Below are 69,375 nucleotides of genomic sequence, written 5' to 3' on the forward strand. Positions count from 1 at the left end.
GAAAAGTATTAGACTTTAGAAAATGCCATTTCAAAACCAAGGTTGTAATGCAAGTATTAAGTTTGTTGATTCACTCGTATCATTCCACCTATGGAAATGTAGAATTTCCGTACCTTTTTTCTTCTTAATATTAAGTTTTCTGCTTACTTTGCTGAATAATCCATTTCCATGTATTGAATATTTAAAGTAGTTGAAACTTGAAAGTAGCTTTCTAAAAGTAATGCATGATCTATACGCAGGTAGGAAGTTAGCTGGAAGCATTGTCAAAGAGAAACTTGCAGCATGTGTAAATATAGTCCCAGGTTAAGTTTATAATTCTTTTAATGTGTACCATAATATATCAATCTAGTTCAGATATGGGAATGTATTGTTTTTGTGATTGTGTTATTGTACATTATGTATGTTTTAATCTATAGATTGCCTATTAAGTTTGCATGTTTAACCTTATCAAGAATAAATAAAAATGCATGTTTCAAACTAATACTGATTACCGAAACCATCGATCAGCTAGTTACATCTGTTTTAGGAAATGAATGGATGCCTCAGACTATCTTGTAAAGATATTTGGGATTAGTCAGTTATCTAGTTTATTCAGTTTCAATATGGCAATTCGTACATAAGTGATCTTGTAGCTTGAATGTCTTGCTTTACAGTAATAACTCTTGTATTCTGTTTCATAAGATTCCTTGAACTGAATCGAGTTGGTCTTTTTCTGCTCAACTTGCATTTTGAAATGTTCCTGTTCTTTTCTTTTTAATTTCATGAGGGACGGTTTATTTCTGATTTCTTTTGATTTTTCTTCAACCATGGTTATTGTGGATGCAGGTATCGAATCAGTATGAATGGGAGGGAAAGGTGGACTTTCTTTTGATACTTGCTTTTCTTGAACTTATGTGCTTAAAATATTAAGGCTTAAGTTTTGCAACAAAAGATTTCGAGAATCTTGAAGAGAAAATCCTTTTAATCTCAAAGCTTTTGCTTAGGGGGTCAATCTAGACATTTCTGATGGCTGTTGTCTAGGCTTGTTTAACCTAATTATGTCTCTTTGGCTGCAGATCAACTCCGATCCCGAGGAACTGCTCATAATCAAGACAAGGCAATCTCTTCTCGAAGCTCTGACAGAGCATGTCAAGGCAAATCATGAATATGAGTAAGCACAAAGCCTGCTTCTAATATTTTCAACAAATAAAAATGTTCCGACTTGAACTTAAAATTAGAAATTGCAACTGAAGCATGGATTAAGGATTGTTTTAAAAGGAAAATAATTGATGTGTTTGTTATTCTTTATGGGACATTATTTTAAACTTTTATTTTTAACTCCTTTTAAAGCCAAGAAAATATCATCTGTTTTAAATAAAGAAATTAAAGAATACAATAAACCAAAGCATGCTAGATCAATTTCTGGACCTTACCTTTTTCCTTTTCTTTCATTTTTTAGTGTACCAGAAGTAATTGCATTGCCCATCACTGGTGGCAGCCCACAGTATCTAAACTGGCTCAAGAACAGTACAAAGGATTGAGTTTCTCAGAGGTGGTATTGCTGGAATGCTTGAAACCATTAAGTAGTGTTTCCTTTAAGATGCCAAATCTCATATATGGTTTGCATGGATAGATGCCATTAGGACACTAGAATAAAGGTGGCATGTCATGCATACAATATGAAAACTCAAAATCGAGTTGTGATAGGAAAAATCGTTTTAGAGTAAGTTGCTTTGGAAGTAAGACATGAGATTCGATTCGATAAATACAGGCACAGCTCGTTTCAACAAGTATTTGATCCCCACAATTTCTGCTTGCTTTCTAAACTATAGTTGTATGGTAATGGTGCTCATCGTGTAAAGGTCCTACTATTCTACATTGTATATTTCTCATGCTTTAGGTTTAGGTCACTTGTTTGGTGTGAAATTAGATTGGTGACCAACTGGCCATTATTCTAGGATAAGCTACTTGGGGGTTGAACTATCATATTCGTGTTGGATCATATACATGGACCTGTTGGATGAAAAACAAACACCTGTTTAGTTACAAGTTCATTTTCACATACTTTTTGGTTGTTTTAGAGACCAATGTTTGGAGTTGACACTCTAGCTTCCTAGTCTCCCATCTCTTTATCATCCTAGTCTTTTTTTACCTTGTAAAAAATCCTTTTAACACCCCCACTATTAGGGTTAATGTCTTCCATGTCACTTATATGGTATAGCAAAATTCTGAAGGTCAGATGTACTATTTGTGATTTAAAAAGAGAGGGAAATCAATTAAGTAATCAATAGAACATTATTCTATTCAGGGGCAGATGTAGAATTAATTTTATGTTAAAATGAATAAACTTATAAAATTTTAAGGAGAATACGAACTTATAAAATTTTAGACAGTGGAAATAAATTTTTAATCTTTTTCAAAATTATATATATATATATATATATATGTGTGTGTGTGTGTGTGAATTTAAAACTTTAAGGGGATTGCTCCTACCCTCCCTAAGAGCATTTCTCTTATTAAAGGTAACTGCAAGCCCAAGGGCATAGTAAGTATGAGATTATAATTGAGAAAAACAATAAAAAATTATCCGTCACTTCAATTTAACCGAGATTGATTTAGTTAGTTATTTCTGAGTTTTGGGGGGTTTTTTAAAATTGTGAACTGAACCAGTCGAGGAAACGTACCTATATATTATTTCAAATATATTTATAATACATAATTAAAAATTTAAATTATCTAAAGCCCAACTAATTTGGTGAACTAATTACACCGGTTGGGATTATATTAATTTGATATAATTTAAATATATCAATAATATATAATCACTCTTCTCACGGCTGCGTCTCAATCTGTACTCAACTCACCACACAAACCATATTATTATTATTGGCTAGTTGATCTGATCATCCACGTTTAGTCTAATGAATTAAAGATACCTTCTTTGCTCTGCAAAACAAGGGAAACACCGAAACTAAGAATTACAACAACAAAAAGGAAAAGAAAACCCGAGGAAGAAAAATAAGACGTTGCCACGTTTCTGTATACGTGGTTGATTATCTTACAAAGACTTCCTAAAGCTTGCCCTCAAATCCAAACCCTTCCTTCTAATATTTAATAATCGGTAAAGCCTACAACGTAGGCAACAATGTAAACAAGTTACCTTTCTAGAAAAACAAAACAAAATTCTAAAAAATTAAAATGACTATCAATAGATACCTAAAGCATATGCTGGTTTCAAACAGCAACTATTATGAGATTGAAAGTCTGATTGAGCCATCACATGATGCCAAATTGCCAATGAGTTTGAATTGCAATCAGAAATTATCCAATAAAAGAAAACAATATTTACAATGATTAAATCTAGAAGGGGTAAGACAATGGATCTTTAGCATGAAAAAGAATGGTATTCGTGTTAACAACAAGCTGGCAATTTGACACCATGAAAGCATAAATACAACACGGATTTCCAACACATCATGCTTTGTTGTCCATGTAATGTAAAGAAATCAGATAAGTTTCGAGAGTACATTACACGAAGTCCAGAAGGCTTTCGATGCAGCTTGGTAAAGTAAAGGGTTTTGGTATATCCTGTTGAGAATAAACAAACAAATGGATTGTTTCAGCCAAAAGAAATTAAGCGAAATCCAAATAACAGAATAGGAAAATGCCGCATGTTTATAGACCAAAGCTGAGTAGAGAACTTCTACAAGCAAATTGAGGAACCGAGAGACAATTGTTTGCTAAGATTAAAACCATAACCCACCCGACTGCAGTTGCTCCCCAAGATGCGACATTATAAATGACTTTCCATCCCATGCTCTTCGAAGCTTTCCCCTTTTCCTTTTTACAGAGAAGGTCTTGCTCAGTGCTACAAGAGAATTAATGACTTAGTTATGGAATAAAAGATACTTGAGATGGAAAATAAAAATCTGGCAGCCTGTTTTTCCAACTACAGTATATTAACCTGGGATTGCAACTCGATTAATCAGTAACACCCGGTAAAAGGCCACATAAAACCAATAAGACAACCATTTTTGTATTTGTTTCCAAAATTTTGTTTATAATTGATGATTTGAACCTTTAACCTATACTAAAGATCATATCATTAAGCCAAAAAAACATTTTTTTATTAATTACAAACTATATTTAATATTTATTTTATTACTATTTTTAAATATTAAAAGAGGAGTTTTGATCAGAGTGGAAGCCTGACTGGTTCAACTTCTGCTTCAGTCTTTTACATTGAATTCTTTTAGAGTGGAATATAACATGAATACAAACAAACTCACCTTCCTGAAGTTGATTGGGGGTCAAATCCTGGGGAAGAAACAACAATAAAACACTTTAGCCTCCAGAGGTGAATCAATGAATGCATGTAGACAGTTCTATTCGGGCTGCCAGAAAGTAAGGCCCCGAATGAACTTGGAAATGGAACCATCAAAATTTTACGGCTTAAGTATAATACAAGTGAATGACAACAAAGGATATAAAATAATAACACTGAGAAAGAGCAAGAATTTCACATACCTTAGTCTGTTTAAGGGACAGCAAATATGCAGCCATAAAACAAGCAACTCCTTCTACTATCCTCCTGCCTAACAAGAATATAATCTTCTCCATCTAGATCAACAAACTTCATCTTCCCAAAGATCATTTTCGTTGATCATGTCCCAAGAACTACAATCTTCTGGGTCCATATTAGAATTTCATTAGAACCGAAAAAAACCAAAGATGCATGTTCAAAGCATTTGCAATAAATTGAAAATTGCATATGCGAACAAATTAAAGGGGTCTTTGGATGCATACGGCAATGTCTTCTGGAACAGCCACCTGAGCACACTCTAGCTTTTCAAGGAACTCAGAGCATTGAACTCTAGATTTGAGAAGATAGCATAACTGCATTTAAAACAAAAGGAGCATAAACTTTGAAAGTTATTTGGAAATTTGATATGAAAGGCAACTCCAATCCATATATTATTGCAAATTAAGTAGGGTTCCTTTCTGGCAGGATAGGGATCACCATATTTAAGTGGATTTCAAAATTTATTTGCCATAAAATATGTAGATTGAAAAGAGCATGAAAGTGTAATATGGACATTTACTGTGATCACGATATTTAATAAACAGGTGACTGCAAAATCGAATACAATGAAATAACAACTACAGAAACACACGCACAAACTTCACACTCCAAAGAAGAATACAACCATCAGAGAATAAACCAATTTCCCCCCATCAGACTCAACATTTAGATGAACAGAAGAAGGTTCCAGTTTATCACAAACTTCTGGCTCAGTTTTTTCATTTCATTTATCCATTCGAAATCCCTTTGTACTGCTTCCCAATCTTATATCTTTGGACCAAAATTCTAATATATGAAATTATGAATGAGAAGTTTCAATATTCTTGCTGCTTCATTCATTTATTTCAAAATAATTGCATGCAAGACAGAAACAAACACATTAGAAAGGAGCATGGCAGTTGAGTTGACATAAATGAGAAAAAGGCTATGAGGCAAACGGATTCTTAAGCAAAGGAAGACGTCATATAACAAATCTGACAAGGTGAAGTGTGTAATATATTCTTGTCCAATTTGATATAGAAAGAATGCACCCCCAGCCAATATTAGCTCTTAATCAACAATAATTTATCCCTCATATGACAGAAAACACTTCTCAACCAAGCCAGAACTCGAAAGTGAAAGTCATCACAGCAAAACCTGTAACTTAAGAAATACCAGAATGAGAACTGCCATTTAGCTATAATATTAGTCCAAATGCCTCATTCAAGCTGAGCTCAACTGAGATCCGAATTATCTATTACTCAAGGATGAAATGCATAATCCTAATGAACTACATAACGTAGCTGAAACTGTATGAATTAAAATTTTCATAGTTTTCTGACATAGAATTCTCCATAACAAAGCGTAGAAGAAAAGAAACTAAATCTTCACAAACAAAACAAATCCACCAAAATGAAAATCAATTGTTCTTAAGTAATAAAAGCTGCATACGTAAGATTCTCGCGTAGAATTTCCAGAATCAAATCTCTTAGAAAACAAAACAAATAGAATTACACAAACCTCGTCAGCTTCTTGGTCGCTTTGAAGTCCGCCACCGCTGACTTCCCCTCGACGATCTACATCTTTATCATATCCATCTTCTTCGTCATCATCGTTATCGTCAATTCCAGCTTCGGCTTTATTAAGCAATTCGAGAGCTCTCTGGCACTGTTCCAGCACGGCTTGCAAAGTCTTCCTCTTAACCCGAACCTGATCCTTCTCTTCCAAAAATTTTCCCTTCATCTCCCCACCTTCCGCCGCCAACGATTGGTTACTAGAACTCATCAACCCTAAAACAACCTCACAAATTCCACCTAAGCTTTGTATTTTAAATTCAATCAATTGTTTTGAAATTGTCGTCTCCTAAGGAAATCGGAAATGGAAGGAAGGAGCGTGATTGAATTTTATTTTATCTTCTTCTTAAATAGACAGAGATGAAGAGGAAGAACATGAAATTTGTTTGGTTTTTTTTTGGTGAAAAAAATGTAAATGGTATTTTTTTTTGTTGATAAAAAAAGAGGTGCGGAGAAGAGCGTATAGGTTGTAGCCGCCGTGCCAGCTTTGGCGTTTGGAGCAGCTTACACGCTGGTTTTTGAGGTCCGTTCTGTTTTGGGTACCGTGCCCCACCTCACGGGCAATTACAGTTTGGTCAATTTATATTAATTAATAGTTATATTAAACTTGTTTTTAGTTCCAACTAATCTTTATTAAGAATTGTAATGTCGTTTTAAGACTTTATAAATAATACTTAATTTATTGATTACAATTGATTTTTTAATGTCATATATATAATATTTTAATTTTAATCTCATATATGAATTTATTTGGGGTTAACAAATTTATTTACGTTTGTAATGGAATCTAACGTGAACTCTTCATGAAACACCCCAATTTAAGGGATAAATTTTAGGAATTATAAAATTATGATTTTAATTGGTATTTTGAAAGAAATTGATGATTAAATTATAAAATTTCAAAGTTGGCTGATCAGTTTATAATGTGCAGGAAACTCAGTGACTAAACTCATAATTTAACCATTTTTCTTTAGGAGAGAATTACGAACTCTCTCCCCTCCCCGTATGATTTTTTAGATTGTTTCCCATTTTTCTCTTCCCCTCAACCCTTCTTTGAGCTCTGATCTATGCACCGTCCAACTACCGTTTGACGAACTGAAACCACTATCATGTTCGTTGTCGACCTATGAAGAAAACTCCTCAAATCTCTCGTCGTGAATCGGCGTCTTTTGTCGTTAATTTCAGTTGGAAGTATCATCGGTTTCAACTCAATTTTCGTTGGTTTTCAGTCGATTCATGTCGATGGCCGCCCGTTTTCGACACCTCCGCATCATCGTGTTCCATGCATTGTTCCGAGTCCACCGGTGTCCTCCGTGTCTCCGTCGGCGGTGGCGCGTGGAGGGGTGAGGGAGTCAAAGTTTTCGATATTTCGAAATCGAGCTCTCCGCTGTTCAAAATTACGAACCGAACTTGGTAAGTGTCTCAAAATGCCTTAAAATAATTTTTAAAAAAATTTCAAGAATTTTTCGAACACTATAGCACTGTTCACGTGCCTCCACGCGCAGCCCCTGCGAGTGGGAGAGCTTCGGAAACTATTAGGGCAGTTTGACCGAATTTTGACCCGACCTGTTTAACCCGACACGATCCGTTGACCCGACCCGACCCATTGACTGTTTACCGACGTTCACCGTTGACTTTGACCAAAAAGTCAAATTTTTTGAAAAGACATTAATTATGATTTTAGACTTCCTAAATCCGATTCCGAAGTCTGTTTTTCAAAATTCGAACCCGAAAGTCTCGAAATTGTCAGTCAAACCCGTTGACTTTGACCAAAAGTCAAAATTTTCGAAAAGTCATATTTTATGTTTTTCAACGTCCTGAATCCGAATCCGAAGTCAATTTTTCCAAATTCGAACCTGATAAATTGTTTTGACTGATTAATCACCCGATTTGATCCGTTTTTAATAAAATTTCAGTTGATATGCATCAAAGAAATTATTGGAAGTTGATTTCAAGATCGAGGGTGTTTGAATAATATTTATATGGTCGATCAGTATGACAAAAAAATCGAGGTAAAATTATAATTTATCTCATTAAAGATACTTGGATGATAAATTATGAGGATACTTCGATTAGGTAAAATTACAAAAATACCCTTATGATGTAAAAAGACAAGAATTGACCCTTGAAGTTGGATAAAAACTTTGTAAAGACATATTGATCTGATGAAACTACTGATGTGCATAGAAAAATGCTAGTTTTGCTTAGAAAATCTGGTAACCAATTTCTAAACCCAAGATGGCTTCTACGAGATACTAGAAGTTTTATAAAGAATAATTTATCGATGGTGCTCTTTTGACATGATTGTTCGAAAGGATTGAGGTAAATGATAAATTTGAATTAAATAATAAGAGCGGACGGAAGGAAATAATTGAAATACCCTAGATCTGTAAAATGGCCAAAAATACCCCTGTAATGAAAATGACTCAAGAATAGCACTAAGCCCAGGAATGAATAGATATCCAAAAGCTTTGAAATGAATGGAAAAACATTGAGCACCAAAATGACCAAAATTCTCTTATGGCCTATACTAAGTAAATGTCTTGGATTAATTAAGGAATTCAACAAACATGTGTTGTACTACCCTTAAAGTTATGGAACTCAACTTAAGTGAGTTGACCAACGCTAATGATGTTAGTACATGAATAATATATTTACCACTCGAATCATGGTTATCTCCTCAAGTTTGGATCGATGATAATTCTGTAAGTACTCAGCTCAACTCTAGATCGCATTCGGTACTAAGAAGTGGATATTCGTTAGACAAATCAACTACGAATACCAAATTGAACTGAATGGAAGTATAATATGCATTGAAATTCAGAAACGTCTGAATTACTCTGGAAAACCCTGAAGTAACCATGATAGACTTGACTACTAAGTGAACTAAGTAAGCTCAATGACTGAGGGTTAAATAAGTGATTTGGATGAGTATGGGAATGCTAATGAACTTACATGATGTACTGTACTTATGGTCATGAACTACAAATCAAGCACATCAGCATTTCACGATATTGTGGAAGCGTGGAAATGAAATAAAGACCATTGGAAGATCTATTCAGCAATGATTCCGAAGATGATCTATGGACAAGATTTTGTGATATTAAAGAGTAAATACCCTAGAAGGACAATAAATTGATCAGTTGACAAGCATTAGTTCTCGAAACTATTCATCTAGAGTTGTTTGATAATCTGATCAATCGACATAAATTGTAAAGGTCCTGAATCTTCGTTTTTCTTTATCAACTCAAATAATTCTGGTCATATCTGAAAACACAAGTAACTCAGATGTAAAGGATTCTGAATACCCTTCTAATTTCGTAGAGCTTCCAAAAAATGTTCGAATAATATGATTCTGATAAATCATATTCTGAATAACTGATGATTTTGTCGTTAATGAACTCTTCCAATAGTGATTCTAACTTCCGACATTTTATCGGTAAACTGAAGATCTGTGTTTCTCTACCTGATAAGATTATCAAATATCACTGAATTATATATGTAAACACTAGCGTGTTCCTAATCACATGAATATTTTATCTGATTTGAATTCTGTTTTGATACCTGACCTGGATTCTGTTATGATTTCTGATCTGGATTTTGTTCTGATATCTGATCTAAATTTTGTTTTGATTTCTAATATCTCCGGTAACTGACGGAAAAATATTTTATTTTGGGGATTATTATTGGAGGAAGTATATCTGCAGGCTCCTCGGTTGTGCTCAGGGTCATACTGGCTGTGCGGTTGGGTGTATGGTTATTGGGAACCTACACATTATGACGTGTAGCGGTTGAGAGATTAGGATTTTTTTAAAAATATGTTTTAAAAGATCTGTATCCTTTTATTGGTTTTATGATAACACACTAGATAACCTAATTCGATCTCCTAAACCAAGATATCCGAAATATTTCCATCAGAGCTGAATATATCTACTACCTAAGATATCAATGGGACTCTAGCTCAGCCTAAAAATCTGTAGATATCTGAACCAATAAGGAAATATGTTATAGTATATGCACGTTCTTCAGCATCATCTGGTAGTTATGTATTACTGAGTTTTCCAAAGCTCACTCTATTACTCACCATTGCAGGTTAAAAGAATTGTACCAATACAACTGCCGACTTCAATAAGGAAGTTTCTCCAGCGTTGTTTGCAGAGTATGATACATGTGATTAGGGGGCACTTAATTGTATTTTATTTTATATATACGAGTCAGAAAATATGTTTTATTTCTGAACACTGATAAATGATCTTATGAGTTTACATGTTATGATGAAAATTTTTAAATTTTTCGCTATTTTTACAATGGGTCGCTCCGATGGCCCTAATGTAATAACCCAGATCGGATCGGGATACCCACGTTGGTCTGAGGGGGTTATATTTAGTGGTATCAGAGCTTTGGTTTGAGTCAAAATTTTCATGATAGACCGACCGGTCGAATTTCAATATGTTTGATCAGTACATGCCCCTAGACTACAATCGTACCTCTCTGAGCCGGAACTCCAAAGTTGAGTCCTTATCTGTAACGAGCAAACCTAATTTTTTATCTGTTAGGACTTTACCATTGCATAAAGGAATACCGATAATGTCAGTCTAAATTCTGTAAAGTGTCTCGTGAGCCATGTGAGAGTTACTCAACTGAGAAATTCTGACCCGACTCCAAAAATGAAATTTGGATTTGTCACACCTCTATGAGCCTATTTTCGTAACCAATGTTGAATTGATTACACAAGAATTTTTTCGTTCTGATTATTTTATGGGAATGAAGGAGAGTTATGATGAAAATATATATTCAGCTGGTTAAGGATTAGTAAAGAATACGTACTTCTGTAAAAGTTATTTGAAGATATGAAAGAACTGATAGAAGTTTCATTTATGCTATTATGTGACATGAATGAATTTCGAGGACGAAATTCTTTTATGGAGGGGAGAATTATAACACACCAATATATGGGCTAAATTTTAGGAATTATAAAGTTGTGTTTTTAATTGGTATTTTGGAAGAAATTGAGGATTAAATTATAAAATTTCAAAGTTTGTTGATCAGTTTATAAAGTGCAGGAAATTCAGTGACTAAACTCATAATTTAACCATTTTTCTTTAGAGAGAAATAAACTCTCTCTCTCCCTCCCTTGTATGATTTTCTAGATTATTTCCCAGTTTTCTCTTCCCCTCAACCTTTCTTTGAGCTCCGATCTATACACCGTTTGATGAACGAACGAATATCGTGTTCGTTATCGACCCATGAATAGCCCTCAAACCTCTCGTTGTGAATCAACGTCGTTTGTCGTTAATTTTAGTTGGAAGTATCGTTGGTTTTAACTCAATTTTCGTTGGTTTTCCGTCCATTCACGTTGATTCGGCCACCCGTTTTTGACACCCCCCACACCAACGTGTTCCTTGCATCGTTCTGAGTCCACCGGTGTCCTCCGTGTCTCCGTTGTCGCCGGCGCGTTGAGGGGTGATGAAGCCAAAGTTTTTGATGTTTCGGAATCGAGCTCTCCACCGTTCAAAATTATGAACCGAGCTTGGTAAGTGTCTCAAAATATCTTAAAATAATTTTTAGAAATTTTTCGGACACCGTAACACTGTTCACTCGCCGCCCCTACAAGTAGGGGAACTTCGTAAACTGTTGGGGAAGTTTGACCCAGTTTTGACCCGACCCGATTCTTTGGCACAACCCTTTGACCTGACCCGACCCGATGACCCAACTCGTTGACCGTTTACCGACCGTTGACCGTTGACTTTGATCAAAAAGTCAATTTTTTCGAAAAGTCATATATTATGTTTTTCGACATCCTGAATTCGATTTCGAAGTCCGTTTTTCAAAATTTGAACCCAAAAGCCTCGAAATTGTCAGTCAAACACGTTGACTTTGACCAAAAAGTCAAATTTTTTGAAAATTCATATTTTATGTTTTTTGATGTCCTGAATCCGAATCCGAAGTCTTTTTCACCAAATTCGAACCCGGTAAGCTATTTTTGACTGATTAATCATCCGATTCGATATGTTTTCCGTAGTTAAGCTCCGTTTTTAATAAAATTTCAGTTGATATGCATCAAAGGAATTATTGGAAGTTGATTTCAAGATCGAGGGCGTTCGAATAAGATTTATATGTTCGATCAGTATGGCACGAAAATTGAGGTAATACATTACTACCTCTTTATGCTTTATGAAACATGTTGATAATGTATAAATGCATGAATGTATATGATTGGTCTATTATGCCTGTTTGATTATGGATGGATTCGAACTGAATACAGTTTAAGTGATAAATTAGTTAAGACTCTATTGAATTACAAGTCCTGTGATTAAGTGATAAAGGAATCATGAATATGCAAATTTAATTTATCTAAAGGTACTTGGATGATAAATTATGAGGATACTTCGATTAGGTAAAATTACAAAAATACCCTTATGATGTAAAAAGACAAGAATTGACCCTTGAAGTTGGATAAAAACTTTGTAAAGACATTGATATGATGAAACTATTGATGTGCATAGAAAAATGTTAATTTTGCTTAGAAAATCTGGTAACCGGTTTCTAAACCCAAGATGGCTTGTACGATATACTAGAAGTTTGATAAAGAATAATTTATCGATGGTGCTCTTTTGACAGAATTGTTTGAAAGAACTGAGGTAAATGATAAATTTGAATTAAATAATAAGATCGGACGGAATGAAAGGATTGAAATACCCTAGATCTGTAAAATAACCAAAATACCCCTGTAATGAAAATGACTCATGAATACCACCAAGCCTAGGAATGAATAGATATCCTCAAGCTTTGAAATGAATGGAAAAACATTGAGCACCAAAATGACCAAAATACTCTTATGGCCTATACTAAGTAAATGTCTTGGATTAATTAAGGAATCCAAACAAACATGGATGTTGTACTACCCTTAAAAGTTATAGAACTCAACTTAAGTGAGTTGACCAACGCTAATGCTATGTCAGTACCTGAATAACATATTTACCACTCGAATTTTGGTTCGTCTCCTCAACTTTGGATCGATGATAATTATGGAAGTACTCATCTCAACTGAACTCTAGATCGCATTCGGTACTAAGAAGTGGATATTCGTTAGACAAATCAACTACGAATACCAAATTGAACTGAACAGAAGTATAAAATGTATTGAAATTCAGAAACATATGAATTACTCTGGAAAACCCTGAAGTAACCAGGATAGACTTGATTACTAAGTGAACTAATTAAGCTCAATTACTGAGGATTAAATAAGTGATTTGGATGAGTCTGGGAATGCTAATGAACTTACATGATGTATTGTCCTTATGGTCATGAATTACAAATCAAGCACGTCAGTATTTCATGATATTGTGGAAGCGTGGAAATGAAATAAAGACCATTAGAAGATCTATTTAGCAATGATTCTGAAGATGATCTATGGACAAGATTTTGTGATATTAAAGAGTAAATACCCTAGAAGGACAATAAATTGATCAATCGACAAGCATTAGTTCTCGATACTATTCATCTAGAGTTGTTCGATAATCTGATCAATCGACATAGATTGTAAAGGTCCTGAATCTTCGTTTTTCTTTATCAACTCAAATCACTCTGGTCATATCTGAAAATACAAGTAACTCAGATGTAAAGGATTCCGAATACCCTTCTAATTTCTTAGAGCTTCCGAAAAATGTTCGAATAAGATAATCCTGATAAATCATATTCTGAATAACTGATGATTCTGTCAGTTATTTAACTCTTCCGATAGTGATTCTAACTTCCGACATTCTATCGGTAAACTGAAGATCTGTGTTTCTATGCCTGATAAGATTATCCAATATCTCTTAATAATATCTGTAAACACTAGTGTGTTCCCTAATCACATGAATGTTTTATATAATTTATGATTTGAATTCTGTTCTGATACTGACCTGGATTCTGTTCTGATTTCTGATATGGATTATGTTCTGATATCTGATCTGAATTCTGTTTTGATTTCTAATATCTCCGTTAACTGACGGAAAAATGTTTTATTTGGGAGGATTATTGTTGGAGGAAGTATATCTGCAGGCTCTTCGGCTTTGTGCTCAGGGCCATACTGGTTGTGCGGTTAGATGTATGGTTATGGGGAACCTACACATTATGACGTGTAGAGGTTGGAGGGATTATTACGATTTTTTAATAAAAAAATATGTTTTAAAAGATCTGTATCTTTTTACTGGTTTTATGAGAACACAATAGATAACCTAATTCGATCTCTTGAACCAATATATCCAAAATATTTCCATCTGAACTGAATACTATCTGTTACTACCTGAGATATCAATGGGACCTCAGCTCAGCCTAAAAATCTGTAAATATCTGAACCAATAAGGAAATATATGTTTATCTGTATCTGCACGTTCTTTAGTATCATCTGGTAGTTCTGTATTACTGAGCTTTCCAAAGTTCACTCTATTACTCACCATAGCATGTTAAAAGAATTGTACCAGTGCAACTATCAACTTCAGTAAGGGAGTTTATTCGACGTTGTTTACAGAGTATGGTACAAGTGATTAGGGGGCATGTAATTGTATTTTGTTTTATATATACGAGTTTGAAAATATGTTTTATTTCTGAACACTGATAAATGATCTTAGGAGTTTACATGTTATGATGAAAAGTTTTAAATTTTCCGCTATTTTACGGTGGGTCGCTCTGCCCTATGTGATAACTCAGATCAGATCGGGTTACCCGTATCGGTCTGAGGGGTTACACTTTAAATTAATAAAAATTTAATAATCTATATTTATTTATGTCCGACATCAAAAAGTGCTTAAGTTATGACTAAAAAACGTTTTAATGTTTAAAGAAGTTTCGTTAAAAATATACGTCTAACGTTTTTTCAATATATTTTAGGTATTTAGACTATAATGACAGTTAAATTTGACCGTTATTTGACACGTATCGTCCTTATTTTTTTATTTTTAAAATATAATTATTACTAATTTTAAAAAAATATTTTTTTAAAAAAATTACAAAACAAATCCTGAAACTTTAAAATTTTTCATTCAAATTCATGAATCTCTAAAATCTTTCATTCCATCTCTCAGCCAGCCGTCGTCAATCATCACCAACCGCCTTTGCCATCATCAAACGACCATCTATCCGTCGTCAGGTTTTCATTGTCGATCATCCCTCTTATTATCGTTCGAATCTCCCTAAATTTAAAAATCTCTAAACTTAAATTTAATAGGTAAGGGTTTAGCTGGATTTAATTCCAATAATCCCGATTGTTCAAACTGGGGAAGAGGGGTCGACGGCAACGGAGACCTTCTTCGTCGGTCGAGCCATTTTTTTTGGCCATTTTAGCATACTGTGAAGCTGTTGCCGGGAACTGTTGCAATGGAGGGGGAGAGAAGGGGGACGGGGAGGGAGGTGAAGGTAAGGTGGGACTAACCTTTTTTTCTAAAAAATATTTTTAAAATATTTTAATTTTAAATTTTCATTTTTGAATCTTTGAATCTGGATCATCATATTCTCATTAATTCATTGTCATCCATTAACTCGAACTTAACTTCCTAAGCCACATCCAATCAAACACAAATACACGTTACATCACAAACAACAAGAGAGAGAGAGAAACCAAGAATCAAAATACTAAACCCACGTCAAGAAAGAAATAATCAATAATGAAAATTCATATGTAGGTTCAACGTTCCAAAGCATCAATCATCTTCAATAATTTTCGTTGAAGTAACTTTCTATGTATGTTATTTATCTTCCTAAAAGAATACTTCTCATTGTTTGAATTTATGAATAAATATCTTAAATCCCGTAAATTCAAAAAACTCTATAAATCTTAATAATGGTCGATCTTTTTTATATATAATTTCATTATCTTTAAAGATATTTTGAGAAAGTCTCAACTAACAAAGTGATCGAAGACGATAAACTAGTATATCGATATTTAGGTGGTCACAATGAAATCAAAGAATTGTAATTTGTGACAACTGGTAATGAATAAAAAAAATTAATATTAATGAAGAATATGAGGTGAGAAAAAAATATAATTCTCTTATCAGTATCGAACTATCACATCATTCGATTATTAATAATTTAACAATCCAATAATAAAAATAATTAACGTCGAATATTTAATACTAAAATTGAAATATTTCAAAGTTTCATAATCAAATCGACATATAAACTAATATATGATAGAAACATAATTAAAATATAAAATCACACAAATAACACATACATAATATAAACACATGAATATATACCAATTCATGAAAATAATAAAATAAAAAACTATATAACGTGAAAATAAATAAATATGTTCATAACAATTAAGGAGATTTTATAACCTATTGACAACGCGTATACACTCTGCAGATGCAACTATTCGAACTTAAATTTTTAGATAAAATAACATTATCTCCTATTATAATAAAAATTAAACGATCCATTAATCAAATAAATCAAATATTCTTGACCATGTAATTTAGTTGATAAGCTAATGACATCAAATTAAGTATGATACAATATTTAAAGAGAAAATAACCTTAGTGACCAAAAATGCCTTATAATATACGATTTTAACCAACTTTTTTTGGATTTGCCAAAATGACCAACTAAATCGCAATGCGATCGATAATTGCAACGCGATCTCCGGTATCGCAAATCAGTTTCCAGATTCGCAACGCAATTCTGACTATCGCATTGCGATTTTCCAAATTCACGTTGCGATTTTCCTAATTCGCAATGCGAATACGTAAATCGTAATGCGAATACGTAAATCGCAATGCGAATACGTAAATCGCAATGCGAATACGTAAATCGCAACGCGAATCTGACTATAGCAATGCGATTTACATAGCGCCATTCGTATCCAACGCGTATTTATTTTTCAAATTCCCAAACATGAATATATTAATATATCGGAACATTGAACCGTCCACAGTATATCCCGTAATTGCAACTCATAATCTAAAACCCTAAATCACAACTCAATCTCATCTCCATCTCTCACTCTCTAAGGCGACATCCGTCCCTATCTCTGACGAAATCAGTCCCCATCTCCGACGATATCAGTCTCCATCTCCGGTGAAATCATTCACGGTCAGAAATGGAAAATCAACCAAATTAACCACCGAGGGTTAGTTTTTTTAATTATTTTTATTTTAAAATTTTTGCATTATTATTAGGTTTTTCATATTGAAATTGATGATAAGTTTACTGGTGTTTTCAATAATAGATTAACCATTTCACTTAGATTGCTTATTATATTCATTCGATTGCTGCCAATACTGCTAAACTGTTTAGTCTTTAACCCTATGAAGTTAGTATTTGTCTTTGTTTTGTCTTTTGGTTGAAGTAATGCAATCCATTCAAGTTTCTTTCAATTTTAGTATTTGAAACCGAGAATGACTATCGCAATGCGATTCTGTCGTTGCGATTTTCATTTTGCGTTGCGATAGTCAAATTCGCGTTGCGATAGTCATTTTTGTGTTGCGATTTTCATTTTTGTGTTGCGATTTTAAGTTTCAGAAACTATTCTTCTTCTGCAAATTGAAACTTGAATGAATTGCAAATTAAAACAAAGACAAATACTAAATTCACAGTGTTACAAATTTAAGTTTGAAGAATAAACTACTACTCTTTATGTTTATTGTTCTTGTTATATCTTCACAGTGTAGTTTTTGGTATATCTAACTTGGTATGTTTATTGTTTTTGCAGAACTTTTATATTCAGCTCAATTGACCTTAAGAAATAAAGTAAGCCTGGCCAAAACAATTGCGTCGAAGCTTTCACCTGCACAAAGAAAAATATTTGAGGATACTTGCTTCGGGCCATGGCTGAAAGTACAACATCGTGGTGGAAATGCTATTTTGACCCATCTGTTTCTTCAAACCATGACTAGCGATCTACCAGAGACTATACAACGTCGTGATGAAGAGATATGGTTTGATTTTCTAACGGCGTATACGTGTTTTGGGCGGGAGGAGTTTTGCTTAATCACCGATCTACGCTTCGGACACGATGATGTAGATCGGTACACTAGACATATTACCCGCCTATCATGGTTTTCCAGGGTTTTTCCTGAGCTGTCAACGGAGAAGTCGAATTTACACGTGGAAGACTTGACGAGATTATTGAATAAGAAATATGGTTTTACTCGGATGGATGACGTCGATGTTGTCCGAGTCTGCCTTCTAATACTTTTGTAAGCCGGCTTTTTAGGCAGAGAGTCCCGACAACCTATTCATAATGATCTAATAAAATTGGTAGAGGACCTAAATGCATGAAACCTGTTTCCGTGGGGTTCATATCTATGGAAAGCTACATGGAATAAGTTGTCGTCTGCCTTTGATGATCGGAAAAGTTTGCGTGGTGATGGTTCCAAATACACTTTGTCAGGCTTTATTTGGGCCTTTAAGGTAATAATTTTTTATAATGTTTCCAAAATTATAATTAATTCTTTAACAATTACTAATGTTGTTTATATTGTTTGTAGATTTGGATATTTGAGGCCTTTCCCGCCATGTAGACATATGCATTAAAAACTTCTAATGATATTCCTAGGGCTATTTCCTGGAAAAGGAAACGGTCCTTGCAGCAATGGGAAGATTTACTACCGTATACTACAATAAATAATGTAAGTTAACACAAATACTACCATATGTTTATAAACAAGTTATTACTAGTACACGTTTAACTTTGTTTGAGCTTTTATATTGTTAGGAGGCCAACACTCCATTACAGAGGTGACACCCACGGAAGCTGAGCTTGCCACTGATTGGTGGCAAGCTAGTAAGTGTTTTTTTTTATGGCACGGATGATGAGCACCCATTCGAGAGCCATCACCTCACCCAGAGCCATCACCTGATCGACCCGAATATACACCTCCACAACGAGAGTCATCACCTATTCTGTCATCATCGAGCCTCTCTCCATCACCTCATGATAGACGACCGACAAAGATGCCACGACGTTTATCTACCTGTTCTCCACTCACCTCCATGGGATGAGTTAGGGGAGTTACGTAATGAGGTCAATGCCTTGCGTGAGGAGGTCGGTACTTTACGCGATGACAATGGTGCATGGCGTGTTGAGGTGTCTACTTTACGTGGTGAGGTAGCAGCTCTCGTGAGATTGTAGCATCGTTGCAGAATGAGGTTTATACTCTACGCAATGAGGTAAGTTTAATATTTTTCATATTTAACTTGATGATAAATTTACTCGTAATTTCACTTAGATTGCTTAGTAAATTCATTCGGTTGCTTCAAATACTGTTTATTCTTTAACCCTGTGAAGTTAGTATTTGTTTTTGGTTGTCTTTTGGTTGAAGTAATGCAATCCATTCAAGTTTCAATTTGCAGAAGAAGAATAGTTTACTATCGCAATGCGAAAATGACTATCGCAACGCGAAAATGACTATCGCAACGAGAGAATCGCAATGTGAAATGAAAATCGCAACAACAAAATCGCAACACGAAAATGACTATCGCAATGCGAAAATGACTATCGCAATGTGAATTTGACTATCGCAACGAAAGAATCGCAATGCGAAATGAAAATCGCATTACGATTCTCTCATTGCGATAGTCAAATTCGCATTGCGATAGTCAAATTCGCATTGCGATAGTCAAATTCGCATTGCGATAGTCATTTTCGCATTGCGATAGTCATTTCGCGTTGCGATAGTCATTTTCGTGTTGCGATAGTCATTTTCGCGTTGCGATTTAAGTTTCAGATTCTATTATTCTTCTGCAAATTGAAACTTGAATGAATTGCATTACTTCAACCAAAAGACAAATACTAACTTCACAGTGTTGAAAATTTAAGTTTCAAGAATAAACTACTACTCTTTATGTTGTCATTGAACCTGCAATAAACCTATATGTTTCCTTTAAATGTTTATATAAGTGCTTACTTCTGGAATGTTATCTGATGCATTTTGTGAACAATGAATATAATGACTTGGGTGAATACATGCAAGTTTGAAATATATTGTCTTTGTTTTCACTGTTTAATATCATGTCTGTTTATTTACTGATTTATGTATTAATTTATTTTTAGCGGTTGTAAGTCATCTGTTATGTCCCACTCAGAAGGATGTGGAATAGGGTAGACAATCTCGACATAAGTCTGTCGATATACTTCTGTAGTAGCAATCCATAGCGTATGCGCTAATCATCTTGGTTTAGATGAAGAGCAAATTTTATAACATGGCCATACGGATAACCAGATGTTTGCCATTTCATACAACTACACGTCTTTTCATTTAGATCGACAAGCCCATTAAGTTATTATCCAGTACTTCAAACAAAGTGTTTGAACATGGTTCAACTCTCCATGACGTTGACTTCACAACACGTTTCGTTATCTTTTTTTTCAGTCCATGGTATAACACGATGTTCCAATGTTCCTGTAAATTTAAATAAATAATACTTAGTAAAATATATGATAAGTTACGAATTTAAAGAAATAATACATGCATGGTTTCTTTTCTTGTAGTACCACTGTTGAATAGAGCTCGAAAAAACTCCATTAACATAGTAATGGGTAATTTCCGGGAATAACGACTTAGAGCGTTGATTGATTCTGCACTATTAGATGTCATGAAACCATATCTTGCTCCAAGTTGATGTACTCTTGACCATCTTTCAAACCCGACATCTTCTAGTATTTGAGCACACTGAGGTAAAACACGTCTTAAACAGTTTATATGCTTATTAAAATCCACTTCCCGATAAGCTTTTACAGCCTTTCAGTATGTCTATTTGTGATTTTTTATACCAGTAGACATTGATTTTAGATTTCTATACAAATGAACACCACAAAGTCCATGAAAACATCTGGGAAACACCTTCTAACAGCGTTGTCAATTGAGTTTGCCCTATCGGATATGATTGTCAATTGCTAATAGGACCTATGCAATCCCTAAGATGCCCCATAAACCATGTTCATGAATCAGAGGTTTCAGATTTGCCAACCCCGAAAGCTATTGGCAGTATCCCATTGTTAGCATCCATGGCTACTGCTAATAAGTTTCTCCATATCGACCTTTTAAATGTGCTCCGTCAACTATAATAACTGGCGCATGCAAGTAATAAACGAACGAATCTACAAAACAGCAACTCAAAGCTTTCATCTCTATCTGTTTTGATATGAGTTACCGACCCAGGATTTTTCAGCTTTAAATTGTGACAATAAGCCGGCAGTTGGGCAAACGATGCTTCTGGTGACCCCCTCAACAATTCCAAGGCATAACATTTGGCTCTCCAAGCTTGAGAATATGAGATACTAATCTTGAACCGAGCATTCATGTCAGTCATAATTTCATGTCCCCGATATACCCTGCCATTCAAAAACATTAACTCAGCCAGAAACCACCCAACCTTTTTGTTTGCCTGTCTATGGTGAGGAAAAACTTGGGTTCTTGAACATGTATGGTTATTAATAAAAGTCCTAACTTGAAACATTTCGCAATCTTTTATCCTCTTTGCAATCATACGCCACGTACAGTTTTTGTCAATCATACACCTTGTTTCGAAACGATCTTTGCTTGATTTGTTAACTTTTAGTTGATAGCCATCTTCCACACATTTCATATACAAAGCTATCTTCAAGTCTTCCTTTGTATCAAAACAATCATCTTTCTTGATACGAATAATTTTTGTGTAACAATCAACTGCTATCTTTACCAACTCTTCTTCCGGTATCTGAAGTAATTCTGGCATATTCCAGTTATACTCCCGTGACATTTTCTTTGGGGACTTTTCTTTGGGGATTTCTTCTTCTTCTTTTTCTTCTTCTTCTTTTTCTTCTTCAGGGTTATATGAATTACAGAATGGATGTTCAACATGTTCATTTACAGTCGTAACTTCCTCCTCATTATCATCAACAACATCTTCCTCGGCAATGACTGTTTCATCATCAAAATTCGGGTATTGACCAATATCAAAATCATTACACGCAGGGTCTATTTCTTCTTCTGAAAAATCATCAAAATTCGAGTATTGAACAAGATCAAAGTCCGGGTATTGACCAAGATCAAATTTCGAATACTGACTAGTACTCACAATTTTTTCTGTTGGCTCATCATCGTCTAACTGGTCAATACGAAAATCGGAATTTGGTGCTGAAAGTTGATTGGGATTTGGATTAGGGAAAGGTTGTGGGTTTTGAGATTATGTTTGGTATTGGAAATGTGGTGAAACAATATTTGCTTGGTGATGAAATTGTGGTGGAACCATTAAATTTTGAGCACCATAAACTGGGGTTGAAAAACTTAGTTGATTACTACCTGCTACTGACCCAACTTCACTACTTCTAGGTTCACATCATACAATGTAACATCATTACTTGAAACACTAATGTAAGCAATGAATCGTTCAACATCTTCATTTTCGGTTAACAAATAAACTTTACCATTTCTCTGATAAGATAGCCTAAATCCACTTAGGGGCTCTAAATTCAATTTATTTGCAACACGTAATATTAGAGTTTCATAAGTTAACTTTTTTAATGACAGTTTTAGTTAAAGATTCATGGGTAAAGACATATATTGTAAAATACCATGAACATTCTCCCATGACCCTCCAAAACACAAATATATCCAAACATGATCAACATTAGATGATTTCATTATTATAAATTAATTTACTAAACAAACGAGCTGCGAAACTAAAACCTGTTGCCAGATGGGGAAGGATGTCGTTGGATATAGGAACGGATGTCGCCGGAGAGAGTGATAGATGGAGATGGAATGAGTTGCGATTTAGGGATTTAGGTTATGAGTTGCTGCTGCTGCGTAGTTATATACCCCAAAACATTTGTGTTGTGAAACTAAAACCTATTGCGAATTCAGAAATCGAGTTGCAAATTTGAAATTCAGTATTGCGATAGTCAGAATCTCGTTGCGATAGTCAGAATCTCGTTGCGATAGTCAGATTCGCGTTGCGATTTACATATTCGCGTTGCAATTTACGTATTCGCATTGCGATTTACGTATTCGCATTGCGATTTACGTATTCGCATTACGATTTACGTATTCGCATTGCGAATTAGGAGAATCGCGTTGCGAATCTGGAAACTGATTTGCGATACCGGAGATCGCGTTGCGAATTATCGATCGCATTGCGATTTAGTTGGTCATTTTGGCAAATCCAAAAAAAACTGATTAAAATCGTATATTATAAGGCATTTTTGGTCACTGAGGTTATTTTCTCATATTTAAAAGAATCATAAGCACAATGTCCTTCTTAATCGTCATAGCATAACAAGCTACCAACGTAAGGTGGTCATGTGTCATTTGTTCAAAGCAATTCCTTTCCATGTACAACTCCCCGTCTGGTTGACCCAACGGGGTTTCCGCTTAGCAAAGAGTTCCGACCCAACGCACTCTCAAACAACAAAGAAGAAGAAAAAAACCATGGAAAATGTCTTCTCACCTTTCCGTTCTCTTTATCTTCTTTCGCTTTTCTTTTGCATTTTTTTGGTTTTTCGACAAACAACGTTCCAAATTCACGCTAAAGTTTTTTTTGTTTCAATTTTAATTGTTTAGTTTTGAAATTGTACTTATCGTGAATGAGCGGCATCATTGAAATTGATGCAGAGGCTGCTGATCGTTATTGATGCAGAGGCTGCTGATCGATTTTTTGGTACGTGGTTTTCTGATTTTGAGTTGTCAGAGTATTATGGCTACTAAAAGGGATGAACCATCTCTGATACTACAGGTTTTGGTCGTTCTCTCTCTTTTTGATTTTTCTTGTGTTAAAAAAAGAGAAGGAAGTCGAGAACTAAAGTTTCTGTTATTCACTATGATTTAAGTTTAACTCTTTGTTTTTAATTGTCGTCAGAAAACACATAACAAACGGGACGAGGCGTCTCATGCGCTACTGGTTGTGATCTCTCTCTTTACCTTCTATTAATTTTCTACCCGCTTATAGAAGATTTTGTGTTCATAAATTGGAAAACCGCTGTGATTTAACGTAGATTTCACATCATTTCTTACAAAAAAATTTCCTGTTCAGAAAATGACTACCAAAAAGGAAGACTCATCTCAAGCACAAGTATTTTTCCGTTCCATCTTTATTAGTATTATTTTGGTTCATTTTGGACTTTTGCGTTTTGCGTTTTGATTCTGATGGTGTGGGTGTAATTTTGTTGGCAGAAGACGGATGCCAAAAGGGAAGAGCGGGAGCCGTCTCAGGTATAGCTCAATCTTGCTTTCTTAGTTGATTCATTCTTTTAAGAAAGCATATTTCAACTATCAGGAGAAAACAGAGCCTAAACTCTAACTTTTAGAGTTTAGATTTTCTGTTGAAAATCAATTTTGATTCCTCTTGAAGGGAGATGCTGCTACTACTCAAAGTCCATCCAGCAAACCAAGCTCAACGGATAATCAAAATTCTCGATATGGAAATACAGTAAACTACTCTCTCTTCCCCCCCCCCCCATGGATTATTACTTAATATTCTGAAGTTAGAATTGTTGATTGAGAGTTGCAAGTCAGCATTCGTTCCCTAAATCATCATGCAGTGATCTTTGTTTTCACCAAGATCATGTTGACATTTATCTTTACGTATCACTTGCCAACATCTTATGTGCTCAGGTCTTGAGGGATGTCAACTAAACGTTTTGCACCATTTCATGGAAGACTTGCCTATATATCAGTTATTCTCCGCTTATTATCATGCATGTTGCAACTGTTTTTTTCTTTCTTTCAACATTTCAATTTTTTTATTTTATTTTTAACTATATTATGCTTTAAAATTTACATTTATCAAATATTCTAATTATATCATGTATTTAATTCGGATGCACTAAAATGAACTGAGTTATGTATTTTAAGTGCTTTATTAGATTTTACCTTCCTGAGATCATTACTTAATATTGTCTTGCATGCGCTGTTTTCTTAAGCATGGAGTTTGCAAAATTATAAAGTTGGTGCATTTAAAGGGTTTCAAACTTTCTTTGTAGGTTTTAAAGAGTGGGCCACTTTTTATATCATCCAAAGATTGGTTTATTTGCTTTTGCGATTAAATTCAGTTCCTCATTTGCCTTCCATCTTATATTTCTGTGAAGCATATTTTCTACTTGAATTCAGTTCCATTTTACTGGCTTGGATTCCTATGAATTTATTCTATTTTCCATACTTTTCTTTGATTATAGGAATCGGGTGGACATCATGGAAAAAAAGATGGTTTATATTGACACATACTTCATTGGTTTTCTTCAACAACGATCCTGTAAGTAATTTTACTCTGATAAATTACTAGATTGTCAATGACGAGATGTTTCTCTCCCTGCGTTGGAAAAGGAATGTGTGGCTGCTAACCGTGTTTTGAGTTCTGCGCTTCCTCTAAGGAGTCCTAGAATCCCTCTGATTTCGGGCGTTGGTAGAGTTTCAAAGGCAACCATGAGGGGGGCGAACCGGGTCAGCCTTAAAGCGTCGTCGAGACTCATTTTTGGGAAGAGGAAAATCCATGTTCGTAGTGGCAGGGTTGGTGGGCAAAGGGTCAAAATCAGACGCAATCATATTGAAGACAAAGGCGGAGTGTTTTATGAGGGAGCTCAAGACGATTCGATTGAAGAGGAGATGGCTTTAGCGGCTGCAGTAGCTTTGGGATGGAGTTTGCAGTGCTGACATGTGGTTCGTTGTTTAGGTTGTAGTCTAGGATTTCGGTTTCTGTCTATGCTTGTGTTGGTGTTTGTTCTTTTTTATGGATTTTTTGTTTCAGTCTTGTCTGGGATTGCCTGTGGGTTAGGAAACCAAATAGGTTAGTCTTGTTATTAGACTTATAGAATTGAATTTTGGTTATCGTCGTGATGACTCTGGCGATTGTGATTTCTGATCTGTGAGGGCTTCTCCTTAGTTGATTTTAAGGGTTCGACAAGCAAATGTGAGGCCAGTTTGGGATCATTGGAATCTTAGTGGCTGGGCTGGTGTGGTTTTGTTGAATTTGCAGTCCCTTACAGATTTATTGGGGTTTCTTTGTCGGCTGATCAGATTTCTCATATAGTTTAGTTCTAGGTTGGAGTTGGGGCGTTTTCCTTTGGACATTGTTGATTTTAGTGGTTTTCGTTTTGTGTGTCTCCTGGTAGCATTCGCTTTCTTTTGGTGTTAGTTGTTAATGCTCCTTATCGTGGTGTTTATTTCAGTCATCTGCGCTTGTGCTTTGGTTGAATCGGTTTAGCTGAGCAGTCTTCAGAATTCTTTGAGCTCTGGATTTTGCTTCTATTATTTACCGAGGTTTTTGGCAGCTTGTGGAATCTGATAGATGTGGTTATCTGCTAAGTGAGTTTCTCTAGGTATTAATGATTGTTTTTATCATGCTCTGGGCGTTGTGGAAGTTAAGTTAGAGGTGTTGGCTTGTTCCATTGGCTGCTGTCTGTGTTTGGTCCCTCTTTAGTTCTCTATTTCTTTATATTGGTTTGTATGGTTTGGTTTTTTGTGTACTGCTAGGGGATTGATGTAGGGCTGAAATTGGATTGTGTAATGTAAGCATTTTGTGTTTATTACAGTTCTTTCCCACCTCAAGTTATACTCTTTTTCCTCCAATTAGGATTAGAGAGATTTTTTAATGAGGTCCTTGAGATGATTTATTTAATTTTATAATACAAAGTACCATCTTTCAAAAAAAAAAATATGGATGTTTCTGCTTGCTTATCTATTTTTAACATAACTTGTTGCTCTTTTCTTGGAACAATAATTAAATTATCAAAAGGAAATAGTAAAATGAAAAATAACATGTTTTTCCAACTACAACATTTAAGATCTCAAAGTGATACTATTTTTGTCCTGATTATCTTTTATGTGCTACTTCTCTCTAAGACGCTTCTTTTTCTCGAGTTTCATACTCTCTTTTATAAATGACCATAAGCGGTTGACAATCAAAAAGAAAATGAAACTCTCGTGTATATTTCATTGCTTCTAGTTTTTAGATGAATAGAGTGCCCTCACTTTATGTGTCTATATGTCACACCACTTGTATTAGATACATATATTAATGATATATCAGCAAATACATATATTAATGATATATCAGCAAATACATATATTAATGATATATCAGCAAGTTAAGGGAATTTATTTACTTTTTGTTTTCTTCTTTTTATTTAATTTTTTTAAATTTTTCAATAATATTTTGTTATTTTAGTGAATTTAATTCATTTTTTAAAAATTTAGTTCAATTATTTTTTATTTATTCTTAAATTTGACTTTTTTTAAAAATTAAATCATTATAATAATTTAGTTCAATTAACTTTTCATTTATTTTTTCATTTTCGTGTTTAAAGTTTGGGGTTTGAGATTTTGAGTTTTAGAATTTAGGTTTAAATTAATTTACTAAAATTAACATATTATTATTGAAAATTTTAAAAAAATATTATTAAATTAATGTTGATTTTGTTTCAGTAAGAAAACAAAAAGTTAAATGAAAAGAATAAGTGGTGGAGCATATACAAGGACATGGAGTGGGTGCAGAAGAATTCTATTCTTTTTAGATCGTCTTTGGACACATGATGCAGAGGGATCTGAACAGATGATGCTAAGCTGTCATATTATACTTTGATGGCGTTGAGATACCATGAGTTGGCAGATCAGCACAAATACGGGAATTGATTGTGATATGTTTTTCATTGGGGTCGTTTTAAGTGTGCTTCAGTCTTTTGGCCATAACTTTGGCTACGGGTGTCAGAATCGCGCATAAGACCCCAATTCGAAAAGCTCTTTTCGACGCGCACGCTGTCCACATCGAGCTATGCTCCACATGGGCTTTTTTTCGACCTCAAATTCTGCCGTTTTTTCCTCCGAATCACTAGATTTAGATATTTTTTACTATTTATGGTAATATTTCGATTGCCAATTAGGAAGTTATTTTAAATCCGATTTCGGCCGGATATTTTGCAGATTGCTTATTTTATTTTGAATTTCAATTTAGAGTGATTTTCGAGATTTTGTTATTTTTGGTAAAATTCCGATAAACAAGATTTTTGGCTATAACAATCCGGCTTGTGGACTGATTTTGGACGGTTTTGATTTTATAATAGTTTATTAAACTCTAGAGACTTTTTTTTCTCTGGTTTTTGGACGAATTTTCTCTTGTGAATCATCTGTTGGAACTAGCCTACAGGATAATCGTTATTCTGTCTGGCGTCAACACACTATTAACATTTATGTAGTGATACTTTGCATTATTTTGTCATATTTTAATTATTTTTGTCATGTTAAATCCTGTCACATATCCATGTTTATTCGACTATATATTCTAAATCTAATGGATCATCTTCAAATAATTTTTAATCTCGAGATAAGTATATCCTATTATAATTTCAATTATAATTATTTACGTCTCTTGCCGCATTTCGTATACATTAGGTCTTAGAGGATTAATCTACTGTTGTTTTACTTCTCAGAATTCCGTTTCTCAGAAGGGGAATGAAGTGAATTTAACCCTCTAGGCGTTTCTGACCTCAACAATACAGGCAGGTTGGCTTGCATTTCTGAAAAGATACATCAATCCCTGGTCTCTTCTTCAGGTTGCAAATATCATCGAAGTTGGAATTACTAACTTGTGGTATCTTTCAACATTTCTAGTGTGGTTGTCAAAGCTGATAAAAAGCTTATAACAGTCCAATTTAATGATGGCCGCGACGGACGAACCTTCACACTCGAGGTTCTTCATCTATAATCTCTCTGATTCTTCTTTTCATGTTTTAAATCAAACTTTCCTCAAACTGTTTGCACCAGTGGGTTTTTCATATCAATGGCCCTTTAGTTTTACATTTCCTTAGGATAAATAGTCTTCAGTTTTCTGTTTGAACAGCACATTGTCATGATGATGCCAAAACAGTAGGTTATGATGGTTCCTTTTGTTGATGTTGCAGGCTGAAACAATGGATGATTTGTATGAGTGGAAAGCTGCACTTGAGAATGCTTTGTCCCAAGCACCGAGTTCAGCTATGTGACGGGACAAAATGGCATTTTCCAAGTGGATGCAGATGATGGTTTCAAGGAACCAGGTATCTGTAACCTTGTTCTTGAGTTTGGCTGCCAAGTTGTTTCTTGAATGTACCGAGTTTCTAACTTGGTCGGCTGCTTTGATTTGTTTATCCTTTCATGTGAGATATTGATGCTCTTCTCCGTGTCTTTGTTAGTGAATTATAAACCGCCTGCGAAGTCTGCAGTCATGGGCCGACCGATTTTACTTGCTCTGGAAGAGGTTGATGGAGATCCAACATTTATGGAGAAGGCACTTAGATATATAGAAAAGTATGGTTTTTCTTTTCTTCTAATTGCTGCAATCTCACTCAAGTAATATTCTAACTTTCTGATTCCCTGTACCGAATAACTGTCTAATGCAAATAAGTCTAGTAATGATGCATACTTTTATTCAATTTCATTGAGCTACTTTTAATCATGTTTAATAATCAACAGGTGTCAAGGTAGAAGGGATCTTACGACAGGCTGCCGATGTCGAAGATGTTGAGCGCCGAATTCGGGAATATGAACAGGGTTTGTTCTGATAATCTCTTTGCTTATTGAACAGGAAAGAGCAAGAAGCACAAGCTACTTTTATATATTCATAATTCTACATCACAATATTCTCTATTCAGCCTTCTTCTAACCCTTTTAAGTCTTGCTTCTTAACGCAGGAAAAACTGATTTTACTTCTGAGGAGGATGCACATGTCATTGCTGATTGTGTGAAGGTATGTCGTATTAGTTTCCGGAAGATTCTTTCATTTAAGTTGCAAGATATACTGGTCCTGGTACTTTGTTGTTTGATTATTCATGCCATTTTCCAGTATATCATCAGAGAGTTGTCATCACCTCCTGTTCCTGCATCATGCTGCAATGCACTACTAGAAGCATGCCGTAAGTCTTTTGTTCAAGTGTTGGTTTTTTCTTTTTCTTTTTTACCCTGTAACAAATTAAGTTGATGACATGCGTCAATACATACGATTCATACAATGATTAGGAACTCAGCGTGGTTCTAGAGTTGATGCTATGCGGACTGCAGTGTTGGACACATTTCCCGAGCCAAACCGTCGATTGTTACATAGGTAATCGATTCACCACTGTTTCACTAACCATGGATTCTTTTTGCTACAGCAACTATTCGGGTGCCTTGGGAATGTTGTTCTTGTAAACATGACTACATGAGCATTTTCGTGGAAAGAATGGCATTCATTCTTACTTCCATAATCACAATATCACCCTCATTTTTGCTTCTAGTTGTCTTTATCGGTATTTTACTTTTTGTTCCTTCATTTCAGAATTCTAATGATGATGCAAACTGTGGCTTCTCACAAAAAGGAAAACCTAATGAGCACTTCAGCCGTGGCGGCATGCATGGCACCATTACTTCTTCTTCGCCCCCTTCTTTCTGGTGATTTGAGATTGAAAGCGATTTTGATGTGGGTAGTGATGGTTCATTGCAATTGCTACAAGCACTGCTGCAGCCAATCACGCTCAAACCATTGTTATAACATTACTGGAAGAGTATGATCATATATTTGGGGTGAGCTCCAATTCTCTCTTTTTTTATCAACGCTTCTGATATGGCTTTCTGTAGTCACTATAGAAACATGTTAAATCCCATAAATTTACAAGCTTGTATCTTTAATTCAGAATTGACATGTTCTGCTTTATATCCATCTCTTCGAGCAAACATGATCATTAAGTAAAAGTTACGTCTTTTTCTGGAGTGTATATAAGTGGTATTTAACTATTTGTTTGATGTAGAATCTAAAGTGACTAGATTTTGACTGTCTAATGGTGGAAGTGAATGGAGTGGTATTGATCCTCTTATAGAATTCTGTACTTTGCTATTTTTTGGCAGGAAGGTTCTGTTGCCTCTGATTTATACACTGATACGGATGAGAGTGCAACTGAAGCGAGGAAGAAGATGATGATGACGATGACGGCGACTACGACGACGATGACGAGACGATTCGATGAAGAAGATGAATCTTGTGAAGACGAAGACGACGCAGCGGAAGGGTCTGATGTATTCAATGATGATGATGCAAGTGAAACAGGCAGTGAAAGCGGTCAATCTGTTACCAATGATCGGGATGTAGATAAGGTTTGTTCCTCCTCCGGCTGCAATGGCATTTACATTCTATGATTGTGAAAATAGCAATAGTAATAAAAAGATAATGCACCGAATATAAAATTCCAGGATTCCGATTCGAGTCCTCTGAATCTGATGATGATGTAAAAGCCACCAAGAAGATCTCAAGTTCAGTTCACAATCCACCATCTGAAAACGATGATTCGAAAAGGAGTAAGGATCGTCATGATCCAGCCAAATTGGAGGACAAGGCTCACCAAAATCAAACCCCTCGCAACCAACAATCAACACTGTTGGGAGTGGACTTGGCCGGAGAGGTAGGCGTAATGCTGTTTGGGGACGTACCGCTGTAAGTATTTGCTTTCATTTATGATGTGTTATGCTTTTGGCCTAGTTCGTTGGACTCTCTCTATTAGCTAATAGCCATTTCCAAGTATGAACTAGCAATTCATGATCATTTAATTTACTTGTCCAGGCAAAGAGAACCTTTCAATGGAAAACATGGATGTCCAATAGAAGAAGAGTAAGCAATGTACCCATGCTCTGTATGTGAAAATCATTTAATTTGCAGCCTCTTTTGAAGAATTCTTTCATGCTTAGGATGAAGCTATAGATCCTACTTATTTTGTATTACCTAATTTGGCCTTCTTTAGGATTAAAATCGAGACACCGGGGGCCGAAAATCTGACTTTCAAAACAGAAACAAAGAAGAGGTTCTGCTATATATCCACCTTTCAGATTATTAATATTTGTCATCTCATTATGCATGAAGACTTTTCGTAACTAGTCATCTTCTAATATAGATTGAAGGTAATGCCAAGCTCGAAGCCAGCAGGGAAAAACGAAAGAAGATGATGCAAGATCGTTGTCTACGTCTCGAGAAAGATGTATGTGTTTCGGATCATTTTCTTAATTTCCTTTTGTTTCATCCGTAGTATCTGTAGCATCAAAGATGTATTATGTATGTTGATTGTACTTATAGGTAGCAAGATTAAAGGAAGAGTTGCAAAGGGAGAGACATACGAGGACAGCACTGGAATCGGGGCTTAACTCGTCTCGAGAACCTCTAGTTCTCCCCGATAAGATCGACACAAAGGTATCCGGCGGCCTACCTCTGACCTAATCTAGTGCACCTAATATTAATTTTGCATCAAACTTTAACTTGCTGTGTATTATGAAGACAAATGCAGATCTCAAGGACATAGCTGAAGCAGAGGCATACATAACCAGTTTGGAAAAAAAAGTTGAAGATGGAGATGCAGCTTAAACAGCAGCTTGAGAAAAACTGCTTCGTCACCTCAAAACCAACAGTTAGACCATTCGTACATAACAGCAACCGTACGAATGAGGCAGAGAATGATTCAAAGAAACCCCAAACTTCTCGGAATCGAGTAAGACGTAGAGAGGCAGACATTAGCCAATAGCGAAAGTATCCACTATGAAGAAAGCCGAAGGCAAATAAACACAATGATTTGTATTTGAACAGCCATGTTCTTGACAAATGCTACCCTTATATTTTGTTTAGTTTAAGATTTTCGTTTTCTTGGTTTACAAAAATATTGATTGATGGTGCCTTTGAGCGTTGAGCCTGTCGGGAGGAAGGGGAAGAGATATAACAAAGCTTGTGAAAAGAAGTAATGTATTATTCATTACATTACAATGTTTCATCATACAACACTTATACAAGGATTGTAACTATTGGACTTGCTAAATCATTCACTGAACACATACATGGAACTAAATGAGCTAAAATATTCTAGAAAATTCAAATTATAATAGTCAACACTACCCCTTAATTTGAACCATTTATCTTGATAAACTTTACATGCATTGTTCGAAAATTTCAAATGAGAGATTTATAAAAATATTTGCCACTTAATCTTCAATTTTCAAAAGCTTAAGCTCCACTCCTTTCTTGACAATATGTTCATAAAATGATATATTGTTTCAATGTGTTTGTTTCGATCATGGAACACACGATTTTTACCTTATCAGATACTGTCGTCCATTTTCAGTTGTAAAACTGCAATACCAATGGAATGAAGCACTGGTTCAAGAGAATCATTGGTCAACATTCATGTGAGAATAACAGCCTATCCAAAGAGTAATTTCTTATTTGTATAACTTAAGAGGGTTAACCAAGTTAGACGACCAGATCACCGCCCAGGCGGCATGATGCCTTCACTGAAAGAACTAGCAGAGATGACGGTGATAGAGGAAAGTGTAGGCAAGGATTGTTCGAGAGCTACAGAAATGATGGCCACCACAAAGATGGAATTGACGACCATAGCCATGAAATGAAGTTCCCAGCTGAGGTCCTAATCCAACAGTGTGAAACCACCTCTCCAAATTTCAACAGTTCCATTTTTCGAAATTCTAATCTTCAAATATAGGCGTTGGAGCTAAAATAGTAATATTAATTTTGTAGTATATCATTCAATATTGAAAGTCGCTTTGGCCGAGTGGTTAAGGCGTGTGCCTGCTAAGTACATGGGGTTTCCCCGCGAGAGTTCGAATCTCTCAGGCGACGTTTCATTCTATTTTACAACGGAATATAATGATGGTGTGCTTATTGGTGAAGAGATGTGTTTAATGTTTATGGAGAAGATAAATCAAAGCTTCAGTCGCCTTGTCTCTTTTCAGTCTTATATAATTTAGAGTAAACTATATTTAGTATCTAAACTATTACTTTGTTCATTTTGCTACTTAAACTATATAGATATATTTAAATATTTAATATTTAATTAGGTTTATTTTGGTATCCCATTATTAAAAGCTTAACAGAATTGATGACATGATATTTTTCTAATGATGATGTGATTACTTTATGATGACACGTCAACATATGTTAAGATTTTAATGGTGGGGGTACTAATATAAAACTTAAACTTAATGTTAGGTATGATTTTGAAAAAAATAAATTTAAGTAGAAAAATAGAATAAAAATAATAGTTTAGGTACTAACAGTTTATGCATAAAGTTAATTGAACCATGTCCCCTCATTATGACCCTCTTTCAAAGTAGTCCTTACGCTTTTGAATATTTCAATTTCATCCCCAAACTGTGACTCTCATTTAAATGAATCCTTAATCTTTGAATATTCTAATTTTATCCCCAAACTATGATCCTCATTCTAATCGATCCCCAAACTTTGAATTTTCAATTTCATCTCCAAATTCATTCAAATATGTTAATAGTTTCAACCATAATTTAACTTAGATTTTTTTCAAACATATAATAACTGGCCTAATGATTTTATTAACAATAGATGTGATTAGTATATACGTATAATTTGAAATTGAAATGTTCAAAAAGTTAGGGATCAATTTAGATGAATATCGTAGTTTATGGATGAAACTGAAATATTCAAAGTCTGAGGAGTAATTAGAATGATATAGTCATGGTTTAAGGATAAATTAAAATATTTAAAAATAAGGGATTAATTTAAAAGAGGGTCATAATTTAAAATGGTGTGATGTAATTAACTCTAAACCTAAATAAACTATAAAGTAGAAAATATGTAGAGTTAATTGTTATTTTGACTTTTTTTTTATAAATAGGTAGGGTGGTAGTGCGGATAAAATGAATGCATGCATGCTGGTGGGCAGAGAGTGACTTATCGACGTCAGACTTTTGGTAGCTTTAAGTGTGGGCCAAAAGAAGCTTGAAAAATATTTTATAACTTGAATTTAATTTAATTGTTTTTAGTCGAAAGAAGTCTAGTGCTTCAAATTTATTTAAATTTAATTATAAAATTTATTATATTATGGTATTATTTAATTTCAATTAAATGATTTTTTATAACCATACACAATATATATTGTAATGTATTCATATTTTTTTCATACATGATATATATATATATACAAAATTGAGATACTCGACTCAAGCTTAAAAAATAATATACTAAAATTAAAAAAACGAGTTTTTCAATTATTTGAGTTTTGACTCAAATTAAATAAAAATTGATTCGAGTTAATTAGAATCGAGTTTTTTCCAATCGAAATGATTATTTTTAGAGTTAAATCGAATCGAATTGAAAAGAATAATTTTTCGAGTACAATCGAATTTTATTCACCCTGTAATCCCCACTTGCATTGCATCAGATCGGTTTTGCTGTTGTTCATCAATAATAAAGAGACATTCCCACATTTGCAGAACCCACTGGATGACACATCTTCTGTACAGTAACTCCATGTTGCAAGTTCCACAATGGGCAATGCAGTCTAATCCCACGCAGTGCTTTTGCTGAGGACCTATCCCCATCATCTCTGCTTCATTTTTATGATTACTAAATGGAACCCTACTTTACTTCTTTACCTCCAATCCTAACCATCTCTTCCCCCATTAAATATGACTAAGGTGTTGTGAAATTTGGGTTAATTTCACCAATAACAGATTCACCTTGAAAACTATATCTAGGTGACTAGTGTGGAAAACGATTGTACTAAAAATCACCCCAAGGTAGATTCCCAGGAAAGAGGAGGGGTCACAATGGGCCCTCTTAAAACCACTTTCCTTAGACAGAACTACCAAGACAAGTAATTTTAATAGGACAAAATTGACAACAACTATACCGACAATAGCTATTAATAGACAAAAGAGAACACCAAAATATTTCACTAATAGAGGAAATATTACAAAGAGAGAAAGAACAAATAGCCTTTAAAATAGAAGAAGGCTTATATTTGGTGGGATGATTAACTAAGGAGGAGGAGGGCTTTTATAACAAAAGAATTCCCTCCTCCTTATACACAACCAATGTGGGACTTTTGCCAAAACCAACAAATCTCCACCTTGGCAAATTCCACACACATCTCTAAAAAAAAAATCTTTTTTTGTAACAATATTGACCAAATCTAAACAATGTTAAACTTGACAGCAGTTGCCACTTTTGTCAACATATCAGCAGGATTCTCAGTGGTCCGAATCTTCTGGATTTGACTCCACCTTCTTCTAGAATCTCTCGTACAAAGTGATATCGAACATCGATGTGCTTCGTCCTTGCATGGTAAACTGGTTCTGTTGCTAAATGAATAGCACTCTGACTGTCACAGTGCACTTGATGTGCTTTTGTTCCATTCCCAATTCACCAAGCAACCCTTGAAGCAAATTGCCTCCTCACAGCCTCTGTAACTGCCATATACTCTGTAGTAGTCTGTAACTGCCATATACTCTGCCTCTGTAGTAGACACGTGACAAAGACACTTTCTAAAAAAAATACATTTTGCTAATTTAACAACGCGCATATTAAACACATTTTATAAAATTACTTTAAAAAAATTTAAAAAAAAAAAACTATAAAGACTAAAGATGTAATTTAATACATATTGACTCAATTAGTTAAAAAGCTATAGAGTTAGTTTATATCGAGTAGAGTGTCAGATTTTGTTATTAAACATTATGGGATGAAGAACAAAAGAGTATTCCTTTTTTTCCATATTATTTCTATTTTTTTATATATTACAATATATCACGGTAATTCACTTATACATTATTATTAAATTTCATTAGGTTAATATTTACTATTAAAATATAAAATAAGATTTATTAATTAAAATAATATTTTTGATATGTTAAAATATTTAAATACTACTCTTTTTTACTTATGAATTAAATTAAGTTAGTATAAAGTACTTTCTACATAAAATATATTATCACAGTTTTGTAAAAAGTGTCTTTATTGAGTGAGATACCTTGTGTGCTACGTTCTATATAATGTACCTTATTAGGCCGATCCCACGATAATGTTCTCGAAATATTTTTTTCACGAGATAATGCTTTGGACATATTATTTACTGAGATAGGTTAATTCTACAGTGACCAAGGAGGTCGCCATGCACTCTGGGAGACCAAGGAGGTCGCCATGCACGCCCAAACGACAAGGATGTCGCCATGCACTCGGGGCAACCAAGGAGCGATGCATGTGGGAGATCTCTGCATGGGCATGTGGGAGCGGAGGCTGTGCATGGGGATCTCTACATGGGCATGTGGAGCGGGAGCTGTGCATGGCCATGCACGTGGGGTGTAAGTCGCCATGGAGTCCCGGCGACCAAGCTGTGGGAGATTCCACACCTTGCACCACGACCAAGCTTTACCCTATCCCTCCTACATGCGTTGCATCCATAATTGAGCATCGCGACCAAGCTTAACCCTATCCCTCATGCATGTGTTGCATCCATAGCTGGGAGATTCCTACATTCGTAGCTGCATGCGTTGCATCTATAGCTGCATGATTGCATCATTAATTTAGCTGCTAAATGCAGCAAATATTGCTGTTCAATTGAAGCCTTTCAATGCTCAATAGTTATACGATTCAATGCTATATATTTTCTTCAATAGTCAATTTAATGACTCTGTCCAACGCTTTTTTGCTTCATAAAGGATATGGGGTTTAGGGTAGAAGTAGAACCAGGACCATAAGCACATATAAACTTGTCGAGAGAAAGAAAAGGAAGAAGAAAAAAGAAGAAAGGATCAAGCATAGTTCGTGAGGTAATTTTATTGTTAATTTAGTTTATTATATGAGATTATTAGTTTGTTAGTTTAGGGTAAAACTAAAATCTAGTTAATTAGTTTGTTAGTATAAATTATTACTTTGTTAGTTTAAGTTTATATTAGTTTGTTAGTTTAAGTTATATTTATTATATAAAAATTAGTTTATTAGTTTATTAGTTTAAGTTATTAAATATAAAAAAATATTAATTATTTGTTAGTGTCTTAAACGTATAGGTTGTTGTTTGAAGTTGAAGTTATATTATAAAAAAAATTAATTAGTGCTTAATTAGTGTGTTATTTTAACTAAGTTATATTTAATAAAGAAATAGTTATTAGTTTAAGTTATAATATATTATATTATATAAAATTAATTTGTGGGAGCTATTGTTGTTTAAATAAATTAAACGGTTTACACATACAGGGCATTATTCCACAACATTTGCCCACGTACAGATTGATTCGAAGAAAGAAACAAAGAAGGAAAAGAAAGGAAATGAAGAAGGCATAAATACGTGAGTAATTTATTATTTTTTGTTGTCCATTTTTTGTTGTTGTGTATGTGTAAATTAGTTAGTTAGTAAGTTTATATTAGATATATAAATTAATTTGTACGAGATAATTTCCGTTTAAAAAATTGTGTTTAAAAATTTAGTGTTGTTTAAAAAAATATTTTGTTTAATTATATTGTATGTGTAAATTAGTAAGGAATAAAAATTAATTGAATGAAATAATCCGGCCAACGTATTATCACGATATGCCTAACAAATTTGTTTGATATTTTTAAAAAAAAAAAATATTATCAAACTAATCATGATTATTAGTAATAATTACTAAATGATTAGTATCAAATCTAAATCATTAAATATATAATAAAATTAGTAATCATGATTAAATTATATTATTAAATCATTAATATTAAATCATTAATAATAATTATTAAATCATTATTAGTAATTTAGTAATCAATCAATCAATCAAGTTAAATAACAAATTTTTATTGATCATTAATATAATAGTATATTATATTATTTAATGATTTAATATTTTATGAAATTATCTTATCTAATTTTAATCTAATTAATTTATTTTTTTATTTGTAGAGAAAATGAGCACCAACTTTTTCACGATTGTCCATTATAATGGACATATTATGGAAAATGAGGTCGGAGTAGTTTTCAGTCTGAAAACCATAGATTGATGTTCAAAAAAGTCACATTTATAGAAATGAAGCATAAGATAGAAAGAAAAATTCGAGTGCAGTTGATGGTTTGAGGTATAGGTTTATGATATGCCCCAACCCAGTCAGATATGCTGCAGTTCCACTTGAAGAAGAAGAAGATATTGGAACCCTGGTTGGATTACATGAGTCAACCAATAGCAGTTATTGAGTTATTTGTTGATGTGCGTAACATGATGTTCCTGGGTATCAAGAGGGTGGCTCAAAATCCATCTGAAATGGCTTTATATAGTCAATTTGAGGAGCCGAAATACAGGTTCTCGAACAGTTTTATGGCACTATTGAAGATAATGAAGTCGGGGGGATATCTGCAGCAGCAGTATGAGACGAGAATATACCAGAATTGGTTGTTGATATTGACGCTGAAAAATCGATGGGGAGAATTCATGATGATTCAAGCGAAATGAAGAAACCGAAAACCCATTTTGGGCGGGGACGAAAAATTTTTGGTGGAGGTGCAATTGATGAAGTTCCGGCACCGTATGAAGTTACTCCTCACATGTACGAGATAGACTATGATGCGATGAGAGCACCTGAATTCCCAGACATTGTCCCGGCATACATACCAGAGTTTGTGCAGTCTGAGGCACCCATCTATTATTAATATTTAATGATTTGATAGTAATGATTAGTAAATGAAATTATTATTAATATTTAATGATTTGATAGTAATGATTAGTAATAATGAAATTATTATAATATTAATGATTTGATAGTAATTAGTAATAATGAAATTATTATTAATATTAATAATTTATTAGTAATGTATTAATAATGAAATTATTATTAATATTTAATGATTGATAGTAATGATTAGTAATTATTAATAATAATGAAATTATAATAATAATGATTTACTAATAGGGTGATAAATTATTATATATTCACATTTAAGTTGAATTTGTGTAATTTTTGTCGATAAAATAGTCGATCGGAGTTTTTAAATAGGGGGACCTAATTGATATGACATTTATAATTCGAGGACTTGAATAAATTTGAATGGACGTGTGATTCAATTAACCATAAAAATGATTTAATAATAATTTAAATAATGATTTAATAATAAATTTAATAATGAATTAATATTTAATGACTTGATGATTTAGTAATGATTGATAAAATCATTATAATAATGATTTGATAATAATCATTATAATAATGATTTAGTAATAATTATTATAATAATGATTTAATAATATTTAAATATTTAATGATTTGATGATTTAGTAATGATTTGATAATAATCATTATAATAATAATTTAATAATAATCATTATAATAATGATAATAATGATTTAATAATAATAATGATAAAATTATTTAATAGTAATTATTTAGTAATGATTTTAATAATGATTTATAATAATGATTTATAATTATTACTAATAATTATAGAATAATAACAAATGGTGTACAAGTGTGGACTACTCGAGTTTAATTTATACATAGTCGAATTTATTAATGAATTTAATATTTAATGACTTGATGATTTAGTAATGATTTGATAATAATCATTATAGTAATGATTTGATAATAATCATTATAATAATAATTTAGTAATAATCATTATAATAATAATTTAATAATGATTTAAATATTTAATGATTTAATGATTTAGTAATGATTGATAATCATTTAATAATGATTAATATAATCATTATAATAATGATTTAATAATAATAATGATAATAATGATTTAATAATAATAATGAATAATGATTTAATAGTATTATTTAGTAATGATTTATAATAATGATTTAATACTAATGATTTAATAATTATTACTAATAATTATAAAATAATAACAAATGAGTGTACAAGTGTCGACTACTCGAGTTTAAATTTATACATAGTCGAATTTATTAATGATTTTTAAATATTAATGATTTGATACTAATGATTTACTAATTATATTAATAATGATTATTATTAATTTTTAATTATTTGATACTAATGATTTAAAATAGTCCAATTACTAAATATTTAATTATTTGATACTAATGATACTAGTAATGATTTGATACTAAAAATCATTGTTAAGGTTAAAAAAACTAGTCTAATTTCAATATATAATTTGTAATAAATAGCAAACAAGTTTACAATTGTTGTCGATGCCGGGGTGTTGTTGAATGATAATGTCGGGGCGGACGTCTGATACGTTGTGGCCGTTGTGGTTGCTCAGGAGTATGTACCCATCCTTCTCATTCATTGGGGGCATTTGAACTGTCATGTGTTCAAAGTCGTCGACGAAAGTAGGAGAATAGATGGGTGCCTCAGGCTGCACAAACTCTGGTATGTATGACGGGACAGTAGAATCATCAACTGCGTGATGCAACGACCCCGCATCGCCGAACGGTTATGGTGCGCTATTATCCACATCGGTCATTTCCGCTTCAGGTTGTAGAGATGAACTCCCACTCTCACTCGGTAGAGAGTATTCAGCTTTACCAAATTTTTTCTTAAACCTAAAAAATTATCGCCTCTCTACCATTGTTGTGAGGAACGGCTTTCCATTATCCCAAAAATAAGCAAGGTAAGCCGAAGTCTCAAAATTGAAGTTGTCGTCTTGAATGGCGTCAAGAGTGGCATGAATGAAGCCCTATTGTTCCAAGCATTAATGTAGTTGCATGCTTCTCAACCCAATTAACCGCCTTCTTTATGACGAAGGTCAAATCTGTGCAGGTCGTCATGCGTCTCAACCCAATTCACCGGACGACGACCATCTAAGTTTTGGAGGAGGTCATGATCCCATAGACTCCGCGGAATAGGTTGGTGGAAGTAGAATTGCCTCAACACTCTATCCCCAAATTGGATCTCAACAAAAGCAAAATTGATCAATGGTGTAACAGCACACCAATATTGAAACCCATCTAAAATATCGTGCGGTATCAACAAAAATAATTCTTCATTCATGTATAGTCTCCAATTAAACTGTAAAATTACAAAAATAGTAAAATTGATTTAAATCAAATAATATAGTTAATTTAAATAATAATTAAAAAATACAGATTATACATACCTCCTTTTTGGCCTTAATGTCGATCTTCAGCCTGAACTCTTTAATGTTGTTGTGCACCAACCCCTTCAATTTTATGCCTCCATCTGTATATCAATCAAAACAAAATAGAGACATTTGTTCAATCATTTTAATCAAAAATAAATATTTTCTATATATATTTTATATTAAAATAGAGGATTCATATTACCTTCCGGCAAGTGGAAAGTCAACCGCAGTCTGACTAATCGGTGTCAAAAACGGAAGTCTATGCCAAGCCAATGATTGTAGCAGCAACAGACATCCACCGATTTCCGCTGTATTATTATCATTCACGACTAATGACGCCTTGCACATCTCACGATACAAGAATGCCAATATCGCCGAACCCCAACTATATTGCCTACAATTCTCAAAATTTGTTAAAAATAGAAGATACTGAGCGTGAACATAACTACCGGATTTATCAGGCATCAAAATTCCTCCAATCAACTGTAATATATATGCTCGTGTTGCATATATAATTTCGTGCTCCGTACTATTTGGTTGAAGTTGAAATTCATTCTTCAACCATGACAACCTCACCCGCCACCCTCTACACTCTGGTGGTACGGGCGCTTTCCCAAGAAACAAGTTGCAAAGTTGTGCTACATTATTAAACTCATGTGACATTACCACCGGCATCCCATTAGTTTGGACCCCGAGTTGCATTGCCACATCCTCCAAAGTTATCGTGCATTCGCCACACGGCAAATGAAACGTGTGCGTTTCTGGTCTCCAACGTTCAATCAACGCACTGATCAAACCTGAGACCAACTTGTAATCTCGCACAAATGTTACATTCCAAAATCCAGCCTCTTGAAGTTTTCTTCTATCAATGGGTGTGGCTTGGGCACTTTATGTAGCCGAAGACGAAGGACTCGCTGCTTGTCCTCCTACAATTAAATAATGCAAAAAAATTATCACAAGCATCATAAAATAATATTCAAATATTTATTAATTATAATTCATTAAACAAATATTTTATTCATCATTATTCCCAAATGACTTGAAATATATTCATTGTCAAGTCTCAGCAGTGGAATTTGGTCAGCCATTGGAATGAATCTGTAAAAAAAGTAAACAACAGTGTTTAAAAATTCATTTAATATAACTAATATAATCTAACTAACTAACTATTTTACAACACAACAAAAAAATTTAATATAATAACTTATAAACTAATAAACTAACAAATTAAGCAACTAACAAACTAAACTTTTTAAATATAAGTTAAACGTAAATTTTTCCTTAAACAACTATAAATTATTCTTTAATATAACTTTAACTTCTTTAATATAACGTAACTAATAAACTATTCTTTAATATAACTTAAACTAATAAATGATTTTTAATTATAATTTATTACTAAAAAACTAAAACTAATTTTTTATATAATATAAATTCAACAAACAAATATAACTTAACTATTTAACTAACAAACTAATTAATATTTTATATATAACTACGACTAACAACTATTATTTATTAATATGTAACTATCAAACATACTAATTAAATAATTTTTATTTATATATAACTTAAACAATAATAAACTAAAAAAACGAATTAATTAATTTTTTGTTACCCTAATTTATAATAAAAACTAATTAACTAATAATTTATAACAATAAACTAATTTAAATAATTATTCTTTTATATAACTTCAACTAAAACTATTTTTTATTATAATAAAACTTAAACTACTAATAACTAATTTTTTATATAATAAATTCAACAACCAAATATAACTTAACTATTTAACTAACTACAAACTAATTAAAATTAGACTAACTAACACACTAATTAATTATTTTTAATATATAACCATCAAACAAACTAATTAAATAATTAACTAAAATTGTTTTAACTTAAACCATAAACTAACAAACTAATAATTTAAAATAATAAACTAATTAAAATAATTAAAAAACTTACCTCGATGTTGTGCTCTCCCTTTCTTCGTCTTCTTCTTTTCTTTGCTATCTTCTCCTTTGCTATTTTCTCCCTTTCTTTCTCTTAATTGTTTCACTCATTAACCCCATCCATCCAATATATAATACAAATAATACAACAACCGAGCAGACTTTGCTTTAATTATAGGTCGTCGAGTCATTCACGTTCACGGGCTGCATAAGCTGAATTCACACATGGGAGCAGAGGCGCAGCGACAGCAGAGCACGTGAGAGCTTCGGGCCATGCAAAGAAGGCATAGGTCGTTGGGATCCCTTGGCGACCTACAATGTCGCTAGGATGCCCTGCGACCTACAATTCGCTGGGATGCCCTGGGACCTACCCAACGTTGCCATGCTGCCACCCACCCATGCCACGTTGCCATGCTGCCATGCACAGCCATGCAGAGACTCCAAGCTCGCCGGATGCCATGGCGACCTCCAAGGTCGCCCGGATGCCATGGCGACCTCTAAGGTCGCCCGGATGACATGGCGACCTACGACAACACTGTGGAAATAACTCCATTTGAGCATTAATATGGGAGATCATTATTTCGTGAAATAATAATTTGAGAGCATTATCTCGTTGATTTTGCCCTTATTATTATGTAGTACGAAGTGAATTTTTATTAAATATTTGTAAAATAATACATTTTAATAAGTAATAATTTCTAGGATATACAATTACCTCAATCTTCGATGAAAACAATCCACTTTATTTTTGTTTATTCTTTTACTAGAAAAATTCTCTTTCTTGTATTTTGTTTTTGATTGTTCTATGTCTCTCACTATCTATCTTCTTGCTTTCTTCCCCCCACATCCCATCCTCCTTCCCATTCCGATTTGTTCATTCTCTTGTTCTTTTCTTCCTTTTTTTTAAAAAAACATTTCCTCTTATTTATTACAAATTTCCACACCCAAAATCTCAACCCCATAACATGAAACGTGAATATGTAGAACCCAAAAATGAAAACCCACCCCAACGCCATGTTTTCGACGCTCCACCACCAAAACCATCCTTTCTCTATCACTTCCAACTCTCTCGCGACTCTCAAACCCCAGACTCTGATGACCCGCCTCCAATAACAACCACTCTTCTCCCCAGTGGCGGTGGAGATGGTTCTACTCTTGAAGTTGTTCGTAGACCAAGAGGTCGTCCTCCGGGTTCAAAAAACAAGCCCCACCACCCTCCTCATCACTCGGGAATCCGACCCTTCAATGACTCCTTACATTCTCGAAATCCCTGGAGGAAACGAAGTCGTCGGATCTCTCTCCTGCTTACTCGTCGGAAAAACAATGGCATCTGCGTGCTTGCTGCTTCCGGATCCGTTTCCAACGTAACTCTCTCTTCAACTTTCGACCTCTCCAGGAGCTACCGTAACTTTTCATGGTATATTCGACATATTATCGCTCTCCGCCACTCTCCTCCCCCAAACGAAGTCGTGTCACGTGTCCAACACGTTCTCCATCTCCTTAGCGGGTCCTCAAGGGCAGGTCGTCGGAGGGTTCGTCGCTGGCTCCTTGGTAGCAGCTGGCATGGTGTTTAGTAGCGGCTACGTTTAACAACCTTTATATCATCGGTTACCTGGAGGAAGAAGAAAAGAAGCGAGGAATACGGTGTCGTCAGGTGGTGGAGATGAAGGACAGTCGCAGCCCTTGTCTGGTGGCAGTCGAGATAGTGAACACGGTGGTGGTGGGATAGATTCTTGTGAGATTTCAATGTATAGTAGTCATTTGGGTGGTTCGGATGTGATTTGGGCTCCAGCGGCTAGACCACCACCACCTCCACCGCCTTACTGACGACTTTAAACTTCAAAGTTTCAGCTTTTTAGTTTACATATTTTTTTATGGGGTAATTTGTATTTCTGTTTAATCAAATTATCGTTAATATTCTCTGTTTAAATTTTAATTTGAAAGGTTAACCATTCTTCTTTGTTAGTTTTTTTAACAACATACGTCAAATCAAACTTCTTTTTTTCTGGTTTACATAAGAATCTATATTGCATTAGCAGACTGTTCAATATCGAGAGGCATTGCACTGTTGAAGTTTGAAAATTTGATCCTTAATTCGTACAGATCTCTGCAACTGCAATCTTTGAAAGCAGTAACACTGACTGAAAGATAATGCCTGTTGAGTTGAGATTCGATTCATCTTTTTTGTTTTGGGGGATGAGTTTCTTCATATAGATAAAGTGTAATCCAGAAGAAAACATGGCTAGGGTTATGGCTGCCAGTTTCTTTTCGGTACTGCTGCTGGCCTTTGCTTTTTATCCCTCTATATGTTCTTCAATACTCTTTCCAGCTGCCCCACTCAGAATTAGTATTATATTTCTTTTTTCTTTTTCTTTTCAATCTGATTTGATATATTTATGTTCTTCGGTTTGTCTCTTGTATTTAATGCGCAGAACTTGCAAGCTTTGTATTTTTAAGAGAAACTTTGAAATTAGTTTTCGGGAAATAGGCGTGTGAAAATTATTTATTTTGAAAATGAAATATTTGATTTCGTGAAAGAAAGTTATTGTGAGAAATTTAATGTAAATTTTACAAATACTTAGAAAATAAATAAAATGTACCTCATAAAAGTATTTCATAGGCATCTCTTATAATTTTTGTACTATAATAATATGATGATATAAGATAATTTATTTAATCATTAACAATATATAAAACTTACTGATATAAATACTTAAATTCAAGATTTTTAAAGAGAATAATTTATCTTTTTAACCATTAATATCACTTGATAAATTCTAATTTAATTTATAATTAAGAATTAACCATTAATATTTTAATATTATATCAATTTAATTTCTATTCTAACTAATTTTCTATTTATTCTCACTCCACCATCCCTCATGTGTACATACCAAACCTCTGCAACTTCTAACCCCTTGCAATTATCCTTTTGTGCTTTCGTTTTTCACCACTTTCTTACCGATTAAAACGAATGGGTCATCATAATTTACGAGTCCTTGAAGGAAGCGGTAGAGTCAGTCATCCTTAAATTTTTCAAAAAAAATTTATATTTTGAATTTCTCTATATTTTTTATTGATAATTTATTTCCGTCTTTAAAATTTTATAAATTCACATTCTAGAATTTTATAAATTCGTCCTGACATAAAATTATGCGAGTCCCTAAAGCCGACCAAACTTCGGTAGATTCCAACCCGTTGGGAAATCCAAGCGCTTATGGAGCAGTAAAAGAATAGTCTGCACAATGTTGAAAGATTGAGAAAGAAGCTTGCAGCACAGAAAAAAATGAGACCACTACCCATTATTTTTAATGATCCACGAAGCACATTCAAAATATTTTTTAAAAGGGATTTTATTAGTGCTGGTGTAATTAATGACTGTAAACGTCGGGACGACTTATATATTTTAACAAGAGAAATAACTTCAGTAATCGAAAATGCTTATATACGATTTTAATTATTTTTTTGGATTTGCGAAATGACAACAAATTCGCAACTCAGTTTGAAATCGCAACTCGAATTTCTTTTTCGCAACTCAAATTTCTTTTTCGCAATGCGATTTTCCAAATTCGCAACGCAATATGTAATCGCAACGCGAATCTGTAATTCACAACACATAAGTCAAATTCACAAAGCGCGTATTTTCGCAACGCGAATTTTATTTTCAAATTCAAACACAATATTAATTTCGCAACACAAATGTAAACATTATAATGCACTCATAACCTAAAACCCTAAATCACACTCAGTCTCATCTCATCTCTCACTCTCTACGGCGACATCCGTCCCCATATCGGCGACCCCCCTATCTCCATCTATCAGAGTCACCCTCACAACCATTTACGGCCACAAATAGAAAATCAACCACCGATGATTAGTTTTTTTTAATTATTTTTATTTTGAAATTTTTGTATTATTATTAGATTTTTCATATTTAAATTGATGATAAATTTACTGGTAATTTCAATATATAGATTAATTATTTCACTTAGATTGCTTAGTAAATTCATTCGGTTGCTGCCAATACTGCTAAATTGTTTAGTCTTTAACCCTGTGAAGTTAGTATGTCTTTTGGTTGAAGTAATGCAATTCATTCAAGTTCAATTTGCAGAAGAATAGTTTTTGAAACTAAAATTCGCAACACGAAAATGAAATTCGCAACACGAAATTACGATTTTCATTTTCGCGTTGCGAATTTAAGTTTCAAAAACTACTCTTCTTCTGAAAATTGAAACTTGAATGAATTGCATTACTTCAACATGACTAACGATCTACCCGAGAGGATACAATGTGGTGATGAAGAGATATGGTTTCATTTTCCACCGGCGTATACTTGTTTTGGGCGGGAGGAGTTTTGCTTAATCACTGGTCTACATTTCAGATGACACGATGAAGTAGGTCGGTACACTAGTCATATCGCCCGCCCATCATGGTTATTTCAGGTTTTTCCTGAGCTGGCAAAGGTGAAACCCATTTTACACGTCGACGATCTGAAAAGATTACTTCTTCAAGATGATTTTACTCTGGTGGATGACCTTGATGTTCGAGTATGCTTTTTATTACTTTTGAATGCCGACTTTTTAGGCAAAGAGAGCAGCACAACCTATTTCTGAGAATTTAATATATTGGTAGATGACCTAGATGCATGGAACGTGTTTCCGTGGGGTTCATATCTATGGAAAGCTACCTAGAAAAAGTTGTCATCTGTCTTTGAGGACCGTCGTAGTTTGCGTGGCCATGGTTCCAAACACTTTGGTAGGCTTTATTTGGGCCTTTAGGTAAGAATTTCTATAATTTCCAAAATTATAATTAATTATTTAACAATTACTAAAATTAATGTTGTGTATTATATTGTTTGTAGATTTGGATATTGAGGCTTTTCCCATGCATATATATGCCATCAAAAAGTCAAATGATATTCCTAGGGCTATTACCTGGAGGAGGATCCCGCTTTTGGATTGGGAAGATTTACTACCATACGACGATGAATGAATAAGTTAACACAAATACTACCATATATAAACAAGTTATTACTAGTAGACGTTTGACTTTGTTTGAGCTTTTATATTGTTAGGAGGCAACTATCATTACAGTGGCTAACACCCACAGAGGCTGGCTTGCCACTGATTGGTGGCAAGCTAGTAAGCATTTTTTTGATAGGATGGGATTGAGAAACCCCCACTCGAGAGCCATCACCTAATCGAGCTGATTCTACAGCTCGACACCGAGAGCCATCACCTGATCGGGTCGATTACACCTCCACACCGAGAGCCATCATATTCCATCACATCATCGAGCCTCTTCTCCACCATCACCTCATGATAGGCGACCGACAAAGATGTCACGATATTTATCTCCCCGTCTCTACCTCCACGGGATGAGTTAGGGAGTTACGTGATGAGGGTCAGTGCTTTGTGATGAGGTCGGTACTTTACGTGATGACAATGGTGCTGGCGTGATGAGGTATGGTCTTTACGTGGTGAGGTAGATATTTTACGCGATGACAATGGTGCTCTACGTGGTGAGGTAGATGTTTTACGCGATGACTATGGGCTCTATGTGGTGAGGTATCTATTTTACGTGATGAGGTAGACGCTCTACGTGAGATTATTTCATCGTGCAGAATGAGGTTCATACTCTACGCAATGAGGTATGTTTGTTTAATATACTAAAAATGCAAATAACCTTTTTTCGGCATTGTTTTTATTTATTTATTTACTTACTAATTTATGTATTAATTTATTTTTAGCGGCCCGATAAGGTAGATGCTTTACGTCGGGTTTTTCTTGCACGACGGGGTTCACGCATCAGACTTCGTGCACATGTCATTACGTCTCCTTTCACCACAATAGTTCCAAGAATGCATAAGAAGAAGCTTGATTCACCTGTCCATCATTCAAGAGGCCCCTCCCATCGGCCCCTCTCATCGTTCAAGAGGCCCCTCCCACCATTTAAGAGCCTGATTCACATGGCATACTATGTCGACATATTGAAAACCCCCTCTCGTGCCCGGTATGATGTATCAAAGTTGGCTTTCGTATCAGTTACCGGCCAGTACCATTCCTTAGCAGGAGATGAGAACCTATCGACACTGTTGAGTTAATCGATCGAGAATATGGCTAAGAGGGGGATGATTGGCAATTAAAATTTTGGTGGAAGCTTTTGCAGAAAATGAAAGTAATTGCACAACAATTTAGAGTGGTTCGACTTTCTCAACAAAGTCTACGTCCCTACCTTAGCTATCACACTAAGGATTTCCACAAATTCACTAATTGTCTTTCATTGAGGAAAAAGAGTAACCTTACAACCCTCAAGAATTATACCCCAAATTCTTGAGAACACTCTCTCCCAAAGTGAACAATACAAATTTGCAAACTTACAAGGAAATCCTCACAAGGTAGATGTTTGCACAATTCTAGAATAAGAAAAGACGCTCAAGAATATACAATTGAGCACAATAAGTGTTCTTGAAGCAAAATGAATATTGAATGAAAAATTGGCTTGAAATGCTCAAACTTGAGGTTTGATGCTTTTCTTTGATTCTCTTGATTCTAGTGCTTGATGTTTCTTGTATTAATCAATGGCTTCTAAGCTTGCTTAAATACACCTTGAATCACTTTGAACGTTGGGGATCATTATGAAGTTATTGTAGCCGTTTAAGTGTGAAAACATTAATAGTTCTGCTTGGAGCGTGGGGGGAATCGGTACCCCTCATGGGGAATCGGTTCCCTAAGTGTAAAATTCAAATATTTCGACCGTTAAACAGTGGGGGGAATCGATACCCCTGGGGGGAATCGGTTCCCTCCGAGCATTGGAATTCTCGGAGCCAACCATTCAGGGGGAATCGGTACCCCCTTGGAGGGGAATCGGTTCCCTGAGCAATCTGGAATTTTTGGCTTTGAATGGTTCGAAATATTTGTAAAATCGTTTGAAATATTTAAGATTAAAACTTAATTTTACACTTGAGTAAGGATTTAAAATGAACTTTGAATACTTTGAGTAATATTTTGATATTCGATTTATATATCGAATATGCTTAGAAAAATCGTTTTCAAAATTAAAATTCTTTTAATTTAATTTGTTATATCGAAACATCAAAATATTTCAACATCTCCCCTTTTTGATATAACAAAACATTTTAAGATTTTCTAATTTCAAAATGAATTTTGATTTTGAAAATACTACTCCCCCATACTTTAACTACTCCTCTTCAAAAATACTTTTAACATTTCTCCCCCTTTTTGTTAAATCAAAAAGACTCGTAAAAGATTTTAAACAAGGTTTTGAAATCATTTAGCCAATTAATTATAAATATATATAGCTTAGACTGCTAAGAACACAATCAAAAGAGAGATTAGCCATTAGTTTCATAAACATATTCATAAACATGTAATGGATAATGGTCATATATGTCTAAAGATGCAAAATAAACACGAAATCCAAATCAAATGTATTAAACTTAAGTTCGAACAACAAAAAATAAACAATCCAAAAGCATTCAAAATATTTTAACAATAATGCAAATATCGAAGTTCAATCCAAACAAGCAAAACAAAGATTAAAGTTCAAGCATCCGTAGGAGGATCGGGAGGTGGGAAATGAGCTCGCATAGCTGCCATTTCATGAGTGAGTTCATTAATACGAGCGTTGGTTGCCTCATTGTTTGCACGCATCTCTCGAAGAATTTCCAATTATTGAGCTTCCATAGTCGAGAAGTGAGATTCTATGGAAGTGAAGCGAGAATCCAAGGATGCATACGGAAATCAAATGTCTCCATGAATGATTGAAAATATGGAGGTGCATGATATTCTTGCTGAGCTTGTTCCTCTTGTTGTTCATCGTCGACTTCGTCAATATCTTGCATTAATTGCTCAAGTTCAGGATCTTCGTCATCTGCTGGAGGAGCTCATGAAGAACTAGCTCCCGGAGTATCTTCAGAAGATCGGACCCATTCACCGGTGTCCTTATTCTTTATCCATCCCGCTCTCGTTAAGGAAAGAAGATTAATTTGTTTCTTGAGAGGAAAGACGACATCTAGACCTACTCTAAGCCCGGCTTTAGAAAATAGATTACTTAGAATGCAACCATAAACTAGAGAGGAACAAAGTTTCTTATTTGGCACTAAGTTTATGGTTTCAGTAAAAATAATCACAGGAAGATTTATTTTAATACTGTTTTGGAAACAATGTAACCACCAAAGATCTAAAACACGAAGAGTATAGTACGACCTCCGATGGTCGAACCACCAAGAAATCATTAGATGAAGAAAACGATCATGAAGATCTAAGACACTCGCACCATCCCTTTTTATAACGAGAACCTAAAAGCTGTTTTTCATTTGATATACCATCATTATCTAATTCTAATTCATTAGCTATGTAAGCCGAGTCAGATGGATGAATTGTCCTAGGAGATAGGAACGAATGCTATGGTTTTGGTTTGAGCTCGATTTTAATACAAATGACATTAGAATAGAATATGCGAACAAGTTGATGGTAACTATAGGTTCAATGTCACAAAGTTTATCAAATTTCCACTATATAAAAGAGGAAGATATCTAAAATCGATATCTATCATAGCTTGACGAGAAGGGATACGTTATTCTCTAATTTTGTAAGAGTCAAAATATTGATAATATCAAAAACGATGATTTCTAGGACCAGGATGATTGAAGCACGAGTTTTGGATAGTCATATTAGGATCAACGAGATTAAGAATAGGAATTTCAGGAATAGAGGAGGATTTGGAGGTGGGTTGGATTGACGGTTTGAGCGACTAGATGATGACCTAGCACGTTAGGATTGGACATGGTTTAGGAAATCAGAAGAATGGATAACCTAAAATTTAGAAAACATGTATGCATTCAATCAATCCCAAACTCAATTGAGTTCTCATATTTCAGGGTTCTCTAAACCAATCCTAATGGCAAATTTTTCGAAAACTTATTGAAAAATAAGATTTTGAAAATCAACATATGTATAGTTTTATAACAACAACGTAATTCAATCAAAACACAATAATTTGATTTTTTATATTTCGAAAATTTCAAAAATTTGGAAGATTCTGTGTTTTTGATGAAATTAGTTGTAAAATCTAGTTATAATTACTAAGCAATCAATGCCTGATCACTATTTCTATCTAGAACTAATTAAAACTAGTCAATGTTCAAAATCAATGAAATAGAGAGTTTAGAAAAATTACCTTAAAAGATGAGATTGAGTGGATTTGATGTTGTTTGCACGATTTAATGATGTTAGCAGGTTTAGGAGATGATATTTGAAGAGAATTCCGATTAAAAACGTTGTTTTGAGGCAAAGTGGAGATAGAAGAGAGTAGAGAGTTGAACGACGGCAAGAGAAGAGAATTTTGGGTTTTAACATTTGGGGGTTCTGCCGATTTAAAAACCAGAACCCTAGGGGGTATCGATTCCCCTAGGGAAATCGGTTCCCTTCAAAGGGGAATCGTTCCCCTTCAAGGGGGTATCGGTTCCCCTTCAAGGGGGTATCGATTCCCTCTGCCCTATAATTCAAAAATCTGTATTTAAACACTCAAAATACTAAATTAATCTTCTCTAGTGGTATTGGTAACTCATATATCAAAAATTATGTTCAATCAATCAAATAATCCTTAAACTACATTTAAACATAAAGTTAATTTTTCATCAAGAAGCATAAACTCCCCCTAACTAATAGTAATGAATGTAATCAGAAATTACTATTTATAAGCATTTTTATTTAGTCTAAAAGTGCTAAAATTATTTAAACACTAAGTGAAGATAGGTCAGTTAAACCTAATTCTCTCCTAAGTGTCCAAAAATGTTCCTTGTCTAAAGGTTTTGTAAAGATATCCACTAATTGATGCAAAGTATCAACAAATTCTAGAACTACATCTTCCTTAGTGACATTGTCTCTAATGAAGTGATGTCTTATTTCAATGTGCTTAGTTCTAGAGTGTTGGATGGGATTTTTAGTGAGACAAATAGCACTAGTATTGTCACACTTGATAAGAATGGTACCTACTTCAATTTCATAATAAAAAAGTTGTTGTTTCATCCATAAAACTTGTGCACAACAACTACCAGCTGAAATGTATTCGGCTTCAGTGGTAGATAATGCAACACAATTTTGTTTCTTTGAAAACCAAGAAATCAGCATATTTCCAAGGAATTGGCAAGTACCGGAGGTGCTTTTCCTATCTAATTTGTATCCTACATAATCCGCATCAGAAAAGGCATTCAAGCTAAAGCTAGTCTCTAGGATACCAAAGTCCTAAACTAGGAGTTTCCTTAAGTATCTAAAGATTCTCTAACAGTAGTAAATGTGATTCCTTAGGGCATGATTGAAATCTAGCACATAAGCAAACATTAAACATAATGTATGGTCTACTTGTAGTTAGATAAAGTAGAGATCCAATCATTAACCTATATAATTTAACATCTACACATTTACCTCTTTCATCTAAGTCAAGCTTTGTTGAAGATCATTGGAGTGTCATGAGGTTGCCATTTTCCAATCCAAACTTCTTGAGCATCTTTGACGTACTTAGCTGATTGATGAAGATGCCATCTTTCTGCTTGATTGGAGTCCCAAGAAAAATGAGAGCTCCCCCATTATGCTCATTTTGAATTCGCTTTGCATTAGCTTAGAAAATCTTGGCAAAGAACATCATTAGTAGAACCAAATATTATATCATCAACATAGATTTGAACTACTAATAAATCTTTACCTTTATGCTTTAAAAACAACGTAGTGTCAACCTTCCCTTTTGAAAAACCCTTTTCAATTAAAAAATTTAATAATCTTTCATACCAAGCTCTAGGAGCTTGTTTTAAACCATAAAGTGCTTTGTCATTTAAGAACGTGATCCGAAATTTTAAATCTTCAAAACCTGGAGGTTGTTCCACATACACTTCTTCTTTATAAAACCATTTAAAAATGCACTTTTAACATCCATTTGATATAGTTTAAATTCATGAAAACATACAAATGCTAATAACATTCTAATTGCTTCCATCCTAGCTACGGGAGCGTATGTTTCATCATAGTCTATGCCCTCTCTTGAGTATACCTTGAGCAACAAGTCTAGCCTGTTCTCACTATATTACCACTCTCGTCAAGCTTATTCCTAAATACCATCTAGTATCTACAGTAGATTATACTAGGCCTTTCAACCAATGCCATACTTTACTTCTCTTAAATTGATTTAATTCTTCTTGCATAGCCATAATCTAATGTTCATCATTTAATGCTTCTTTAATATTCTTAGGCTCTATGCATGAAATAAACGCAACATAATTACAAATATTTCTATGAGAGATCGATTGTTACCCTTGGATGGATCACCTATAATCTCACCATCCTTGACATAGTTGTACTCTCTTGGATAAGATACTTCCCTTTCTTCAATGGTTGGATTCTCGAGAGGATCATGAGTTTCCTCATCTTTCATTTCTTCCTTTGATGATGGTTCTCCAACGTCATGTCTAATGTCATTTATAATGTCTACATCATCATTCACATAAGAATCCTTCCTCGGAAGGAGATTATCGAAAACAACATGTATAGACTCTCTACAACTAAAGTTATTTTATAAATACTCGATAAGCTTAGAATTAGGATAACCCAGAAAAATTCCTTCATCACTTTTAGCATCAAATTTGCCAAGGTTTTCTTTACCGTTGTTTAAAACAAAACATTTACATCCAAAAGAATGAAAATAGCTAATGTTAGGCTTTTTATTTGAAAATTTCTATGGAGTTTTCTTTAAAATGGCCTAATCATTACTCGATTTACACATAACAAGCGGTATTGTGGCTTCGCCCAAAAATATTTGACAATTATTTTCACAAAGCATGGTTCTAGCCATTCCTTCTAAAGTTCGATTTTTCCTCTCAACAACTCCTTTTGTTGAGGGGTTCTAGGTGCTGAAAAATTATGGCTAATACCATTAGAATTACAAACTCATTAAATCCAAGATTTTCAAATTCAGTGGCATGATCACTTCTAACACTAGTGATAGTGTAACATTTTTCGTTTTGGATTACTTTTGAAAATGTGATGAAATTTTCTAATGCTTCATCTTTAGTACTTAATAATAGAACCCAAGTATATCTAGAGTAGTCATCTACCAAGACAAATGCATATTGTTTTCCACCCAAGCTAGTAGTCCTAGTTGGCCCAAAAAGATCTATGGATCAATGTAATACTTTACTAGTGACACATCATTAATGGATTTAAAATAAACTCGCTTTTTCTTTTAGCACAAGCATCACAGATTTTATCATTATCAAATTTTAGTTTAGGCAGCCCTCGAACCAATTCTCCTGAACTAACCGTTGCAAAACACTCATGCTAGCATGTCCTAGTCTCCTATGCCATAACCAACTATCAGCTCATCCTTTGCAACTAGGCAAATTAGTCATTTATATAGAGTCTAAATGCACCATGTATATGTTCCTATTCTATGACCACAAGCGTAATCCTACTAGATGCAATGTCAATGACTTTACAACCATTAGTTTCAAATATGACATGAATCCCTTATCACATAATTGACTAATACTCAAGAGATTATGCTTAATCCATTCACATAAACACATTTTAATTTGTAGGGAATAGGTATTACCTATTATACCTATACCTTCAATGTGGCCTTTTGAATTATCACCAAAAGTCACTTCCCCTCCATTTTTGGTGTTAAGCTCTATGAACCGGCTTTTGTCTCCGGTCATGTGTCTCAAGCATCCACTATCAAGGTACCATGAATTTGAATTTGTTTCCCGTGCCTTGTAGCAATGCTCCTTTTCCTACAAACATAGATTAATTTCTAATTTTTGGTACCCAAATTCTTTTGGGTCCATATTCATTAGTTTCCAAAATCCTAGTCCCATTAGGTATCCATTGATGTAGGATATCCTTATTTTTAGTAGTAATGAGTTCTTTGGGAACCCATATACTTCTAATGATTTTTCCATTAGAGGTTTTTTGGGGACCCTATGATTGTAGTTTTTAAAACTTTTCTAACAAAATTAGATTTTGAATTTCTCCATTTTCAAAACGTTTTGTTCCAACTTTATCAAAAGAAGCTTTAAGATCATCAATTTTCTTTTGATGATCATCATTGACCTTTGAAAGTAAATTTTGCAGATCCAAAATTTTCTTTTCTCATTTTTCAATTTTGAAACATCATTTTTATATTTTAGAAACAATTTCTCATAATCCGAAGCCAACCCATTATATTCCTCTAATAACTCATCATAGGATAAATCATCAAAATTAGATGAGTTAGAGATTACCTTAGAATCTTCTCCGAATGCCATCAAGAACAAGTTTGCTACTTCTTGTTCCTCTTCATCGGAACCTTCTTCATCGCTCCATGTAGCCACATGAGCCTTGTGCTTATTCTTTGATTGACCATTTCTCTTCAATTGTGGGCAATCATATTTGACATGCCCCGGTTTTTTGCATTCATAGCAATGATCGGGTCCTTTTCTTTTGGTTCATTTTTAGGCCTTCATTTCGTTTGAATTTTCTCCTTGGTAAGGTCTCATCATTTTCTGAACCGTTTGGCAAACAATGTCATTTCCTCATCATCGTCATCTTCATTAGAATCACTCTCATCTTTGTGGATTTGAGAGCACTCCAATATTTTTTTCTTCCTCTCCTTTGGTGTCTCGTCAATCTTATTGAGGTCCACCTCATCTTCAAGCATCATTTCATGAGTGAGGAGGGAACCGATTAGTTCTTCAAGAGTTAAGGACGTTAGGTCTTTAGACTCGATGATTGCCGTCTTCTTTGATTGCCATGATTTTGGAAGGGAGTAAACTAACTTCCTCACAAGCTTTTCATTTGAAATGATCTCTCCATATGATTTGAGACCATTGACAATCGTTGAGAATCTATCGTCATAGCTTTGATATCTTCATTTGGTTTCATCCTGAAATTTTCATAGCTATGCGTTAGAATACTAATTTTAGATTTCTTTACCTCATCGGTACCTTCATGAGTGACTTGAAGTTTGTCCCATATTCTTTGGCGGTTGTACAAGATGAAACTCTTCCGTATTCATCTGGTCCAAGAGCACAAATATGATATGGATGGCTTTGGAGTTGAGCTAGAACATTTTTGTCTCTCCTTCACTCCACAATCTTGGATGAGTGAGAGGCTTGATGTATCATTCTTCTACGATTCCATGCTCCCATGTCACTTGTTTGAATGAAGTAAATCATCCTATTTTTTCCAATAGGCATAGTTAGCCCTATGAAGAAAGGAGGCTTGTTGACGGGCATCGAATCGAGACCGGAGTCGAAGTTGAAGCGGAGGCCATTGATGACTTGATTATCGATAACTCTTCCCGAATCGACTCAAGAGGTGATTAAACCTTCAAAGAGTTAGGCTCTGATACCAATTATTGAGTTAATCGATCGACGAAAATAGACAAGAGGGGGTGAATTGGAAATTAAATTTTGGTGGAAGCTTTTGTAGAAAATTGAAAGTAATTGCACAGTGATTTAGAGTGGTTCGACTTTCTCAACCAAAGTACGTCCACTACCTTAGCTATCCACACTAAGGATTTTCCACAAATTCACTAATTTGTCTTTCTTTTAAGGACAAAGAGTAACCTTACAAACCCTCAAGAATTATACCCAAATTCTTGAGAACACTTTCTCCCAAAGAGAACAATACAAATTTGCAAACTTACAAGGAAATCCTCACAAGGTAGATTGTTTGCACAATTCTAGAAAAAGAAAGAACACTTAGAATAATACAATTGAGCACAATAAGTGTTATTGAAAGCAAATGAATATTGAATGAAAAATTGGCTGAAATGCTCAAACTTGAGATTTGAGCTTTCTCTTTGATTCTCTCTTGATTCTAGTTGCTTGATGTTTCTTGTTATTGATCAGTGGCTTCTAAGCTTGCTTAAATACACCTTGAATCACTTCTGAACATTGGGGATCATTAATTAAGTTATGTAGTTTTTAAGTGGAAACAATTAATATTCCTGCTTGGAGTGTGGGGGGAATCAGTACCCCTCATGGGGAATCAGTTCCCTAAGTGTAAAATTCAAATATTTTGACCGTTGAACAGTGGGGGGAATCGATACCCTGGGGGGAATCGGTTCCCTCTGAGCATACTGGAATTCTCAGAGCCAAACCATTCAGGGGGAATCGGTACCCTTGGGGGGGAATCGGTTCCCTCTGAGCAATCTTGAATTTTTGGCTTTGAAATGGTTCGAATATTTTGTAAAATCGTTTTGAAATTATTTTAAGATTAAAACTTAATTTTACACTTGAGTAAGGATTTAAAATGAACTTTGAAATACTTTGAGTAATATTTTGATATTCGATTTATATATCGAATATGCTTAGAAAAATCTTTTCAAAATTAAAATTCTTTTAATTTAATTTGTTATATCGAAACATCAAAATTTTCAACATACCATTATGGATAATACCTTTTGGGATAAGATGCAGTTGATTTTTATTTACATGAGCGGAGCCAAGGGTGCTACGCTGACATATGCAAATCGATGATATATGCATTTGTTTCTTGAGCGGTCTTGGTGGGGTGTTTTATTAGGGGTTGAAGAGAATGGTTATTCGAATGGGGGGTAATTTTATATTCTTCTTATATTGCATTTGATTTTTTTAAAAAAAAATTATTAAATCACTAATATATGTATTTTTTATAAAACAACATATTGATGCATGGGTGTTACGTCTTCTGATTATAAGTAAATTGAAGAAAATAAAAAAGACGATGGACTCTATGCCTTCATATTTTCATGTAGCTCACTTGAAGGATCAGAGAGACGCTTCATATGCGTTGGGTAATGGAAAAACTATCATTTATCCTGCGTGGTGGAGGTCGATAAGGTTGGTATTTATTTTTTGCATATTTAAAGGTGTTCATATTTTATTTGATGTGCGCAATTGAATTATTATTTATGATTACATGTGTTATCCTTGTTATGGAACGTCGTCATTGGCTTCTCGTCTAGCTTCAGCTCTCATCCCTGAAGATGATAGTATATGACAGAATGTGAATTACATACCATTGTCTGATTTGAAAGATATTATTGTAGGGGATAGAGCGCTCATTTGGCTAAATACATAGATATGATTAATTATTGGACTAATTCAGGAAACAAGAAGCCAAATAAGTTAAAAGTTACAATGATGAGAGACAAGACAGCGCCGCAACAAAATACAGGAGCCCGAGGGGATTGTGGTCCTCTTGTATGCATGTGCTTGGAACGAATGACGACAGGAGGTAAACAATTTCTACCTCCCACATATAGAGATAGATGTGCAGTAGGATTGTGGTTTCGGTATTTTATGGCTAGAGAGATATATGCTAGACGTTGCCTACCTGCATCCGCGTGCTGAAAGTGTGCATAAACAACCATTTGTTATTGGTAAGTTTGAGCAAGTGTTGTTAATATATATACTCTTTATTGGTTTGAAAATGTTTGGTTAAGTACCTAGATTTCAATAATTTGTTGTTTGTTGGTTTTAGATGTGTAGAAAATCTCATGGCCATAAAGTTTCTGCAGGTTAATCCTGAAGTGAGCTGCGTGAAATTGATGTGTTTGGATGTAAGCTCCCTATTGTTAGGAGCATTTGGATGTACTGTCTGGGGCTAATTGTATCAATGTGCTGTCAAGTGTAAATAAGAACTGTTATTTTTGTTTAATTGATTGTGTTAATTTCAATCTGCATTATGTTGAAGGCAAAAAGACCAGTTGAAGGTACACTTTCGCAATGCAAAAGTCAAATTTGCGTTTCGAATTTGACTTTCACAACAATCGTAACGCAAAAATCGCAACGCGAATTTGACTTTCACGTTGCGAATTCAAGGAAAACACCTTCAAAAAGATAACAAACAACAATCTGATAAGTGATAACAACTGAACAGATCATAGCAATGTTCAAACTCAAGTTACTAATGCATGTCTAACTGAAAATGAATGCATTCACACATAAATTACACATAATACAACGTTTGCATTTAAAAATCACCTAAGTTAATAAGTCCCAAAAAGTGAAGCCGGTTGTGATTGAGATTTTGATTTTGATTGTGATTTTGATTTCCTTTTTCTTGGCACCATATGAGCTTTGGATTTTGATGAGGATCCATATTTTGGTAGAGGAAAAGATGATTGTGATGGCACTAGTGATCCATAAGTCAACATTGTATGACCACTTTCCTTGCACCAACTACATGTCGATATCCTCTTCTCTTCACCCTTAAACGGTATACGATCGTGATTTTTGGTCGGCCAGGTAGCCTGTTGTCCATGACTGGTGGTAAATTATTTGTAAGTCATCTGATATGTCCCACTCAGAAGGATGTGGAATAGGGTAGACAATCTCGACATAAGTCTGTCGATATAATTCTGTAGTGTAGCAATCCATAGCGTATGCGCTTGAATCATCTGGTTAGATGAAGAGCAACTTTTATAACATGGCCACACGGATAACCAGATGTTTGACATTTCATACAACTAACGTCTTTGCATTTAGATTGACAAGCCTATTTAAGTTATTATCCAATACTTCAAACAAAGTGTTTGAACATGGTTCAACTCTCCATGACGTTGACTTCACACACATTTCGTTATCTTTTTTCAGTCCATGGTGTAACACGACGTTCCAATGTTCATGTAAATTTAAATAAATATACTTAGTAAAATATATTAAATATGATAAGTTGCGAATTTAAAGAAATAATACATGCATGGTTTCTTTTTGTAGTACCACTGTTGAATAGAGGCTCGAAAAAACTCCATTAACATAGTAATGGGTAATTTTCGGGAATGAAGACTTAGAGCGTTATTGATTCTGCACTATTAGATGTCATGAAACCTATCTTGCTCAAAGTTGATGTACTCTTGACCATCTTTCAAACCCGACATCTTCTAGTGTTTGAGCACATTGAGGCAAACACGTCTTAAACAATTTATATGCTATTAAAATCCACTTCCCGATAAGCTTTTACAACCTTCCAGTATGTCCATTTGTGATTTTTTATACCAGCAGACCTTGATATTAGATTTGTACAAATAAACACAAAGTCCATGAAAAACATCTGGAAACACCTTCTAACAACGTTGTCAATTGAGTTTTCCCTATCGGATATGATTGTCAGATTGCTAATAGGACCTATGCAATCCCTAAGATGCCCCATAAACCATGTCCATGAATCAGAGGTTCAGATTGCCAACCCGTAAGCTATTGGCAATATCCATTGTTAGCATCCATGGCTACTGCTAATAAGTTTACTCCAAGGTATCGACCTTTCAAATGTGCTCCGTCAACTATAATAAATGGGGCATGCAAGTAATAAACGAACGAATCTACAAAAAATATACACAAATATAATCATTAAATGTGAAATGCATGTAACTACAAAAATGAGTCAACAAATTATATTGATTTACTAACGCAGCACCAATGACGATAAACAACAACTCAAAGCGTCCATCTCTATCTGTTTGATATGAGTTACCGACCCAGGATTTTTCAGCTTTAAATTGTGACAAAAAGCCTGCAGTTGGGCAACGATGCTCTGGCGACCTCCTCAACAATTCCAAGGCATAACATTTGGCTCTCCAAGCTTGAGAATAGAGATACTAATCTTGAACCAAGCATTCATGTCGGTCATAATTTCATGTCCCCGATACCATGCCATTCAAAAACATTAACTCAGCCAAAAAACCACCCAACACCTTTTTGTTTACTTGTCTATGGTGAGGAAAACTTGGGTTCTTGAACATGTATGTTTATCATAATAGTTCTGTAACATCCAATCTATGGGTTAGTGACTAAATTATAAAATTTCAGAACTTGGTGACAAAAGTAGAAAAATGGAATAGTTCAATGATTCTTTGAAAATATTACCTGAAAGAGGTAAGTAATTATTAGATGAAGTGAAGGGCAAAGGGTTTTTTTGTAAGGGAAATAATTAAATTAAGAAATGTTATATATTAACCCGGAGGGAGAGAATCTACAAGCTTCCAGAGTTCTCTTTCTTCTTCTTCCTTCATGCGTGGGAACCCAAAACAAATGTGAGTTTCTGGTTAGTTAGTTCTTGTTAAATTAAGATTGGTTTATGATTATTAAATGAACTAAGCTTAATGAAAGCTTAAGTTATCTTAAATCAAAGATGATGGAATTAGAAGAGATTAAAGATTGTGAGTTTTGAATGAAATTTGTTATAGTTAATAATTAGAATTGGAAGTTGGATTTGACTTGTCATCAATCTAAATAAGGAATATGAGGTGTAAGAAATGGATTTAGAACATGTTGAAAAATTGAGTTTAATTTTGAATCCCATAGGTGGATAGGATTTTGAGGTTTAAGATGTGATAATGGGTATTAAGTGGTTTAAGTAAGAGTATGTAAGTTAAGGATATGAAATGGGTTGAATTATGGTAATATTGAGATAAGTTGAGTTATTTTCGTGCATAAATAGGAATTTTGGACCAATGTGCATCTGTACATATTCAACATGTACCGATGCATCAAGGATAAATTTCCAGAAATTGTTCAATGTGTATCGATGCACAGGAAGTGTATCGATGCACAAGAAGTGTATCGATGCACCCCTTAAAATGGAAACATCGAATGCAATTAATGCATCGATGCACATGTTAAGGGATGCATCGATACACTGTAGAATGTACCAATGCACTTCAAGGGAAAATAGAATTAGGTCTTTCTTTTGGCCTAAGAAATGATAGATTAGAATACATCAATTAGATACTAATATGTATCAATGTATAAACATTTAGATATCAAGGACGAACAAGTTACGGGATGACCATCAAGATAAGATTCGATCGGAAGAAGAAAAATCATAAAAGGGGATTGGAACTTATTGAGGCCAAGGTGAGTGCATACAAGTTAGTTTATGATGTTTAATGGAAAAAGACTTGCGACAAGTCTATTTCCTATATTAGAATGCATGAATTTATGATATGCATATGTTTGATTTGGGTATATGTGAATATACATATGTATTAATGATTTGTGTGAATACATGTATTGTGATAAGTTGTAGGAATTAATATGATCTATATGATTACATGGGAATGTGAAATAGGTTATGATAGGTGACCATACATGTTACATAGTATATGTGATCAATTATAAGAATCAATATAATAGATTTATATGACTACATGAGAAAGGTGATGAGTTAAATAAGATTAGACTATAGAGTAATATGAGAATAATATATTAGTGAAGGGAATTGAGTATAAATGATGATACCAAATCATAAGATAAGTATTTAATTATAGAATAATATGAGATTATGAATATATAGTATAACTTTATGAGGAAGAATGGGTGTTATATGATTTAGGTATGGTAATGATCTATGTGTAAGTAAATTACGTAATTATGTGACTACGTGTGAAATGGAGTACACTAGATAATTATAAGGTATGTGATATAGGTATACAAGATAAGCCACATGACTATGAATTAGGTGAAAAATGGTGAGAATGATATGATAGAAAGTTATAAGAGAATATGTTATGAGAAGATATAAGAACAAGTATAAAATATGTGATATGTGAGTATTATGAAGATGTTCTACGTGCAAGTAATCTACGTGTATGTGTGATTTATATGGAAATGAACTACTTGACTACGTGTGATCTTATAAAAATGTAATAATAAGACATGAGACAAGAGATTGTGATTACATGAAGGTATGATAAGCTATGTAAAAGGGATCTATATGACTATTGTCTATGTGAATACAAATATATGTGATATGATATATATGATAATAAGATATGAGACTCTATGAGAATATTACACGATCTACGTGACAAGAAGCTATGAGATTATATGCTATTTTATACGAATGTGTGAATATGTTACAAACAAAAATATTAATGCCCATGTTATGTGTCATGAGAGCTAGAGGTATAGTTGGCATGCTAAGAGTCGAGGGTCTACGCGGCACTTCGGTGCAATTCTACATGGCACTTTGGTGCATTATCGAGTTGTGGTGACAGCTTAGTGCACAACCTCTAGAGACTCACATATCAATAGTTATCACATGTGTACATGGGCTAATAAGAGATAATATTGAATACAATATATGTGATATGTATGTTTTGGGATATGAATTATATGACATGATATATATGTGTTAATGATTATTGTATATGTTATAAGATATATGATATAAACATAATAAATCATATAACAAAGAATAGAAATATGAATGATAATAAATGATAATGATAGGAATGAAAAATATTATATGCATGTATGGATTTGATGGATGAACGTAAATAGTTTGAGTATGCTATGATAGCAGTAATTGTTCAAGCATGATTACAAGTATAGTCTACATTATATATTATTTGCCTCACTAAGTCATAGACTTAGCGTGTAAGTTATTTACACGTAGGTTTGAGAAGAGTAAAGAGCAATGTGGAGCAAGACAGGTCAGTTCTCCTTACCGAATATCAGATCAGAAAAGAGGTGAATAATATATTTTTGTATATAAGTTCTAGTTGGCATGTATTCAAAAGAGTATATTGTATAAGCTCTGAATAGTTTTGTAAACGTTTTGAATAAGTTATATATAGATGAATAAGTGAATTATGCATGCTCTGATCGATTTTTGCAATAATATAAATGTATTTTATGTAAGTTAGTCATTTATATGTTATAAAAGTTTTAAATTACTCATTATTTTATACAAGTAAATGTTTTGAAAAGTCAATGTGACACATCGAACTCGTATTCGGGTCAGATACGGGTTGGGGGTGTTACATTTAATGGTATCAGAGCTAAGGTTTAGCCGATTCTAGGCTTAAATCGGAGGTAAAATAGTTTTAAAATTTTGTACATGCCAACATAGAGTGAAAATTTCTGATCTGATAGTGTAAGGAGTTTGTGGTATTGTTAATAGAATTAGACTATTAAGTTATAATAGAAATATGATGATTTTGAATGAAGTGAGAGGTAAACCTAATTGTGATAGCAATTCACCTGCCCTGGCCAGGCATGATGAAGAGCGGACACATCAGGAAATGCCTCGTAAGCTCAAATGATGATTTCAGGAATTTGAAGTCATATCAGAATAGTGATATAATGTATTCATTGTTTTGAACTGGAAAGTGATATGAAGTGATTTTGTATTTGTATATAAGATAGAATATGGTGAACAAGTGTCACCATAAGAGCGTTAAAGATCAAGTGATGTGATTATCATTTGTAGAAGAGTTCAAGAATAAGTGCATCAGTGATATGTTTATATGATGAATGAAATCAGAGTTATGGATTGAAACAAAATGGTAGTATTGTATAAGAAAGAGTGTGAATATGATAAGGGTTGATACTTTAGAAGAAAGAGTTAGCGTTGGCTAACAAGATTACATGATGAAAATTGTGTTGATTATATGAATGTGATATAATGAAGGAAATAATGTTATTATGTTTGAGGGAAAGTAAGGGAGTATGAAAGAAAGATATATCGGTGTTAAAAGGATATTTTTGTAACATCCTCAATATCGGTTAGTAAACAGATTGTAAAGTTTCAGAATTTGATGACTAAAGTAGAAGAATGAAATAGTTCAATGATTTATTTTGAAATATTACTTGAAAGATGTTAGTAATTATAAGGTGAATTGAAGGGCAAAAGGGTCATTTGCAAGGAAAATATTTAAATATGGTTATATATTAAACACGTGGAAGGGAATAGGAAATAAGTGGTTTCCATAATTCTCTTTATCTTTCTTCTTCCTTCACGCGTGAAAGCCAAGAGCCAAAGGTGAGTTTTCTGATTATTGAGTTCTTGGTTAAATTTAAGATTTGAGTTTTGATTATTAGATGATAATTAAGCTTAAAGAAAGACTTAAATCATCTTAAAAGCAAAGGATGGTGGAGTTAGGAGAGATTAAAGATTTAGAGTTTACAAATGAAATCTTGGAATTGAGTTCATTACAAATGGAAGATAAATTGACTTGTCAAGGGTTAAATTAAGAGATATTAAGTGATAAAATGAGTTTTAAAACATGTTGAAAATCTGGTAATTCTTGAAGTTAATAAAAATGAGAGGATATAAGGTTCAAGACGAGATAAATGAATATAAATGAGTTTGAATAGGAGTAAGTAAGTTAAGAATACGAATGGAATGATATATGAAGTAATTAAGTTGAAAGAGGGAATTTTCGGGCATAAATTGGGTTTCTGAGCTATGTGCATCGATGCACATTCAAGGTGCACCAATGCATCAAGGGTAAATTTCCAGAAATTGTCATTGTGTATCGATGCACAGAAAGTGCATCGATGTACCATTAAAAATGGAAACATCGAATACAATTAATGCATCGATGCATAAGGAGTGCATCGATGCACATGTTAAGGGATGCATCGATGCATGTTAAGGGATGCATCGATACACTGTAGAATGCATCGATGCACTTCAAGGGAAATAGAATTATACCTTTCTTTGGTCTAAGAATGATAGATTGGAGTATATCAATTGGATAATATGTATCAATATATGATTATATAGATATCGAGCACGAACAAGTCTCGAAACGATTATAAGTTATGATTCGATCGCAATAGAGGAAATTATAAAAATGGATTGGAACTTAGTGAGGCCAAGGTGAGTGCGTATTATTTTATATGATGTTTAATGGGAATAAGACTCTAATTATATAGTATTATGCATGTAGTATTGTGCATGACGCATGAACATGAACATGTTGTTATGAGTGTCTGAGCTATATGTTATGGTATGTGTTGACATGTTATTATATATGTATTTCAGGTTGATGTGAATATATGCTATGTTATGATGATATGATAAGAAATTATATGAATATAAAAGAGAAGTTATGTGATAAGATCGTTGAGATATATAGAAATGGAATATAAGATTACGTGAATACACGATAGGAGATAAATTAAGTAATAATATGGGAATATGTAAAAAACGAGTTTAGAAGAAATGACGAGAATGAAGTACTCAAGTGTAAAGGTTATATAAACAATAAGAATGTGAGTTGGGTAAGTGAATAGTGATATGAACATTTATGTGAAATAGTAAAATAGAATTATATCATTGAATGAGAATTGAAACAAGATAGATAATATTGACCTATATGATGATATGAGACTTGAACACAAGTGATAATAGGAACATATAAGATGAGTTAGATAGGAAAGATACATATGCTTAAATAAAATTATGATATATGGGTTGTATGATGGAAATCTACGTAGTCATATTAGAAATTTATAGGTACTATATGAATTGAACGGTAAATAGATTAGTATATAAATGAATAATAGAAGTGACATATGTTATGAGTATGACAGATGTGATATGATATAGGGATATCATAGAATGAGGTATAAGTTATGATATGAGATAAGTTATTTTATACATATATGATATAAGCTATTAATCAGGACATATGAGATTATGAGAAGAAGAATAAATGATGTGAATACAAGTATAGGAAAAATGATATATATATATATATATATATTATGAAGATGAATTATATGATACCATTTAGATGAGGAAATGATGGATTATATGAACATGTGACTATCTATATATATAGGATAAGATATAAAAATAAGATATAAGCAATGTGACAAGAAATGTGAAATAGTATGAAAAATGGATAGAGCTACGTGATGTGAAAGTGATTTACGTGTTATACGTATATGTGATTCAACTTATGTGACATAATCTACGTGCTATGTGAAAGTGAACTACGTGTTTATGTGAAAGTGAACTACGTGTTATGTGAAAATGTGAAATGACATAAATGATGATGCCATGTTATGTGTCATGAGAGCTAGGGTATAGTTGGCATGCCAAGAGTTGAGGGTCTACGCGGTCCTTCGGGACATATATGTATTCTTTGGAACATGTGTGAGGTCTTTTGAGACATATACTTGATCCTTGGCATATGTATATGATTCTAAGGAATGATATGTGGTCCTAGGGACAACCTTATGGCACTTCGGTGCATTTCTACACGGCACTACGGTGCAATTCTAGTGGCACTTCGGTGCATTATACGAGCTGTGGTGACAGCATAGTGCACAACCTCAATAGACTCACATATCTACAGTTCTCACAGATTACATGGGCTAACAAAGAGATAAATAAAAATATATTACATGTAAAGTATATGCTTTTGTGATATGAATTGTATTATATGATTGATATGATGATGTGGATATGTGTACATTGATTACATGAAATGTTATATGTTTGATCAGATAGCATGATATGATATGTTCATGCATGATTAAGTAGTTAGAGTTACTTTAATGTGTTTAATACCTCACTAAGTCATCGACTTAGCGTGTGATTGTTCACACGTAGGTTACGAAGTGAGAAGAGTAAAGAGCAATGTGGAGCAAGACAGGTCAGTTCTCCTTACCAAAGGTCAGATCAGAAGAAATGAATAATATGTATTTTAATACATAAAGTTCTAGTTGGCATGTAT

General features: G+C 33.9%; 1 long non-coding RNA gene, 1 other non-coding gene and 3 pseudogenes across 5 annotated transcripts in view; 4 read left to right on the forward strand and 1 right to left on the reverse strand.

Annotated features, from left to right (window-relative positions):
• LOC120198272 overlaps positions 1 to 1,766 on the forward strand; it is a 2,475-nt gene extending 709 nt beyond the window's left edge. For 2 of the 4 annotated variants that reach the window (XR_005523347.1, XR_005523346.1), the window contains exons 3-6: positions 240 to 302; positions 826 to 855; positions 1,056 to 1,150; positions 1,439 to 1,766. This is a non-coding gene — a long non-coding RNA (uncharacterized LOC120198272). The remainder of the gene's footprint in view (positions 1 to 239; positions 303 to 825; positions 856 to 1,055; positions 1,151 to 1,438) is intronic. The other 2 variants (XR_005523349.1, XR_005523348.1) reach the window with 2 other exon arrangements.
• A 1,625-nt stretch (positions 1,767 to 3,391) lies between these two features.
• Positions 3,392 to 6,653, reverse strand: LOC120197845 (annotated as a pseudogene).
• A 17,467-nt stretch (positions 6,654 to 24,120) lies between these two features.
• LOC120198197 lies at positions 24,121 to 32,590 on the forward strand (annotated as a pseudogene).
• A 1,024-nt stretch (positions 32,591 to 33,614) lies between these two features.
• TRNAS-GCU lies at positions 33,615 to 33,696 on the forward strand. Its single transcript has one exon. It is a non-coding gene; the product is annotated as a tRNA-Ser (tRNA).
• Positions 33,697 to 44,825: 11,129 nt separating this feature from the next.
• LOC120198332 lies at positions 44,826 to 45,687 on the forward strand (annotated as a pseudogene).
• The last annotated feature ends 23,688 nt before the right edge of the window (positions 45,688 to 69,375 follow it).

This window comes from Hibiscus syriacus, unplaced genomic scaffold (genome assembly GCF_006381635.1).
Source record: "Hibiscus syriacus cultivar Baekdansim isolate YM2019G1 unplaced genomic scaffold, ASM638163v2 tig00117056_pilon, whole genome shotgun sequence".
Lineage (NCBI taxonomy): Eukaryota > Viridiplantae > Streptophyta > Magnoliopsida > Malvales > Malvaceae > Hibiscus > Hibiscus syriacus.